This window comes from Saccostrea cucullata, unplaced genomic scaffold (genome assembly GCF_032062105.1).
Source record: "Saccostrea cucullata isolate Sc308-1 unplaced genomic scaffold, CSIRO_AGI_Scuc_v1 ctg164, whole genome shotgun sequence".
Taxonomy (NCBI): domain Eukaryota; kingdom Metazoa; phylum Mollusca; class Bivalvia; order Ostreida; family Ostreidae; genus Saccostrea; species Saccostrea cuccullata.
Genome location: NW_026937694.1, coordinates 1 through 55,808, shown reverse-complemented (window position 1 = coordinate 55,808; position 55,808 = coordinate 1). Strand labels below are relative to the sequence as shown.

At 33.3% G+C, this 55,808-nt stretch overlaps 2 protein-coding genes across 4 annotated transcripts; one reads left to right on the top strand and one right to left on the bottom strand.

Moving 5' to 3' along the window:
- Positions 1 to 26,048: 26,048 nt before the first annotated feature.
- On the bottom strand, positions 26,049 to 31,863 carry LOC134248700 (angiopoietin-1 receptor-like). The gene is made up of 4 exons (XM_062731104.1): positions 31,690 to 31,863; positions 29,878 to 29,927; positions 27,664 to 27,831; positions 26,049 to 26,140 (listed from the first exon to the last, which is right to left on the bottom strand). Exons 1-4 carry the CDS (start codon positions 31,776 to 31,778, stop codon positions 26,049 to 26,051), a joined length of 399 nt encoding a protein of 132 aa, XP_062587088.1. The 5' UTR covers positions 31,779 to 31,863.
- Positions 31,864 to 37,761: 5,898 nt separating this feature from the next.
- On the top strand, positions 37,762 to 55,799 carry LOC134248683 (uncharacterized). Of its 3 annotated transcripts, none has more exons than XM_062731082.1 (8): positions 37,762 to 37,805; positions 38,978 to 39,018; positions 40,955 to 41,183; positions 43,861 to 43,980; positions 44,566 to 44,680; positions 45,155 to 45,303; positions 45,610 to 45,658; positions 52,529 to 55,799. In XM_062731082.1, the coding sequence occupies exons 1-7, from the start codon at positions 37,787 to 37,789 to the stop codon at positions 45,648 to 45,650; spliced, it is 714 nt and encodes a 237-aa protein (XP_062587066.1). In that variant the 5' UTR covers positions 37,762 to 37,786; the 3' UTR covers positions 45,651 to 45,658; positions 52,529 to 55,799. The 3 variants fall into 3 exon arrangements, with proteins under 3 accessions (XP_062587066.1, XP_062587065.1, XP_062587067.1); XM_062731081.1 differs by lacking the exon at positions 37,762 to 37,805 and adding an exon at positions 38,212 to 38,340; XM_062731083.1 differs by lacking the exons at positions 37,762 to 37,805; positions 38,978 to 39,018 and adding an exon at positions 38,253 to 38,340.
- The last annotated feature ends 9 nt before the right edge of the window (positions 55,800 to 55,808 follow it).

Genomic DNA, 55,808 nt, shown 5'->3' with positions numbered 1-55,808 from the left:
TTAATACTGGTATATACCCAGAGAAATGGCTAGAAGGATATACAACACCAATATTTAAATCTGAAAATCCAAGAATCCCACAAAATTATAGAGGAATAACAATAACAAATAGCATTGGGAAACTTTTTAATACTATCTTAAATAATAGGCTTGATACTTTTCTGATTGAAAATAATATCATTCACGAAAGCCAAATCGGATTCTCAAAATCATCAAGAACATCAGATCATCTATTCGTTCTGAAGTGCCTCATAGACAAATACATTAACTCAAAGAACAGACAATTATATGTCTGTTTTGTGGACTTTCATAAAGCTTTCGATACAGTTATCCACGAAGGTATAAAACTAAAACTTCTTCAATTAAACATCAATGGTCTTTTTTATAATATATTATGTAACATGTATAGACACTGTAACATCCGAATTAAGATAGACAATAAACTTACAAGTCCTTACTCTCCAGAAATTGGCGTACGTCAAGGGGACGTGTTAAGTCCAAATATATTCAAAATATTCCTAAATGATCTTTCTACCCTACTTGAAGAAGATAACTCATGTACCAATAATGTTTCCTTATCAGGAAAGAAAATTTCAGCTCTTCTGTATGCAGATGACCTTGCTTTAATATCTGACAACCAAATTGATTTGCAGAACAAACTAAATACATTGAATAAATACTGTAATAAGTGGTGTCTAGAAGTAAATTGTAACAAAACAAAAATAATAATTTTTAACAAAAGTGGCCGTCTAATTCAGGAACCTTTTTTTCTTGGAAATAGAGAAATTGAATGTGTCAAAAGTTATAAATATCTGGGAATAGTACTATGTTCATCCGGCTCCTTTAAAGAAGCAAAAGAAACATTATTTAAAAAAGCTTTGAAAGCCTCCTTCAAAGTGCACAAAGATTTGAAATCATCAGAACCATCTATAAAAACTCAGCTACACCTCTTTGACCATCTAATCAAACCAATATCATTATACAGCTGTGAAGTTTGGGGCATGTTATCTAAATGTAACATTGAAAAAAACAAAGACATTTACACTATATACAAAGATTGGGATGCAGAGAAATTGAATATCAAATTTTGTAAATTTATTCTTGGTGTTGGTAAAAAGAGTACAAATATTGCTATTCTATCTGAACTTGGCAGATTACCCATGTTTTGTTCAATCATTATTAGTTTACTATCTTATTGGCATAGATTAGAAAATATGTCGGAATCATCTTTACTATATTGTGCATATAAAGAGTGCAAAAATCTTAGTCAGTCTGACATCAATAACTGGTATGACACTGTCAAATTTTTATGTAACAAACTAGACCTTAATTTACCCATTTGTAAACAGTTAAATATGACCACATTTAAAGGACTACTGAAAAAACTTATCAAAAAGCATTTTTACCAATATTGGCTTAAAATTCATGATGAGGGTCAAATACATGGCAAACTTGATAAATATTTTTTGTTGAAGAATACTTTTGCCATTGAGAAATATTTATTATCTTTAAAGTCTTTTGAACAGAGGAAAATACTGTGTAAATTCAGAATAAGTGCACATGAACTAAGAATTGAACGTGGTAGATATGAATATACAAAAGATATTAATGGGAAAAAGATCCCTCTAGAAAGAAGTCAACGGACATGTACTCTTTGTAATTCAAATTGTATTGAAGATGAAATCCATTTCCTTACAAATTGTTCTTTATATAATGAAGAAAGGAAAGTTTTATTTAACTTTTTAAGTGACAATTATAAAAATTTCAACACTCTGTCAAATAATCAAAAATTTTTATGGATTATGGCAAATGAAGATCACAGTATATTATATAAACTATGTGACTTTTTAACCAAATCTTTTATGAAGAGAAAAAATCTCATTAAAAAATGATAAAAGTAAAAATGTTAGGATATACATAATTATTCAATTCATGTGTACTTCAGTCTCTACTACTAATGTACTTTGCACTTTTTATTTTTTATTTTTTTTTTTTTTTATCTATCTGTCTTATAAACATCATAAACTCAAAAATGCATGTACATTAATTAATTGCCATTAGGCCTAAATACTAATGCCTCATACCACAATATGCTATATATGTATACATTGAAAAGTCATATGTCTATTTTATGTACATGTTTGTATAGGTTAATCATGTATGTCTAAATGTTTTGTTTTGTTTCCTTTTTTCTGTCAACTATATATTAGGCCTTTCTCTTGTAAGTTTGTACTCTTTATGCTCATTTGGGCACTGAATTAGTAATAAAACATATCTTATCTTATCTTATCTTATCTTATTGACCAATGGCAAGCTAGAAAACGGGTAAACAAATGCAATGAGTCATCATTTGAGGGGAATACCTTTGACTTCGAAGACAAGTTTCCATGTCAGGACCATCAGCGATCACGTAAACTCTGAGAAGAGGAAAATGAAAGATCCAAATTTAGTTATAGTCAAATGTAATGAAAGGTTTAGTGAACTATATTTCACAAGAGAGTTATTGACCCTTTTCATAATTGAATAAAAAAATGTTACGCATCCTACTTTCTTTTTTTAACTGTTTAACAATTTAGGGATTGGTAGGGGGTGTTGCTAAAACGCGTAACGGAAAACCGAACGGAACGGAAAACGGAAAAATAACATAGATTCGATATATAAATCAGATATAAAAGCAAAATTCTTGATGCAAAAGTCATACCTAATAAAATTTATTGTAAACTATTATATTTATTCGTGAATCATACACACCCTCCGCTCAGAACTGGTGTACAAGCGAAAGATCTATAAAATACATACTAACTAGACTCAAAGTCCTGAGTATTCATCTGAGCGTTTCAAACAAATTCTTTTTTAAAAGAAAGTGCATTTATAAAAGAGATATTCCTTGAAATAGGGAGAAGAAAAAAATACTAGTATGTACATGCATATATTTGTCATAGGCGTCGGAACCGGGAGAGGGCCCCCACCCACCCACTTTTTTTGCAAAGGTAGCAATGGTATAGGCAATGGATATTGGAACTTACATGTAGGCTTAGCCCCCCCAACCTCCCCCCCCCCCACCCCTTCTCCACTTTCAACAGGAACGTCGCAGATTAAGCTAAGGAAGGTTAAGTGGTAGTGTCTGGAAACAATTTGAAAGACGTTCGACACCCCCAACCCCCCAATCCAGTCATTCAGATTATGCAAGTTGTAGCAAATCCAGGAATCTTGAAAGGGACAGGGACAGTTTGGGTATGGGTAGGGGACCAGAGCCACATTAAAAAATCAATTTATTAAAACTTGTATATATTTGGACACAAAAAGGGGAGCGGACCTTTTGCAACTTCTCAGACCTTTCCTATTAGCGGGGGAAAAAATTGAAACTCACCCCATCCCCAACACACAAACATCGCATACAAACAAACTTTAACTTTATTGATTGTAAAGATGCTTCATTAAATCTACCACAGGAAAGTTTTCGAAATTTATGTACTAGTATCCAGAATTTAAATACTAGTTTATAGAAAGCGACTCTATTTATTAAATTTTAACAACCAGTGTTACATAAAAGGTGTTTATTCAAGCTTGCTGGAAAGGTTTGCCTTACACGTAATCTTCATAATTTTTTTTACACTATTTCTCTTTCCATGGTTCAACACCTAGATATCAAATACCCCCCCCCCCAACTTTTTCCAGTCATAACCTTTTTACTATAGAAATGTTTATTGACACCCTCGCGTTGTTAACGTTGTTTTGTTAATGTAATCAATATGATGTAGAAAGTTAGTGTAAAAATATAGTTCTGAAAGATGTTGGAATTGGGACTTTAACCCCCCCCCCCCTCTCCCGAAACAAACAATTGTCATCTTTTTTTTTTTTTTTTTGTCAAATGCTTTTAACGCAAGTTCCCCTCCCCCTCCCCCCCCCCCCCCCCCCATTTTCAAATTCGACTCTAGGTCACTGCAAGCTACATGTATATCAGCGATTTTCGTAAATAAGAGACTGATCATGAATAAATCAACTTATATTTAATATTGGGGACTTGAATATGTATCATATATATCGTTTATGATTAGATTTATGAATTTTTAGTGATTAAATCCAAAATAATACTTTCCGTTTTCCGTTCCATTCCGTTTTCCGTTCCGCGTTTTAGCAACACCCTTGGTAGGGTGTTAATTAGCAAATGTCCTTCCTTAATTCCTTTGTCATGCTGACATTAAAAAAACTGGTTTATTTTATTGCACATTGCCTGTTTTATTTAAAGAAGTTGACGTTTTCACATTTTTTCAAGTAAAAATAATAAAAATGTCATTATTTTAATTTCCACAAACCTTAAAACCATTTTTTAAGAAATATGAAAAACATTACGGAAAAAAATGACAGGTATATATAAAAGATTCCAAATTAATGTTTAATTTTCTAATGGTAAAAGAGTTTAATATGTATTTTTGTTATATGAAATTCAGTTTCAAGAAAAAAAAACATTTTAATTAATCATCATGTTGCATCATCAAACACAGATTTTTTAATAGTGGCCAACATTAAAATTTAATCAAGCATTGTATAATAATCAAAATTATTTCAATCAAAATTTATCATTGCAGTGTCATTTAAGGCCTTGATGATCAGTCTTTTGATACTGAAGGTATACGTACTTTATCATTATTAGTTTTCTTCTGAATCAGTTTTTCTCTGAAAGTCCAGACATTTTCTCTGAATGAAATATTTATTTATGCATGTACATGTACCTGCATTTCTTTTACAAATTGAATTAACACTGTTAAATTATATCTTGACATTCAATTAGACACTTAAATGTCTAAATTTGATAATTTATGATTTCATAAAAAAATTCTGGAACTGCAGAGTTTCCGTACATACATGTATAGATCTAAGCCCTACTTGTCAAATTGAAAATTTTAAGTATATTGCACTTTATACTTACACCTCCTCTTTGAATGGGGCTCTGAATTTGATATGCTATATCGGTTGACATTTAAAAATCACTTTAATACATTCAGTACTTGTGACAGTTGCATTCATTTCAGAAATAAAACCAGCTTTTGTATTTCTTTGATAAATGTTTATAAGTAAAGTATATGTACAGCACTTATTAAACATGTTAAATCTTTAAAGTCTTTGTGCATGGTGATTGACATTTGATATCTAGCCAACTCAATGAACTGATTAGAAAATAAAAAATATCTTGTCTCCTACTGGGATTATATTTAGTTTGTTTGTGCAGTAGTCATAATACATACTAGGTTTCATCTCTCTGTCTGAGTTAACCATAATATGATTAATTTTACATGTGTACTTTAAATTTTTCATATTTTTTTTCATTGAATAATAATAATAGACAATATAACATGTATATAAATATCAAAAACTGCAATATGATTTCATTAAATCCTTTTTGTCAAAATTGGGACAGAATGTTTATAACTGCATTAACGTTCAAGATCTTCTGAAGTTCATATGTTTTGCTTTCTATTGGCCTAAAGAGAAAATTTTGTAGAGAATTAGATGAGGTGTAATAGTACCCTAGATGTAAGCAATTAAAAAAATCATAGCAATGAATTTCTAAAAAACTTAAAAATGTAAAAGGAGTGCTTGCAATACAAATGTATATATAGATTAAGTGTGAATAAGGACTTGTTGTGAAGGCCAATGAAATCATTAAAGCATATCTTTTTTTCTTCTAAATTGAAACTTTTCCTAGTATGATTATTAAGTGGATTGCCCTAGCACAGATATAAAATGATAACATGCTGTATTAAGTTGGGGTTTAAATTACAACTCTATACCTATATATCTAGTACATTAATCGTCAACCCAACTTGAGAAGTGTATTGAAACATAAGAAACATTGAGAAATAAGGTTTTAGCTCACCTGAGCCACAGGGTCAAGTGAGCTTTTATGATCCCATTTTGTCTGTTGTCCATCTGTCTGTCTGTAAAATTTTCACATTTTCGACTTCTTCACAAGAACCACTGGACCAGAAAAGCTGAAGCCTATGTGGAGGCATACTTGGGTAGTGTATATTCTAAATTGTTCAAATTAATCATGATCTCCTGATCATGAACCCAAGTTTTACATTGAAATATATAGGAATATATATATTTTTTAAATCTTCTCATAAACATCTATACCAGAAAAGTTGAACGGTTATGTGATGGGGTAGCATGGTGGCTTAGCTAGATTTTCAATTGTCCAAATTATTACCTATGGGGTATATAGTGGGATCACAAGGAATTACAAGGTGGAGGGAGGGGGGGGGTCTGGTAAAGAGCAGCATGGTCAAAGCTATTCAGGTGAACAATGTGGCCCATGGGCCTCTTGTTTTAAATAGTTGGGGTATATTATTGAATACTGGTGTTGTTACTATACCTAGCTGTCATTCTGTTAAAATTGAAACTTATATTCATTAAAGATATACATGTACTACCTTTGTTAACTTCGATTTAACAGGAAAAGGTGTGAATTTCCTTGGTACGTCTTCTTCAGATTCATTTGAGAATATAGATCATGTAGATAAAAAATGATCTGGCCTCTTTAACAATGAAAGTATTTATAAATAAGAATCTTTAAAATGTATGTACATTTATACATACCCCCCCCCCCCACTCTTCTAACCGTTCTTTCCACACCCCATGCACCTTGAAGAATTCAATATATACATAATTATGTAAATACTGTGCACACTCAATATAATAATACAAACAAGTGTCATGGATGGACAAATCGAGTTGCTTTGCTAAAAGTATACAATTTGTAATATCTGAAAATTAAGTTTACAATTTACATGTATAATTATTTATATATACACATATATTTATAAATTCACAGTCCACAGTGAATAAAATCATTTCCCTCTTCGTGTTAATTCACTCATTAGTGTTTTCATTATATTAATACAATCAATTGATTTTAAATAAATAATTTTTTTTTATTTTTGATACAAAAAATACATTTTGCTGTATTCATTCAGTCTTTTTGTATTTGCTGTAATTAATTATAATATAGTGTATTTGAAGATTGACCTATGCCTGAAATTAAAATAAAGTAATGCTAGTAGCTTACTCATTTTAAGTTTGAATACTTAGAAAAAGCAATGGATACATTTTTTATTTAAGGAATTTGATTTTCTTTTATTACGGGTAGTTAAATGTAACAGTGATGCCTGTCCAGTATCAAGACAAACTATGGATATTGTTCCAAACTGTCCAACTAGTGATTCAGAATGGAAAAAAGCTTCTGAAAGAAAGAACTGTTCGGCATTTGCCAGCCAGTGTAGTGAACCTGACAAACTGGTATATCATTGTGTGATCAATCCATTTGTAAACTAGTGCTAATTGTAACGGGGACCGTTACAGATGTTCCCCAAACGCTCCCCAACTCCCTTTCGGTGCCATATTTCCTGTAAGCTTCATTAAATAACACAAACTCTATGGATTTGAGACTTTAACAACGTTTACCCAGAAATGTACCATGCTCATTCAAATTTTAGCATTGCATGTGTGCGCATGTGAATGCATGTACGTAATGACCATATCATCTTGTCTACACAATCTATATATTTTAATATACTAAATATTAAAATATTTAATCCAAGAGTATTAAGAAAATTCGCCCATTCAAGTGTATTTTTGATTTTACCCATTTCGCGTGCACGAACGTGCATACATGAGCATGGTGACCATACCTTCTTGTAGAAGTCCATTATATATATATCTATGTTCCAAATCCCATCTTGTTTGGTTGAAAACCAAGGGAGTTATAACTGTTTAAAGTTTCAGCCAATCAGACTGCAGCTCACGTACACGCACGTGTATGCATGTGCAGGGTGACCATACCTTCTTGTAGAAGTTAATTTTATATATCTATGTTCCAAATCCCATCCTGTTCGGTTGAAAACCAAGGGAGTTATAGCTATTTAAAGTTTCAGCCAATCAGATTGCAGCGCACGTGCATGCACGTGTTTTCATGATAATTTCTATATATCATGTTGTAGGACATCTTAATGCATGGCTATGTTCAAAATTTCAAAGGATTTCGTCAAAAAACAAGAAAGATATTGAGACTTTAGTTTTAGCCAATCAGAGCGAAGCGCACGTGCATGCGCGTGAGATCTTGCTTTTTTGATCATGTCATCTTGTCTACACTACTAATATATCCTTACATTATAAATTTCAAAAGATTTCATCAAAAAATAGAAAAGTTACGGCTATATCCATTATATTGGTCATTTCACGTGTTGCACGTGCTCGCTCTTGCAAGCACGTGCGCGCAAAATGGCATGTTGACAATGTCATCTCATCTACATTTATAATATGTCTATATATTCTAAATATCAAAGCATTACATCAAAAAATGTAAAAGTTACGGCAATTTCAAGTATATTGGTCATTTCACGTGTTGCACGTGCGCGCTCTTGCAAGCATGTGCGCGCAAAATGACCCTCGTTCCGCAAATCTACATAACATGCCTACTTATCCTAAAAAGGTTTCCCCTTAATCGGATGTGTACTTTACAAGATCATTCGCGGACAAAATTTTCCCAAGAAGAAAAATAATAATAACTAGAGCAAAGCTCGTTGCAAAGCAACGAGTAGGTCTTCCGTCCTCTTTGACCGGAAGTTTATGCTACTTCCCGTGTGACCGGAAGTGTTGACGACGGACATAAAATTAATTTTTATGCTCCCAGTGACAGATGTTACCCAAAAACTTTTCAAGAACGGTAAAAATACGCGTTTTTCGACTACTTCCGGTTTGGCCGGAAATGACGTCGACGGACGTATTTTGACGACTTCAACAGATTAAGCTTGACATTTTGAACAACTTTGCTTTTTAGACGTATAACAAATTCTCAATACTTTTTGAGATATAAATGAAAAACTTTCGGCCCCTCTAGGCCCTTTATTTTAGGGGCCATCCCTTTTTACGAGATATCATTTGAAAGATCATGTAATTCTACACTTCTTTTGTTCTATATATCTTAACAAAATATTTGTATGTGAAAAGATATCGAAGAAAAGGTGTTAGAAATTTTAAAATTCTCGACATGCCCATTTTTGGACCATAGCGGGCGTCGGCGTGCGCACTTCCGGTAAAAATGAAGTGCGTATGTCACATCTACAGACATTGCTCTATCATTGCTCAAAAAACTCAAGTTTTATCTTAAGCCGTTTTTTGAGAAAACTCGCGGACAAACTGACCCCCTGAAAATCACCAAATCGCAAAAATCTCAAAACCGGAAGTGACGTCATCAAAACAAAAAATTATATATCAGCTTTGTTTGATGCTTTATCAGTCCTGAAAGTTTCATGAAAATCGAGCGAGCCGTTTCTGAGAAATCGTGTACACAAAATCGGTAAGAAAAAAAAAAATAAAAATATTAAAAATAGTGGAAAAGAAACCTAAGAATAACAAGAAGGTCTTTCGCTGAAGACGGAAGACCTTAATAAGAAACAGAGTAAAAACAATATGTTCCCCAACTTCGTTTGGGGAACATAATCAGACTCTGGAAGTTTGTGCCTATAGAAAGTACATTGTTTTAGGTATGTGGAATATGTTTTTTTTTATTGCTTATCTTGCACTGAGTAGCATATGTATAATATTTGGCAAAATGAAATTGATTAACGCAAATCAAGAAACATGGACTTAATCAAGAGTAACTTAATAAGTCAAGTTAAGAGAATGTCACATTTATTTAACAATAGTTTATAGGTAGAAGTTATAGAATAATTTAGGCAGGTGCCGGATAGTGATCAGTCATTTCATCCATCCTTCTGTCCATTCATCTAGCTGTCCTTCTGTCTGTCTGAGATCTCTTGTTTGGAGCATATCTTGTCTCACTTTGTCCCAATCTTTTTCACTACTTTACAACAGAGTGTTTTTGGTTCAAGGGTGTGCAATGACCTTGAACTATGTTTCCAGGTTTAAGGTAAAGATCATAGCAGAATTATATGAAAACTCCTTGTCCAGAGCATATCTCTTCTCCCCCTTCAACGTGGATCTTACTCACAGAGTGTCGCTAAAATTTCAGTGGATGTGCAGTGACCTTGAACAAAGTTTCTAGGTCAAGAGTCATTTTAAGCCTCTCTGTTTAGAATCTTTATTACAGTGCATAATCTCTTTCCTGTAATTCCACTCAGCCTCAAACTTTACCAATTGACTTAGGGTATGAAACATTTGTGATTTTCTTTCCATTTTTGATAGGTAAAAATTATGCAACAATTGTCATTAAGGATATATAATACATGTATGCAACATTTGTGAATTTTGTGCCGTTTTTTGATAGAGGATATGGAGTATTCATGATTTTTGCACCATTTTTTGTATACACTTTTAATCACAAATATTTTTTATGCACCCGGATTGATAGATCCAAAGTGTTTCATGTTTTTGTCCTGTCTGTTTGTCTGTTAAGCTGTTTGTCTGTCTGTCTGTTGTCAACTTTAACCTTCACCATAACTTTTGAACACTGAGAGATAGAGACTTCATATTTAGTATGCATACTCCACTAGTGAAGCTTATTCAAATGGCATGCACCAAAGTCTATGACATTGTGACCTGGACTGTGAACTGAATGCCAAAATTAGCTTTTTTGAACTTTTCCCATTACTTTTGAACCATGAGAGATAGAGACTTCATATTTGGTTTGCATACTCCACTTGAAGCTCTTTCAAATAAAACTGAGGTCATGACCTTGACTATTACCTCTATGCTAAAAATAGCTTTTTAGACTTATCGCCATACATTTTGAACCATGAGAGATATAGAGACTTTATGTTTGGTTTGCACTCCACTTGTGAAGTTCTTTCAAATGACACCAAAGTTAATGACCTTGTGACCTTGACTGTAACGTATCTGCTAAAAATAGTTTTTTTGAACTTTGTTGCTGCCAGGCGCATGGTGTTTTACACACACATAATGTTGTTTTTTTTAGTTTATTTTTCCAGAGAGTAGTAACTTTTTCCCCAGTTTATACTCAAACAACAAATCCATAAATAGTACATAGATGTTCCTTAAAAAAAAAAAAAAAAAAAAAAAAAACAACTTTCCAGCTACCCTACAATTTCAGTGAAAGCAGGGCCCTATTTCTAAACACATACTTCTTTGGCATTTCTTTGGAGAGTTAAAAGAAAGTATATGTATTTTGAAGACACTTCTATGCACCTGAGAAGCAAAATTAGGGTAAACTTTTTAGGGAACTGGGCCATAAAATGATAGATAATGCAGACCGTAGTGCAGTGCTTAATTAATTCGTGCACATGCTAAGGTTGGGGTCTTTTAAAAATGGAAAAATAAACACTTTGAAAAGAAATTTATCAAGTGTATATTTACCAAGTAGATAACGGACTGACTGTCTTGAGTGCAATTTGTCTTGCTGAAATCAATCAAATGTGCATTTATATAGAAAATCAATTTTCAATTAATTTGCACCTAAGATTCCTTGATAGAATTGTGTTAGCTTTCAAACACCTGTTAGATTGTGTCTCAGATTAAAAAGGAAAATCTTATAAAAAATCCTGAAAATTATCAGTACTCGACCATACAGTAAGTGTACATGTGTGTGTGTGTGGGGGGGGGGGGGGGTTACATGTATATATAATAATAGTCAAGTACTTTTTCTTTACTTTTAAATGCCTCAAACCGTCTCCGCATTTGGGAAAAAATATTATTTTAATTTCTATTTAAAAGAAATCTGGAAGAATGATTATTTTAAAAATGGAAAAAAAATGGAAAATTCGACGCATCTCCTTCGATCGTATATGCACAGGCTGATCCAGGAATCATGAAATGAGGGCGACCAGTTTGGGGTCGGGGTAGGGGCCCACAGGCACACCATAAATATAATTCATTACATGTAAATCTTATGTATATTTTGGACAGAAAAGGGGGGGGGGCCCTGCTTCACTCGGAATCCACGTGTGACATGTATACACTCGACACACTTCGGCCGATCAGTATACCTCATATTCTTTGATGAATACGACGGAATCAACATTGTCGACTGGTCAGGCTACCAAAAACTGCGAGGTAGCCCGATGGCAAACATTGAAGAAATGATCAAAAGTAAATAGAGTGTAGCCTAAATCTTTAAGAAAATTAAGGATTCTTAATCTTATCAACAGTTAACACGTCATCACTAGTTGCAAGGCTACACGTTTTTACATTTTGTTGAATGTCTTATGTCTAACATCACCTAGGCTAAAGATTTTGATCTAGAGATAGGTCTACCTTCTTTTCCTTTTTTTTCAATTTTTGCTAGCCAATTTTTTCTTCAAATTTACCTTACCCAAAAGCCAACTTCTGATGGGGAACTAACATTATTCGTGGAAAAATTGAATTCCTTTGTATTTAGTCTTATATTTGGAAAAAATGCTCATTTTTTTTTAAAACTGGAAAAAAAAAATAGAAAAAAACCTATATATATCTTAGGATGTAAAGAATTATAAATTTTTGCAGTGTCATTGAAAGCATTGATGATCAACTTTCTACTGCTAAAGGTGTGTAGAAATAGATATGGTGTGTTTGGATTTTGTATGTATTTCATTGTGATGATGTGCCCGGCAGCGTGTCAGTATACAGAAACTAAAATGATTTGAATAAAGATATCTGTTTACAATTGGCAGACTGACAAGTAGCACTTTAATTTCAGAGTTATAAATTCTACTTATCAGAGATATATATCTTTTGTCATTTAAATTCACTTCAAGATTTCGTTGACACTGATCTGTATTTTGTCTGATAATTAAATGTCTTAAATTTCAAGCTTCTCAAAATGCATGTCACTTCAGATAGCACTTCTTAAATGCTCCTTATGATTGTTATTTGATATCTACATACATACACTTACAACCCTTTGACTAAAAATATAATTGTCACTTAAACTTAAAGAGGTAAAGTTTGCTGTGTAGTGTGTACAGTACTTAAACATATACCATGATATACAGTGTACCTGGAAATACTTTACTAATAAATTGATTTGTTTCATTTTCATTCTTATTCATTAACTGTCCTTATTTTTTAATCTTCTTCACAAATATGCACTAGCTAGTAAAGTCTTTTTTTTTTAATTACAGCCACCTTAGGTTTAATCATGATGGTATCTGAGCTAATATTTTAGAATGAGAAAAAAAAATCAAAAATTTTCTGGAATTATTTTTCAAATTTGTGCCCTAATCATGCTAATCTCCTTTATTTTCAGTGCCTATGATTCAGTGTGATTTTTGTTCTAAAAAAATGAATAATTAATTTACAGTCATAAGATTGCGGTATAACGTTACAGTGTGTACACATAGATGTATCAGCTTTAATTCTGAAGGTCAAAGCATTGACTATCTGGTAAAGTTTCAGAGAAATCTTTATATAGTATATGTATTAAGTGTTTTAAATTGAATTGGAATTTTCACATATGCACGTTTATGCATGATGCATGATAAATACTGCATATCAATTACAAGGGGTTGGATCAAATTACAATCAGCTCTTATCTACAATGTTAAAGATTTAATCATGTTAATTCAAGGAGTAGATAAAACATTTTAAGATTAAAAATTTTGCCACTTAGGTTTATACATGTATCTTAAGACAATGAAGTCATGTCCCTATCATCATTTTCTACCAGTCGATCATTGTGTTTAGAAATATGAATTCAAATTTTAAAAAAAATTGTAAGATTTTTAGCTCACCTGAGCTGAAAGCTCAGGTGAGCTTTTCTGATCACATTTTGTCTGTAGTCCGTCTGTCCGTCCGTCTAGCTGTCTGTCTGTCTGTAAACTTTTCACATTTTCGACTTCTTCTTAAGAACCCCTGGGCCAATTTTAACGAAACTTCCCACAAAGCATCCTTGGGTGAAGGGGATTCAAGTTTATTTAAATAAAGGGCCAATCCCTCTTCCAAGGGGGAGATAATTATGAATTAATGAAAAATTAATGGTATCTTTTAAAAATCTTCTTCTCCATAACCACTGGGCCAGGAAAAATGAAACTCACGTGGAAGCATCCTCAGGTAGTGTAGATGCAAGTTTGTTCAAATCATGACCCTAGGGGGACCAAAATGGCCGAGTAAAGTTAACAAAGAAATAGTTAGGAAAATTCTTTAAAAATCTTCTTCTCAAGAATGACAAAGCCATAATTGGACATATTTATATAAAAGCATCCTCAGGTAGTGTAGATTCAAATTTGTTCAAATCATGACCCCCGGGGGAAGGGCGGGGCCACAATGGCCCACTTAAGTTTAACACAGAGATATATAGGAAAATTCTTAAAAATCATCTTCTCAAGAATAGCAAAGCCATGATTGGTCATGGGACTACTTTTTGATTTAAACTTTTCAATAATAAATCATTTTCTTCTTTTCCTAGCCACAGTGTTCATGTGAGCGATGTGGCCCATGGGCCTCTTGTTCAATACATGTAGTCTGTATTCTATCTACAATGTGTTTTATTAAAATCAACAGAAAGAGGAAGTAAATGTCCATGGTATGTTATTTTCTCCTTTAAATTTGCCCCTGTTTTTCTGAATCTATCTTTATACTGGTACATGGATATACATGTATGTACAAATATCCCTTATTTCCAGTTCCAAGCACGCACCTAGAAGAATATAAAAGTGCATGCACACTTACATTAAATGTCTTGTGGCATCTTACATGAACATGTACAGTGATATATCAAAAGTATATTAAGCATGTGTTTATATGCAGACATCATGTGAAATTTTTTCTCGATATGTCTTGATTGTCTTCATAGGCATTAATCTAAGTAATCAATGTTTACACTTTCAAATGTATTATCATGATCAAGACATTTATGTATCCATTGTGTATCTACAAAATGTAACAGTTATTTTACATGATATACTACATTATTAAAAGTAATGCGTTATAGAAAAAAAAATGTAATTCATTGGTCAGAAGAAATAGTGATAGTTCCCTTATGTCTACAAAATCAGTAATTTTTTTTTAATAATAGGAGGTGAAATGTAACAGTGATTCCTGTCCAGTATCAAGACAAAATATAGATATTGTTCCAAACTGTCCAACCAGTGAAACAGAATGGAGAAAAGCTGCTCAAAGAAAGAACTGTTCAGTTTTTGTAAGCCAGTGTAGTGAACCTGACAAGCTTGTGTACCATTGTGTGATCAATCCTTTTGTGAATCAGACTCTGGAAGTTTGTGCCTATGGAAAGTACATTGTTTTAGGTATGTGGAATATTTTTTTTTAAAAAAGTATTCTACAACATAATACAGAGTCACCCTTAACATGATAAAAGGCATCTCATCATACATTTTACTATAAATTGTAATGACATAAGCTATAAATTCAGTACATATAGCTTCCTATCGAGAGTATGAAGAACATGAAAAAAGTACTTGTATATTCAAAAACACATTTTTAAGCAGTAAAAGCAAAATATGGTTAACATTTCATTAAATAAAATTCAGTGCACTAGGCCATTTAAGTCTTGGGAAAGGTAATGTAGACCACAGTGCAATACTTAATAAACTTGTGCACTTGTTAAAAAGAAGATCTTATGTATAAACAAGAGGTCCATGGGACACATCGTTCACCTGCGTGCTGTGGCTCGGAAAAGGCAAAAATCAATCCAGTTTTAAAAAGCTTAAATGTACTACTTTGTGGTCCCAACATACCCCTTAAAGGCAGAAAGGAGGATAATTTGAATGAGCTTGAATATTCAAAGGATGCTATAATGTTTCTTAGCTTACTGTGGCTTTTTTCCCTGCAAGTTTGAACTTTCATTTTTGCCCCAACCTATCCCTGAGGGGTCATGATTTGAACAAACTAGAATCTACATTACCTGAGAATGTTTCCTTATAAATATGAATAATCAGGGCTTTGATACACCATTGTGGCCCCACCCTATCCCAGGGGGTCATGAAGTAAACGAATTTTAATATACACTACCTGGGAATGTTTCCTTATAAATATGACTAATCATGGCTTTGATACCCCATTGTGGCCCCACCCTATCCCCGGGGGTCATGACGTAAACGAATTTTAATATACACTACCTGAGAATGCTTCCTTATAAATATGACCAATCATGTTTTTTGTTCCTGGTCCATTGTGGCCCCACCCTATCCCGGGGGGTCATGATTTGAACAAACTTGAATCTACACTTTACTTGAGGATGCTTGTATATAAATATGATCAATCATGTCCCTGTTGTTCTTGAGAAAAAGATTTTAAAAGATTTTCCTATGTAAAACTTGGATCGTCCATTGTGGCCCCACCGCAGCACTGTTAAGGCTTACTGGGAAAAACCAACGATAAATACAAGGTCAAAAACGGAATTTGTTTTTAAAACTGAATTTATTTTTCTGAAGCTGTTTCATTATCATAACACTAACTACTCTGTACTGTATGAAGTTTGGTCCCATCGATGGACAGTCACGTGATGAATGCATAGTACGTGTACTGAATGTAGGTCATTTACAAAAAATTGTTCCGTAATAACCGATATTTGCCCCCAAATTCAAACTATGACGGAGTAATATTTAATCATGTTCTTAAACACGGGTATACAAGCTGACTCCAAAGCACTGAATATTTTCAATCATAGCAATGACGTCATTTGTTTGAAATTTAAAATTTTCGTGATTTCTACAGAAAAATGTGAATATTGCGTCGATATCTTGAGGAAAAATCACCGAGCGCATGTTTGATCAGGCTCAATACTTCATTAAAATGTGTAGGATGATAATATCAATTAATCAACAGCTAAAATTGTTGGAATTTTGTCCATTTGTCTTTTTTCTGAAAATAATGCAAATTCCGACTAGTTTGTGACCCCATAAGAATTGTCATTAACCTACTTTGAAACTATGATATGTTTTGTTAATACATATTTTTCATACAATTTACACAATTCAACACATTTTAAGAATGTTTCAAAATTTGACTTTTGTAGAAGCAAAGATATTTTTGCAATATATGCCGAATATAGTTCTTTCAATATTGCAAGGGCATAACCTACTTGAAATTAAAATTATTAGCGAGGGCACCGAGATCGCTAAAATTGAATAACGCTAAAAATTCGTTGCATTTTATTTGTAATAGCTTCTTTAATGTGCATTTTAAAATCGATAAAATAACAACTTGCAAAAAAATAAATTACAAGTTTTTTAGGCCAAATTCGCTTAATTTGCGTCTCGCTAAAATTTCCACTTATACAGTAATTTTGGGGTTTCGTGACTGTGCTTTGATTTTTTAATACAATTATCGGCCATGGCATTAGAGTTAAGTTTCCTTATTTTATCAAATTTTATCTGCAGCATGTAGACAGAAAAGAATCTGCTACACAGAATGTCAAATAGTGTTAATGATGCATCACATGTTGTATTTAATTTTAAATATAGAAACTATATAAAATACTTATCAGGGTCGATTCAATTGAAGCTACATTACAAAACAGGACCATTTATTTTATAATACTGATTGTCTTCTTGATTTAGGTTGTCAGCAAAAAAATCGTCGATCGTCTTTACGTTCTCGTTTAGAAAGCTTTCAAACTCTCAACTTCATCGAAAAAGATTTAATGACCTCTTTATTAGCTCACCTGAGCCGAAGGCTTAAGTGAGCTTTTCTGATCACATTTTGTCCGGCGTCAGTGCGTCCGTCCGTCCGTCCGTCTGTCTGTCTGTCCGTAAACTTTTCACATTTTCGACTTCTTCTCAAGAACCGCTGGGCCAATTTCAACCAAACTCGCCACAAAGCATCCTTGGGTAAAGGAGATTCAAGTTTGTTCAAATGAAGGGCCACGCCCTTTTCCAAGGGGAGATAATTATGAATTAGAGAATAATTAATGGCATTTTAAAAAAAAACCTTCTCAAGAACCACTGGGCCAGGAAAGATGAAACTCATGTGGAATTATCCTCAGGTAGTGTAGATTCAAGTTTGTTCAAATCATGACCCCCGGGCTAGGGTGGGGCCAAAATGGCCGACCAAAGTTTTACATAGGGATTTATAGGGAAACCTTTTAAAATCATCTTTTCAAGTACTTCAAAGCTATGATTAGTGATATTAATATGGAATCATCTTCAGGTAGTGTAGATTCTAGTTTGTTCAAATCATGAACCCCTGGGGGGTTAAAAGTCAAGTCCCCCCCCATTAAACTTTCAGTTCTGATCTGATATGTGCTTTTTCCTAGCCAATGTGCTCAGGTGAGCGCTGTGGCCCCTGGGGCTCTTGTTCTTTATTTGATACTGTGATTGTCCTTTATCATCTAAGGTTTCGTTATTTCAGCACTAGCAAGCATGTTTCGTCTGTCGTTTGTTGTTTTCAAGTACGATACATCGGACGCAAGCTTTTATGGACGTCAAGTTTATTCCACGGGCACCTGAAGTATGGATAATACCCCCCCCCCCTGATTTTTAATGAAAAAAAATGTAAGAGTGTATTACCTCGAAAACATAAAATTTCCCCGTCAAACACATCTACATGTCGTTATATCCAAGCAGATTAAAGAATGAGCCTATTCGGTATAATAAAATACACAAGGTAAGAAACAAAAGTTGTTAACAAAAGGGGGTTCCCCGCTTCGAGACAGATTTCCAAGGAAATAACAGTGTTACCTACCATAATTTTGCTAACACTCTATCTGGGAGAAATTCCTTTTACTAGTCTCTTAAACCTAAACCCCGCTATTAGCGTTTGACATGCCCTAGACGGAAGACCCTAATAATGTTCCTTCGTCACACACACCGACTAATATTAATCTTTCACAAAATTGGCCATTTTGTTGATTAGTATGTTTAGAGAAGGTATTTTTTCACAAAATTGAGAATTGATGGCATGAATTCTATCAGATATATGGCATTAAGAGACTTTATCAGGAAAAAGTCTAAACAGCAAACGGATCTATATATATTTAGAAGGAGGGAGAGAGTGTACTCCCCCAAACACGAAACGATGTACTTACAACGATTTATTTACCATGGCGTCACTTTGCAGATCCTGGTTGCTATGAGCTAACAAAGAATACAACAGTGCACTTTCTAACTACTACACCATGTGGACAAACCTCTTAACATGTACCAACTCAGACTACATGTATATCCAAGGTGGAAAGGTGAGTTCACCAGTTTCACATTTTTTCACTTGATCTGTAAATAGCATCTTTGACAATTTTTTTTAGTTTCATATAACATTATATAACTTTATATTTATGTAGAAATATTTTTTTAAAATGAAGAATTTCTTTTATTTTATATATATATTTTGACAAAATTACCTAAGTATTCTTGAATTTAACACCCTGTTTTTGCAGATATTCTTTTTTCGCCAATCTTGAGCCTTTTTCAAGAAGTATATAAAATTGCATACCGTTTCCAGAATTATTCAGCAACTTATTCATCAGGATCAGATTCTTAATGAATTTTAACGTCGTATTACTTTTTGAAATTATGAAGATGGTGATAAAATATCATATCATAAGTACACATCGGAATCTTTGCGCAATTTACAATGTTATAGCGCTATAATTTTGAATTTTTTCTGTTTTGAAAATTCAATCAAGTGAAAAGTAGAAATGATCGATAACTAACATCACAGCATGTACTACATAAGTCTATCAGTATTAATGTATGAGGGATAAAAACAACATACATAAGTAATTAATATCAGTATATATATATATATATATATATATATATATATATATATATATATATATATATATATATATATATATATATATATATATATATATATATATATATATATATATATATATATATATATTGGAAAAGTAAGGATTGTTGACGATTTTAAAGAAAAAGTCATGACGTTCATCATAAAGCTTGGTTGTTAGATAAACGTTCATGTCTTTCTGTTGTAAAATATCCAAATATGAAACTGATGTGTGAGATTCCGAGGTACAATGTATTTAAAGGTCATTGGAATATTCTTTCCATGTGATCGAATGGAAATAACTAATGTTAATTAATAAGGCGTCGTCGATATATTATAGTATCTACATGTGGAGTTGAGGGCCAAAACATTCGTTTTTTTTTTTTCTTATCATATCTCACATTTTGATTCATTGATTGATTGTATGTTGTTTAACGTCCCTATTGAGAATTTTTTCACTCACATGGAGACGTCACCTTATGCCGGTGAAGAGCTTTAAATCTAGACCTATACTCGGCACTCTGGGCCATTGAGCAGTGAGGGTTCTTTATCGTGCCAGCGCCTACCGTGACACTGGACTTACGTTTTTAAAGTCATATCCGAAAGACCCGTGACTTTCACTTCTAGTGCCGAGCGCTTGGCAAAGGAACAGGTACTACCTTTGTTTACGTCTTATGTATGACGCGGCGCCGCGAACGAGAATCGAACCCGGTCCTCCCGATCACGAAGGGAATGCTCTTAGACTACCACTAGGCTACCGTGACCGGTTCCTCACATTTTGAATAAATTATGCTTTTATGGATACCAAAAAGGTCTGCTTATAAGTGCTTGTAACCCATGGGAAGTCCAATATATTGTTACAAAATCTGGTTTAATTTCAAAAACCATATAGATGTTTCCATCAGAAAATCATGCATATAATACATCATCTTCAGTGTTCCGAATAAAGGTTTGTCCAGTGATTGATATTCAATCGATGATTTCGACATCAAAATATAGATATCTTTTAATTCAGAACACATTTTCACATTATTCTCCCTTTAACTACCCTTCATTTGCTAATCAAATAGTTAATTAAAGCCCAGAGGATCGGGCTGCTCTTTACATGTAAGTTTAAGTGTTTGTGTATGGGAATTGAGCTGGGAGAACTTATTCAGAATTTAATGTTAATTACAATGTTCCTTCATTTTATAAATAACGAGATACATAATTTACTTCCATAAGGTGAATCTGTAGAAATGTATATGTTTTTCACATTTAATATGTAAAAATACACAAAGTTGCTTATCATTTACTATCGAAAAAACGACAGGTCCCTTTTTTCAGAACATCGAATTTTATATGTCGCATAAAAATGTTCTCTACACAGTTCGTGTTTTATATTCTCGAAGTGAAATGCATTTTTTAATATATAACTGATGCAGGTGTCTGGCTTCAATCATATTAATGCAGCCAACATTTACTTAAGGATTTGATAAAGTTGAAAAGAAGATCGTTTATGTTCGATTTTCATCCTACTATAAGTTTTCAAAATTTTCTCGAATATCGTCTGCATCATTTAGACGCATGTCTTTCACACATATCGACGCGGTTTGATGATCAAGAATCATTTCCATTGTTTCTTTTATTTATTTCTCGGGCGACAATTGATGATTACATCAATGTTTTCTTGTGATATAATATAAATGAGACAGTTGTGAAATCTATCCATTCAGTGACAGTTTTTCAAATCTGATTTTAAAGGGAAGATGTGCAACACATGCAGTTAAATAATTTTGATGGTGCATTTGTTATTGGAGTCATTATCCTTCTGGTTGTGTTGGTTTTGATCGCTGTGGTAATTGCAGTAAGTCGTCATCGATCTTCATCTTACAGACAAAGTAATGCTGAGGAAGGTATTTTTTAAATATATTTTTATTTTTCATTCTTTCCAACAAATTATAAACTACATACATGGTGATCCAATAAGATTAATTGCAGAAGAGCAGCTTCTGATCTCTGAAAAAAAAGAGACCGGTGCCATTTAATTCTTATGTAAAAAAAAATATAATAATCATATAGTTCTAACGGTAAACAACTTGGAATTAGACCTATCTAGAAAATTGAGATATAGTGCATGGACTTATACAAAGTCGTGTAAAAAGAATACAAGTATTTGTAAGATATATTAGGCAATCAATATAACACTCAAATCAAATACACTTTCATGTTTTCGCCGTCCCTTCATTTTACTAAAATACTGCGGATGATAGGATCTCTAATATCAGTACCCATTTAGGTATTTTTTAAAAAATTAATTCATTGATCTTTTCCCAAGCGACTTATTAGACAGGCAATGGAAGTTTTTTACGTCTTCCTGAATGCAATCTTTTTGTCACACACGTGTAGACCAGATCTGAAAAAGTATTCAAAAAGTGTTCAAAGTCTCAGAACGTCATGGAATAGAGAATTATCAAGTTTGATTAATTTCTTGTATGGATAAGTGACCAAGTTTAAGTTTTTAGGGAAGGTCCAATTAAAAGTAGCTACATAAAAACATCTACACCCTTTGAAAATGTTCATTTCATTTGGACTGAATTTTTGCTTTACATTTAAATAACATAATTTTAAGTGAGCACCGCTATCTTTGATTGTATTTTTTTTCGTTTCAGATACATCACTGACAAGAATATCTTCTTCCTGAAACAAAGAAGATGTTTAAAATAAATTCAAGTGACTTGTATTTTGGTCATTGATTTTCTAGAACATCATATTGCATCAAGCGTGAAGTTTAAAAGAAAAAAGGAAACAAAGCTGCATGAACATAATTTTTTATGTGTTTAAAATGGTCATTGAAATAATGATTTATTATTGATAAAACTGTAAATTGTGAATACATATTAATACATCGAAAGAATTTTACATATAAATTTGTTTACGTAGTGCATGTATGTTTTTCTTTTTTATCGGTAAAATTTGCTTTTATGAGAACGTGGCAACGACTCCGAGGTACAGTTTGTACTTTGTAGTTATCTTGCTTACAATAAAAGAGATAACTAGCGAACAAGGTATTGTTTAAAACAATTAAAGTTGTAAAACTCTGTGCTTTAAGCAATATATTTCAGTATTTTCTTTTTCTAAATACAGTCTTCTGTTTCAAATACTCTGCATACTCATCGAGGGGGAGCAGAGTTTTGCAGATCGATAAGGTACATATATTGCTTTAAAGCAAGACCCAAAAACCTGTGAATTTTAAACCCTCCCATAACACCCCCCCCCCAATCCCTGACAAAAAAACCAATTTATCAGAAAATGACTGACTTTAATGTTTATTGACTTAACATTTAAAAAAAACAAATCAAATGTCTTCTAATTCGGAATCCCTTTTTTTCCATAATTGTTTACAGCTTGTGTGATTAACAAATTAATGCCCTTGAATATTTTATATATTGAATCTAGACTTTTAAAGATTTTTTTTTAACAAAATGTATGTCATAGCAGGAAACATGTTAATGGTAGATTGACCCACAATTTATAAAACTCAAACTAGCTTCCTGAGATAGATTACAACACTGAAAAAAAAAACATCTGTCATGCATGGATATTTACTCAGTTGAGTGACAATAGTCACGTGTCTCTAAATTTAACTTTAAATAATAATACTTACTGTTCAAATATTGTGTCCTTCCTTGATTTCTAAAATCTGTTTTTTGATGCAGATATAGCTTCGAACTTGCTTATATAAAAACACAATGTAGTAAATGAGAAATATGGATTCTATTACTGATATTTTTTCTTCTCTTCAACTGTTCTTGATTGGTCTAAAATACTATTTCTATTTATCATGTCGACAATATTCTAATCAAATCATGACACCGTGGGTTGGGAAGGGTCACAATGGCTGATCAAATTTTTACATCAGAATATATAAGAATAACTTTAAAAAATCTTCTTTTCCAGAACCACTGGGTCAGGAAAGATGAAACTCATATAGAAGCATCATAAAATAGATTGGATGCCGGTTTGTAAAACTAATGACCCCCCGGGGTAGGGCGGGGCCACAACGGCTGATCAAAGTTTAACATAGGAAAATCTTTTTTTTCCAGAACCACTTGGCCAGGAAAGATGAAACTTTAGAAAATATACCAAGCCAGGTGAATTTTATGAGGAAAAACAAATTGACAAGAATTCAGCAACATCATATGGACTTAATTTTATCATTTTGTTTTCCTCAGAAAATTCACCTGGCTTGGTATACTTTTCTAAAGTTAATATTTCACCTTTAGCACAATTTAGCAAAAATTATCTGCTCATAAACAGCAAAGGCATTTATTGTTTGGAAGCATCACCAAGTACATGTATTTGGTTGTTTAAAATCCCCCAGCTAAACGTCTCAATAGTGAAGGGATTTCTGCTTTTATTCCTTAGCCAATGTGCTCAGGTGTGCAATGTGGCCCATGGGCCTTTTGTGAGCTAACCTGAGCTGAAAGCTCAAGGGAGCTTTTCCGATCAAATTTTTTCCAGCGTCCGTCCGTCTGTCTGTCTGTAAACTGTAAACATTTTTGATCTTCTCTAAAACCACGATGCCAATTTCAACCAAACTTAGCACAAAGTATCCTTGGGTGATGTGGATTCACATTTCTTCAATTGATGGGCCACTCCCTTAATCAATGGGCAAACATTTGGTGGTATGATTTAAGAATATCCTTCTCAAGAACTACTGTGCCAAGAAAGATGAAATTTAAAGGGAAGCATCCTACATTCAAGTTTTTTCAAATCATAAGCTCCGTAGGTAGGGCGGGGCAACAATCTCCGTTTTTAGTTTTACAGAGAAATATTTAGGAAAATTCTTTAAAAATTTTCTTCTCAAGAACCACTTTTCTTGAGAACCTACTTTGCAAGAAAAGATGGAATTCATAGGGAAGCTTCACCAGGGTGTGTAGATTTATGTTCAAATCATGACCACCAGGGGTAGAGAGGGGCCACGATAGCCGATCAAAGTTTTTAATAGAAATGTATACTAGGGATTTTTTTTAAAAATCTTCCTTTCAAGAATAACAAAGGCATGAATGATCATATGTATTGCATGTCCGGGTAGTGTGGATTCAAGTTTGTTCAAATCATGCTGGGCCAGGGCGGGGCTACAACAGGAAATCCAAAATTTGCATAGAAATATAAAGGGAAATTACAGCCACAGGTAGTCACAAAAATATGCAAGCATCCTTAGTTCATGTAGATTCAGGTTGTTCAAATCATACCCTCCTCCTTAAAGGATTGGTTGAGATCAATTTTGGGCTTAAAATTTTCAATAATTAACTAGTTTCAGGGTTTTTTTTTGTTTCGCCACATTGCTAAAGTAAGCAATATGACCGGGGGGGGGGGGTAATTCAGCGCTCATGTGTATTCATTTTCAAATCATTATGATTTATTTAGATACTAAGATATATCAATGCGTGTGTGTCGTATATAACGTCCGTCAAATTTGATCTCATTAATTATGATGAAGCGTACGCGGAACGAGGAAAAAAATAACATTAGCAAAAATGTACCAATTTGATGCATCTTAATTTGGACATTTATTGGCATTGATATTGTTCGCATTCTCTGGATGGAGAATAAGTCAATGTTTATCATGAACATATACGTCTTGTTCAGTACCGGTAAACTCGCTTTACTCTCTCCAACGGAAACTCCTAGATGTGAAAGGTAAGTTTATAATTTTTTTTTTTTTTGAAAATCAGTTATTTAAATCTGAAATCAAATCTTTTAAATGTAAAAATGTTTCTGAAGTAAACGCATAAGAGTTTCACTTAAAAGATATACATGTATGTATTTATAGAGGCTTCAAATACTGTTGTGCAGATTTCAAGTGGAATGCTGAAAATGAAAAATGCGAGCGTAAGCCTAAAAAAAAGCAGGAGAACTATACAAAATATATCATTTGTTTTTAAAATACATGTAGGATCATATCTCAATTTCCGCTTTACATATGCATGTTTCTTACAGTTAGTAAAATGTTTCAATCACATATTGTAATTGTCGAGTGAAGTATATTTCATATGTTACAAATGCACACATTGTTTGGGAGTTTGAATTTAAAAAAGATAATATCATGATCATACACACATTTTACAACATTGCACCAAATAAATAATATCTACATGCATTCCGTCAGAACATACGTCCATATATTAATCAAACCAAAACAAGTTTGATTTTTCAGCATGTTTATCTGGATACAGTGGAGAAAATTGCAGTAAGCCATGCCCTTATCCTTCATATGGAGTCGGATGTCAATCAGAATGCCCTATGATTTTATTTTACCTTTTTGCTTTTTTATATTGTACCCGTCCTTTGTTTCATATTGTAATTGTTTTCTACGTGTAAAGCGCTTTAGGGTAATTCCATAATTATATACGGTGCTATATAAAAGTAGAATAATAATAATAATAATAACACCGTAAATTTGAGAGAAATATGTGTGACGTTTCTAATGGTTGTGGAGTTTTCTCCACTGGTAATGCAATTTAAAGAATACATTCTTTTACTTTGTTTTGATCTATGTTCTTGTTTCTATATTCATAAATATTTACATAAAAGAATATTGACCAAATTGCTTCAGTTTAAATTTAAAATCGAAAAACCTTTCATGCACTATGGATAATACAGTATATATGTATATATCTTTATTGTACTCTAATATGGCAGGATACTTTCTCGAAAAAAGACCTATTAATACAAGTGGCACTGTAGAGCTAAATATACGATTCGTAATAGGAAGAGTTATCTTTGTCCGGCATATCAATCTTTTACATTAAAAGAAACAAGAAACATCGGACGGAAATTCAAAAAATATTAATTTGGATCTACTATAATGTTTTAGCGTGCGTTTAAATAAAAATAATAATTAACAAATGTGTAAACAAAAGTATGTCTTTTTTTTTTTTAAATAGATGATGTCACTAACTTTGTAGCTTACACTCATAAATGGAGGAAATGAACTTGTTTGTCGGGAATTGGATCCAGCTGTTCACTATCATACTAGTGAAGTCGTTTAGTTTGTTTATACAATTCAGCATAATCAACTTCAGATATTTTGGGTAAAATTTAATTGCACTGTCCTGGTTAACAGGAAATGTTGTTGATTGTTACTTATCAGATATTATACGTACAAAAATGGATGGATACAATACAGAAAATAAGCAATCTAGAATGACTGATATAAGCAGGATTTTAGCAGAATATTTGAAAACTAATTAATATAGGGGAAAAGCAAATCAAACACATACACCTTTTTCAAATGATATCATCAGAAGGAAAATCATTTACAAATCTCAGCCGTGACTGACCTATGTCGTTAAAAATGGAGTGTAGCAATAGTTACATTTGTCATTAGCCTGGTTTGTCATTTGTCAATAACACCATAAAAACCGAGTCCCGGGTAACAGCAGGCGTTTGCACAATAAAGATACCTCAATGCTCAATGATACTGAGTGCCTAGTAAAGTTCTAAACTTTGAACCCCTTCACTTCACCAGTATATGATGAAATCTCTATATGACTGAAAATTCTCGAATGGGACTTATGACAGAATACAATCAATCAATCAATCAAAATCATTTTTAAAAATTGTGAATAACAGTCTACGTGTATTTTGGATAATAATTGAATTTCTTATTGACTTGGACATTTTTATCCCAAAAAAGATGATTATTATTTGATTATTAATGTACAAACATGGAGTCTACACGTATATAAACAATAGAATTGAATGCATTTATGTTGATATTGTAACAGCACAACATTAATATCCTTTGAATCAATGATGTTTATTTAATTGTTCATTCGAAAATGACCCTTATACTTACATCATGATCATAAACCAATAAATTTAATTTGAATTTTGAACTGAACTGCAAATGAGAAGACAAATATATTTGCCATACATTTAAATAATTTTATCGTTTACTGACGGGAATATTTATCATATAATTTTGAAAACAATGATGTGATATATTTTCTCAAAACTCCCTATTACCTTTTGCAATACTTGAACAATTCAAAATATTTGTGCAATTCCATGGACATCCCCTTGTTACATTACAGAATTCTTTTGTACAGTTGCAATCTAAATTGCATTTAAATCCATATCCAGGATAAGGACAGGGTGACGCACACATCGCACCAACAAAGCCGTCTGGACATCCTTTGAAAAAGAAGTTGAAGGTTTTGAACCAAGTAACTCAAAAAGAGGTTATTTCAATAATTTCGTACTGAAATTCTATTTCTGTGTAAAAGTTAAATAATGTCCTATATCAATACAGGAAAGTGAAGAAAAGGACAAACAAGGGGTTTGTGGGCCACAAAGATCACCGGAATAACTTAAATAGCGTTTCGGATCTTCACCAGATTTTCATCCTAGTAATACTTACTGTGGTGTGGCCTCATCATTCACCTTTAAACACTTAGATTCTACACTTCATTAAGAAGCTTCCACATAAGTTTAAACTTTTCTGGCACAGTTGTTCTTCAGAGGAAGATTTTTAAAGACCATTCCTGTATATTTCAATGTAAATCTCTGATCCCTTACATGTATTTCTACGTTTAGTTTCGCGTTTTTAATATATATGTACAGGTACGAAACATTACCCGGTCCTTCAGATGAAGCATATAGGTGGTAGCAAGAAAAAAATCCCTCACTGCTCAATAGCACTGAGTGCCGAGCATAGGTCAAATTTGCAGCTCTCCACCCGCAAGTAGTAGAGTCCACATATGAGTGAAAAATTCTCTAGATGAAAAACAATTTTAGAACATATACAGTCCAGTCCAATACGAATATTCGTAATATTATAAGTTTTTCGTAATATAAAACTTATATTACGATTTTTCGTAATGTAGTTAAATTACGAATACGCGTAATATAGTAGACTGTAAAAAACTATATTACGAGTTTTCGTAATCCAAGACAAATTCAAGCATTGCAAGAAATTGAGTGGTGGGTAGCAAAGTATGACGTCAGTAATATATCAGATTCCACGGCTAATGATATCATGCGGTCAGATTGGTCAGTTACACCTATCAGAAAGCATGGAAATTCAAGAAGAAAGTATCGCCAGCAATGGGTGAGTGGACAATTTCTTTTATTATTCTTTTACAGAAATTTTCCCACGGATAAGACCAATTTTCCAGTAAATTTCAATATTCGCTCAAGCAATTAGCATTGGTCTATATCACCCAAACTCCCTACTTTTCTTCCGAAGTCTACCCTAAAAATCACACCCTCGTTTCATAATTCAACTGTTCGTGCAATTCTTATTAAAACACACAGAATTTCAAATCTCAGTAAGCGTCATACAAGTTATCACCCGTGATATCTCGTATTAAACACCATACTTTGCTACCCGCCACTCAATTTTTTGCAATGCTTGAATTTGTATTGGATTACGAAAACTCGTAATATAGTCTCTTACATCTGCTATATTACGCATATTCGTAATTTAACTATATTACGAAAAATCGTAATATAAGTTTTATATTACGATAACTTGTAATATTACGCTTTCTCGTAATCTTACGTTTTTTCGTAAAATTACGAATTTTCGTATTGGACTGGACTGATATATGTAACATGAAACAAATTACCTGTACAAAATACTAAAGTCAACATTTACTGAAAGTATTTTATGAGAACCTGTTTCCTATTTGAGATACATTAAAGGTTCCACTCTCTTCAAGGAATGTCATTTCCAAGAAGATATTGTCGATTAAAACATGGTATTATTCCAACGGCAATATTTATGATTGGTATTGGAAGCTAGTGAATGTACATGTAACTGTTATGTTTTGTCTATTTTCTCATAAAACTTTTTTTTGGAATGATTCTATCACTTGACCATATTATTCGAGTATTATCTGGCTTGATTTAATTAAGTTTTATATTCCACAGAGCAGTTCATAAAACGGCGTTCCCTTACCAAACCAGGTTATATAGAAATAGTTCGTGATCCTTCTGGGATATAACCATTCAGAGGTCAAGCTGATATTGGACTTGTTGACACCTTCTATTGTATACTTTAGTTAATACAAATTAAAATAAAAAATGAACTGAAGTACAATAGTTTCATGATAAGGAAATTTACACATCTAAAAGGCTCGAGAATAGATATGAATTATCTCAGTTTTAATTGAATATATTTTAAAGTGTGGTATGAGTTAAAGAAATGTAAAACAAAATTCAAATACATTGACTTACTTGTACACTTCTGGAGATCTTTATCAAATTGATATCCATCACAACAACCCCTGCAAATATAAAGCACACATTATTTTGTTTGTTTTTTTTTCTTTGATTTCTTTTCTTTGTGGAAAAAAGTTCAGGAGGTCACCAAAAGAACACTTATTTACAATGTATTGCAATACATGTATATAAATTATGCGAGTGTAACACAGGAAAGACTGATAAAATGATGTAAAAGGGATTGTAAAATGTTAAATTATACTTCTTTGACCATGTAAGGTAGTTTTTCAATTTGTAATCATTTTCTCTACTGAATAATTTTGAAATGCCTGATCACGATTATTGTTTTGTACTAGAAAAGGTAGTACATTTTTTTATTTTGAATTAAGAAGTATATTTATAATTGTGTCCAACAATGTTGGGAACTTTGTGAACTTTATAATGGTGTACAACGCTTTTGGAGAACTAGTGGTTGATATTCACTGCTGGAACTGAGAGAAGATAGAGGATTTCAAAAACATGATTTGTTTTTTTTTAAGTGAAGAACAAATTGAATTTAAATTTTTAATCAACCTTAAAATTCAATAATTTCTTCTATTCCGCCTAGATCACAACCATTCCGCCTTTAGTAACATCCTTCAAAGCAATTACATCTATTTCCTTGGAAAATGTTCGTGCTGCTAAACTTTCATACAAAATCCATTTGATATACTCTATTTAAGAAATAAAGTCCGCGTTCTTGTGAATGTTGCAGAATAACCTCCGAGGTCGAGAAATGTTGTTTGAAAGATAAAAGCCGAGGCTTTTATATTTGAAACAACATTTCGAGACCGAGGAGGTTATTCTGCATCATTCACGACAACAAGGACTTTATTTCTATTCTACCAAGGGCGATAAATACACTGTACGGCCGATTGTTTCCTCTATAGAGAAACGAATTAGGTCACAATGTCTCGATTACGCTGTTCTATTTAACACCAGAGAAAAATTTTGTTGACTTACCTATATATGGAATGCAGACGATTTGAGCTTTCGTTGCATCAAAAAAAGGCTTTTTAAATAACAAATTTGTTCGTTATATGTATTGATCAGTTAAAATGAATATACAATAACAAAATCATGTTCTTGCTTTACTGCTAAAATTGCGTTGTTTAATGAGTAGGGAGGTCCACGGAATAGCCCTGCTAAGCTATAAAACCGACATTCATCAGCAACTTGATGCAATTTACAGTGTTTACACTGCAAAAGACGACACATCGATGCGGTCTAAACAAGTAATTTCAATCTACAGCCAAACTTGCATTTGATTTGTTCAGATTTGATACGCGTTTCTGATCTTATAATTTTTTGATGACGTTCGTGATTTATTGGAGAATAATGTCCCCCGGCTTCCTTTGAAGTTTTCAATAACCGTGGTAGAATATGATATATATTGTTCAAGTTCTCACTGACCATTAAAACCTATCAATGAAGTTTCAGAACCAGGTATGTGACCCTTTCTAAATAATGTAGATTTCTACTTCGAACACCTTATATTGTAGGCTTTTTAACGCCTAACTTCGACAGTTTTCAAAATTATTACACAAGATTGCCATTTTTCCTATGTATCAAGAATAAAATTAAAATTTATGAAAGTGAAAGGATGTGTCACTCAAACCCGTCTAAAAATTTGAGGTTTTAACAACTTTTAGATAAAATAATATTTTCAACATATTTCTGTGTGAAATGCTACTAAAATACAAAAATCGTGATAATTACAGAAAATATTAACTTCAACATGTTCAAAGCTTTGTCATTGCACCTTTAAACATTTTGTAACGTACTTACCTGCGGCCCAAACATTCTCGTTTAGATTGAACAGATTGATACACATCTATAACAATAAAGATTAAAACATATTTTATGGTGAGAACCATAGCAAAAGTATAACTTGACCGATGCCTTTAAAATGTACGTGCAAATTACAAATATTTCAGAGAATATAATCAATTTTAAGTGCTTTTAGAGGAAGTGGTACAATGAGTTAACAAAAACAAATATGTTTTGCAAATATTTCCTGTAATGTATTCTTGTCCAGTCTGTGAAACTGAGTGAAAAAACCCTTTCGAATTTCTGGTATGAGTTGCATCTGTATCAACTAGATTATCTGATCATAATTCTAATTTGACTTTGTCAATATCTCTACATGTAGCCTAGTACCTGAGCTGAGGGCTAAAGTGGGCTTTTCAGATCTAAATTTGTCCGTCAACTGTCTTTGTCGTAATCTTTTCAACGTTGTATAAACTTTTCACATTTTCTTTTAATGTAATCTTATTTATAGGGAAAGGAAATTAAAATTTCTTCAAATTATTTGTCACACCTTCTTTCATGGGATGGCAGAGACAGTTTTGTGAAAAATTAATGGCATCATTTTTATGTCTTTTTCTCAAGATGCTCAAGAACCACTGTGCTACATGTAGCAAAAATTAAACGTATTAATTTGAAAGAAGTGAAATGTATTGATATATAGACCCGACGGCCGCCAGAAAGTTAAACGATGGCCCCAAAATATATTTCTGGCGGCCGAAAAGAATTTTTTGGCTGCCGAAGGAAAGTTTGTGGCAACCGCCACATATTAGTTGGCGGTCGTTCGATAAAATATTTCTCTGACTGGCACCAACCAGCTAACATGTACGTAGGAGACAATGACCTTGTGAGGCAAAACAATTTATCATTAAGTCAAATTCTGACTCACAAATTGTGCAGCCATTATTTACACGCTAAATTTTCGAGAGATTCCCCGTTATTCACTGATCATGACAAGGAGCTCACAGCTTGTGTGACCAGTCCACAGCGGATGCCCACTCCTCTATGGCTCCTGATCCCACATCTTATGTTTTTGAGATCCTTGTTTGTTCTGCTCCTATTTTGTATTTTTTAGTGGACTTCTGACCAAGAGGTTGAATACTGTTCCTTAGCTCCATATTTGATATTTATCCTCTGATTTCTAGCATAAATGACTGAAAAGATATCTCTTTGGAGCCATCAAAACTTTCTTTTTCTAGATAAAGTCATATTTTTTCTGGCTATTGTTTATATGTCCCGCAAGATGTATTTGGACAAAAAAAACCCTCATGGAATATGGTATTGACTAACAAGCAACTAAAATGTGTAAGCTTCAAATAGTTTATATCGGTCGCTTTGCCTCCCTTTAACACAACGTTTAACATTGCACAGGCTGTTCTACCATAATTTGAAAACACTGATACTTAAGATAAAATAAAGATAATGAGTCTTAGGATTTGACCATAAAAAGGTCAATGCAAATCATATTTTCCTCCTCCGAGGCTTCTGGGTGTTTGAATGGCACCAATTATTAGAAAAAATCAGCCTGCAAACGAAAATTATGTTTGTGCGTTTTTGTCTTGGTGGGAGTTGGGGGAGGGTACATATAGAGCATCAATATACTTTTACTTAGGTATTTGCATTAGATTTTTGTCAGATTAATCCTGAAAATTGTAACATTGGTAACTGGGTCTTAACTTGTTCTTGAGCTGTTTGGCCGTTTATGCTATATAGTAGGAAGGGGGCTGAAGCAATTTTGTGTGCGCAATCAATATACAGTTTTTTCAATGGGTGGCAATGTAGCTCTCCGGTCTATCAATATATTTTTTCGGAGAGCTACAGTTCTGCAGCTAATTTTCTACAGCCATGACAAGTATTCAAAATACTCCAAAATGACATGATGTTGGGACACTTCTTCATTTCATTTTGCCAGTGTACTTTTTTTTTATATTACTATATTATGTTCGTATTATACAACTGTGCCGTGTCAGAATTTTTTACGCTTTCATGCATTGCAAATTCTAAGTGCAGTATGTTAAGATAAAATAAATTTAACTTACAAAAATACTTCCGAAAATGATAACCAGAAACTATAATTACCTGTACATGTATTCTGTAACATGATTTTTGGCTTTTATAGATAGGACAATATCGAAAGATTCAGATTCCGTAGTCGGTCTAAATCTTTGTTGATTGCAAGCTCTGTGATTATTGACCGAAGTTTAAAAGTGGGTATTTTACCAATGGGACTGTGATCTCCATTTTTGTTCACCCACAGTGGTGATAGTACACAACTATACAGCTAGTCCGCGAACTTGACATATTTGGATATCAAACCGGGGATAGGGCTTTCAATACTGTTGCTATTGAGTATTTCATATCTTTTCACTTTTTTGATATTTTATCAGGCAATATCTAACAAAAAAAAAGTTGAGTTTACGTATAATATACACTGGCGACCCGTGTGGTAGGATATAATGAAGGCTAAAGTTTCTCCATTACAAGTCAATTTCCAAATCCAGCGGTCATAAATGCTTTTACCCAAAAAAGGTCTTTTTCGAGAAATAACTTTCTTGCTACATGTACATGTATATGAACGAAAAAAAAAATTCTTGAATGGGACGTTAAACAATAAACAATCAATCAATAGATATGAAACATGAAAGCCATAGCTCCATTTAATCAAAATTTCTTCACAGCCGATTTAATTTTTTTGCCAACAGACAGACAGATAGATTGACAGGGCAAAAGTAAAAAAGCTTTTTGTCCTCAAGATTTCGATTTCGGAGGCATAAAATTTAGTCAGTCAATATAAACACATTATTCGGTAAAAAGGTCACAATTAAATCTTAAATTTAAAAAAAATATAAAATTTTCACTGAAGGCGTCGTGTTGGAAGATATATCCTTGAAAGTATAAAATGGTGAAGTGTTTTTTTTTCATGAGCTCATTATGTACCTGTAACAGATAGACAAATTTAACAAAAGGAAAATTAATCATAATGGGTAGAAATTTTGCAGCAGTGACAGTAAAACAAATACACGCTACAAATTGATCGCATAATGATCTTATGAACTAATGTACTTGAATTTCAGGACAACCAGGGTCGATGGAAAATCTCAAATTTTAAAGTTAATATATAAAAATACATTCAATTTGCCCTCTTTTTGTATATGTTATGACAGACTACATAGTACATGCATCGCGAACATTATAAAGGGACCATCTATAAGTACATTATGATCCAAGATATGTATGTACGAACATGTCTTTATTTGTCATTTTGTTGAAAGTAAAGCGTGCAATGACTTTAATGGGATTTTATATCCATGTGTAGACGTTGAATGATTTAAAACACAAAATGCAACATGACAGATTTAAATGTATGATGTATGTATTTAAATCCAGACATGGAAATATTAACGTTTCTTATAAAATGATTTAAAATTTAAATGGAATCGGATAATTCAAACATCTGTCAGTAGAAAAAAGATAATATCTATCTGATTATCATTATATAAGGTCGCTGTGATAGGTCGATTTAATCCTTACCACTTCAAGTGTTGTAGGCCAAGGTAGAGGGTGAACCAGGTAGAGTAATCGTTTGTTTTACATTCCCAAGCGGGGACGTTTTAAAAAATTCGTTATAATTTTTTCGAAAATATTTTTTTTTCTTAAAAAAAAAAGAGGAACAAATAAAAAATTCACAGAAAAAGAGAATGACATAAAAAATCATTCAAATGTGTTCCACGGGTATCTTGTTCATATTATATTACGTGAAATTTGGACCATTCATTTTCTCCACATACAAATGAAATGTGTATGGAACAATGGGGTAATGGAGAATTATAAAATATGCATTCCATTACTTGTCAAGAAAGATTGAAAAGAAAATGAAAAGTTTTCAATCTTTATCGTAATAAATTCCTTTTTGTTTGAGTATAATGATTCGTAAACAGAGAACAAACAAGAGATGCTTGGAAAACATTTAATATGCCCCCTCTCCCAAATAATTGGAATGTTTTTCAAATCCAAGGGGAATGACTCTGTCTAAAATTGCCGAAAGTACCCAAAAGAGAACTTGACCTAGGTTTTCATATGAAAAATCTGTATATCAAATTTCATAATCAATATGTGCAACCTTTGCAAAGAAAATCTGCAAATAGGTCTATTGGAATGCTTTTAAGTCCAAGGGGCATAACTCTGTCCAAATTACATGTAGCTCGATCTTATCCAAAAGAGATAAACTTGATATCCCTATGATAAATCCGTAAACTAAATTTCTTGTCAGTATGTGCAACGATTGTGAAGAAAATGAACGGAAACTTGGTAGATAGACAGCTGCAGACAGACTGACCGACAGCAGCAAAGCAATATTCCCTCCCTTTGTGGCGTAAATTTTCATAAATATAACGGGTAATTCTTCAAAGTTTATGATATATACATGTACGCAGTTTCTTTCAGCTCAATAACAGGTCATTTTCATTTCATGTATTAATGTACATGATCATGTACACTACTGTAAGAATTAAAAAAAAAAACTCTCTACTGATCTAGGTAGGGTAGAGGTGGGGTTAGTCTAGTCTGTACAGATGGACTTCTATGGGAATTTCATAAGCTATTCATCATTATGTTCATTAAAGAAATTTTCGGCGTTTTACACATATTACACATATATCACATTTTTTTCTTATATGAAACATACTTTTTATAACCACCTTCCCCACCTTTGAAAAGCAAACAATAAGGGTACATATGAAAAATAATCCAATCTGAATGAGTCTTATATCCACGGGATAATATTTTACATGGGATAAACTAAAATTATAGTGATCGGGATGCCCGTCCGTCTAGCTTAACGTGCATCCATATGTCTGTGCGTTCGTCCATCTGTTACGCTTTGGAGTACTCATGCATCCCTCATCTGCAACTCCTCCTATACCACTGAATAAAAATTCTCAGATTCTTAATTATATACATCGTCTCAAGCCACGGTTCGGGGTTTGCATCCCCCACCCCCCCACCCCTCTCTCTCTCTCTCTCTCTCTCGTTTCGACCTTGGTTTGCGCAATGTAAAACCTAATGCCATATTATAATTGTACACCTTCTCTTTTACTATCTGATCAGATACTTTGTGTTCAGAGTACCTATAGTTTTTAAAATGATTAATGGTGACTTAGGTTGTAGCTGGGCTGAAGGGAAATCCCGATGCACCTCACCCCTATCCAACCCCACACTTGCCATATATAATTGCAATAAAAGAACAAAATGTATAGAAGAGCCTGTCCATCTCTTTCAAAATTAAATTCTCGTAAATTCTCAAGGAAAACCATTGTCGGTAACCCACGGGTGATTCACGTCTATTCTCTCTTGCGGACTCAATATTTACCCATGGTTTGCGACGATGAAAAAAAACATACCAAACGAGAGCTACGCATTTCTTTCCTGTTTGGATGGAAGGGGGTTTAGCGGGAGCAAGCCTTAGGTACATGTAAATACTTCCCCCCTTACAACAGGAATTTCAATTTTGAATGTTTACATGGATTACGTACTACGTACGTATGTAACCGCCCCCCCCCCCCCCCCTTCCAAGACACGCGCATGCATGCAAATGCAGCATGGTGGGTATTCTCTTTAGAGAAGTGGACAGGCTTCCATGATCAAGTGGGAATATAGGCGGGAATCAAGTCAGTGGAGGATCCATGCACAAATCTTAAAAGTTGTAAGCTTGAGGGCGGAGTGGGGAGGGTGAGGGGGGGGATGTCTGGTTAGAGGCCTACGTACAGCACACCCCCCCCACCCCAAAAATTTCAAAGGTGGTGCTTACATGTACGTGTACCTCTAAAATCCGCCATGCAGTAAATCAGCTAGTCAGAAGGCCTTCGGGGTCTGCTCTTGAATTTTCTTTGAAGCATTTCTCCATGCATACTGCATTTAAATCAGAAGGAAAATCTTTTTTTTTTGTGAAGCAATCTTAATCTTTAATTATCAATCTGATTTTGAAAAAATCCCATAATATAATGTATCTGTGGTTAATTTTAGAAATTTAACTCTTTTTGAGTTTTCTATTTTTAGCATACACTCAAGGATATGTTGGCCAATGGCAGACCAGGAAACAGGTAAACAATGAGTCATAATTTGAGGGAATACCTTTTAGGTAGCACAACAGTATTAATTTCTGCTATATATATTCTTACCAAAAATGCGCAAGTTTCAGTAGAAGTAATTAATTCAAAACAAATTTCTGAGAAGTTTCCTTTTGAGATCTTGTAAAACCATTCTTTACAAAGATTTTAGTACCAAAAAATATATAGCCATCCAGCAAGGCACGCAAGTTTGTTTCGGTCGAAGTCGAGCAGGTGCTTGAAAATCTAGTCTAGGGCCTAATCACTCACTACTTTTCACAGTATATAAAAAATCAGCACGCCCTAAATTTTAATAAATCTGGTCAATACAGGAAGGTTACATGTTGTTTTTCACCTCATAAAAAAATTCAGCTCCAGTCTCGTATCAAAATGCCCGAATATTTTGCGTCAGCCATGATACTGTTATGGCACCTGCAGTTCGATGATAAGTTCCATGTCAGATCCATCAGCGATCACGAAAACTCTGAAAAGAGGAAAATGAAAGGGCCTAATTTAGTTAAAGTCAAATGTAATGACAGTTTTTAATTTGGCAGTTTAGATAAACTATAATTCAGAAGAGAGTTGGTGACGCTTTTCTTGATTAAATAAGAAATAGTTACGCATTCTACTTTCTTTTTTAAACAAAAAATTAGGGGTTGGTGGGGTGTTAGTAAGTAAACGCTCTTCCTTCATTTGTACTGGTCATCTTAAATACAAAGTGGTTTATTTACATGTATTCGAAATATGTATTCTTTGTTGTTTTGTATTTCCTGTTAAAAGAAAATTCACTAGCCCTACTTTATTCCTCTTGTATATTGAATAGCTGAGAAGTTTTCACACTTTATCAAATATAAAAACTTTAATGACGCACAAACCTTAATAATTTTTTTTAAAGATAGTTTAATTTGAGAAATATGAGAGGTAAAAGACTTGAATAAAAAAGATTCTTATTTGATTTTTTTTTTTTTTTAATTTATGGGTTTGTGCATTTTTGTTATTTAAAAAAAAAATAAAAAAAAAAATAATGAAAAAGAAGACCCATTGCAAACTTAATTGAAATTTGTGCACCATCAAACACAGATATTTTTAATGGTGGCCTAAATTAAAATTTAACCAAGTATTGTATAATTATCAAAATAATTCAATCAGAAATTTTATCATTGCAGTGTCATTAAAAGCCTTGATCATCAATCTTCTAATACTGAAGGTATATTTTATCATTTTAATTTTTTCTTCATTTTTCTCAGAAAGTCCAGACATTTTCTCTGTATGGTATATATATTCATGCACCAGCATTTCTTTTTTAAAATTTAAATGTACACTGTTACATAATATCTTGTTCAATTTGACCCTTATATGTGTAAATTACATAATTTAAATCTTAATAAAAAATTCTGGAACTGCAGAGTTTCCGTACATATACTTGTTTAAGTTGACAATCTTGAGTATGTTGCACTCTATATATACTGATATACTTACACCTCCTCTTTGAATAGGGCTCGGAATTTGATATGCTGTATAGGTTGACATTTAAAATTCACTTTAATACATTGTACTTGTGACAGTTGCATTCATTTCAGAAATAAAACCAGCTTTTGTATTTCTTTGATATATGTTGATAAGTAAAGTATATGTATAGCTCTTAAACATGTTAAATCCTTTATGTCTTTGTTCATGATGGTTGACATTTGATATCTAGCCAAGAAAATTAAAAAAAAAATTCTTGTCTCCTAGTAGCATTATGTTTGTGTATCTATCATTATACTACAGTGTAAGTGTCACCTGTCTGTCTGAGTCAATGAGCTGATTTAAATCTTGAATCATTTCTTTTTCTTCAGTTATAGACATTTTATATCAAAAATTACAATTTTGATTTATTAAATCATTTTTTGGTAAAATTGGGACAGAATGCATGCATATTATCGTTTGCAGCTAACTGTAAAGTTTCATGTTACGTCACGATCTAGTTGAAAGCTGCACTCAAGGTAAATTGTACACGCCTCCTAACCGCAAGCTTTACGACTGGAACTTTCTTCTTATCCCTGATTTGTTGCTCATGCAACAGACTATTTCTTTGTCAATGTTGATAATTTAAGTTGACCAATCACGTGAATTGTTTATGCTGGAGGTATCTGATGAAAAAGACAGTGACGTAACGTGAAATTTTACAGTCAGATGCAAACGATAATAACTGCATGAGTGCAACTGTTTTCTATTTTGATAGCCTAAGATAAAATTTAGATCTTAGATGTGGCTATATATATAAAAACAAATCTTCATTTTGAATTTCTTCAACACTTAAAGAGGCCCCTGCTTGCAGTAAAAATTAAATGTATATATAGATTAAAATAAGGACATGTTAAGGTCATTGAAATCATTAAAGCATATCAACATTTTTTAAAAAAAATTTGAAACATTTCCAAGTGTGATTATGAAGTGGATGGCCCTAATACAGATATATAAAATGATAACATGCAGTATCAAGTTTGGGGTTTAAATTGCGATCAACACTATATGCATATCTACATTATTGTTAATCATGTTAATTCAACTTGAGAAGTGTACTGAAACATAATTTTTTTTTTTTAATTACTGGGGTATATGTTATAAAACAGTGGTGTTGTAACTTATTTAGCTGTCATTCTGTTCATTTTTTTTAAATTTGAAACTTATGTTCATTCTTGCTATACATGCTTTGTTAACTTAGATTTCTATATGTATATTATTATATTTCTTTTCTATCAAAATTAGCAGGAAAAAGTATGAATGTCCTTGGTATGTTTTCTTCAAATTCATTTGAGAGTATAAATTATTAAAACAAAATTCTGTATATATGGCATCTAGAAAGATGAAAGTAAAATAAGTATCTTCAGAATGTACATGATTGTACAAACCTTCCATACCCCCAACCCCAGTCTCTTACCCTCTTACCCCAATTTCCACACCTCTCACCACCTTGAAGAATTTAATATAAACACTGCACATTTACACTTGCTGTAATTAATTATAGTGTATATGAAGATTTAACCTATGCCTTAAAAGAAAAAAAAACTAATAGATTATTCATTTTAAGGTTTAATATTTTAAATGAAATCCCTTTTTATCTAATGAATTTAATGTATTCTTTTTTTCCTCTTTCACAGGTAGTGAAATGTAACAGTGATTCCTGTCCAGTGTCAAGACAAACTATGGAAATTGTTCCAAACTGTCCGACCAGTGAATCAAAATGGAATGAAGCTTCTCAAAGAAAGAACTGTTCAGCTTTTGCCAGCCAGTGTAGCTATCCTGACAGACTTGTGTACCATTGTGTGATCAATCCATTTGTAAATCAGACATTGGAAGTTTGTGCCTATGGAAAGTACATTGTTTTAGGTATATGGATTGTAGATTATGTTTTTCTTTAAATTACTTATTTAGCATATACATGTGGCAAAATGGAGCATATCTTGTCTCACCTTGGCCCAAACTTTTTCACTACTTTATTACAAAGTGTTTTTGGTTAAAACATGTGCAATGACCTTGAAGTATGTTTCTAGAGTTAAGGTAAAGGTCATAGCAGAATTATATGAAAACTCCATATCTTCTCTCCCCTTCAACGTGGATCATACTTCACTGACAGAGTGCCACTTGTCAATGGATGTGCAGTGACCTTGAACAAAGTTTCTAGGTCAAGAGTCATAATAGCCTCTCTGATTAGAATCTTTATTACAGTGCATAATCTCTTTTCCGTAAGTCCACTCAGCCTCAAACTTTACCAGCTGACTTAGGGTTCCTTCCATTTTTGATAGGTACAATTTGTGCAACAATTGTCATAAAGGATAAAAAAAAACAGCACAAAATTCACAAATGTTGCATATTATATATATATAATTTGCAACATTTGTGAATTTTGTGCTGTTTTTTGATAGAGGATATATGGAGTATTCATGATTTTTGCACCATTTTTTTTGTATACCCTTTCATCACACAAATACTTCTTATGAACCCGGATTGATAGATCCCAGGCATATATTGTTTTTGTCCTGTCTGTTTGTCTGTTTATCTGTCTGTCTGTTTGTTGTCAACTTTAACCTTCACCATAATTTTTGAACATTGAGAAATAGAGACTTCATATTTAGTATGCATACTCCACCAGTGATGCTTTTTCAAATGGCATGCACCAAAGTCTATGACCTTGTGACCTTGACTGTGACCTGAATGCTAAAAATAGCTTTTTTGAACTTTCGCCATTACTTTTGAACCATGAGAGATAGAGACTTCATATTCGGTTTGTGTACTCCACTAATGAAACTAAGGTCATTACCTTGTGACCTTGACTGTGACCTATATGCTAAAAATAGCTTTTTTAAAGACTTTTCTCCAGAACTTTTGAACCATGAGAGATAGAGACTTTATCTTTGGTTTGCACTCCACTAATGAAGTTCTTCAAATGACACCAAGGTTAATGACCTTGTGACCTTGACTGTAACTTATCTGCTAATAATAGGTTTTTTGAACTTTGTTGCTGCCAGGCGCATAGTGATTCACAAACACATAATGTTGTTTTTTTTATTTTAAAATTTTTTCAGAGAGTATAGTTACTTTTTCCCCCTTTTATACTCAAACAACACATCCCTTAATAGTACATAGATGTTCCTCTTCAAAATATAAATCCTTTTCAGCTACGTACCTTACAATTTCATTGCTGAAAGGCAGTGAAAGCATGGCCCTATTTCTAAATACATCCTTCTCTGGTATTTGTTTAAGGAGAGTTAAATGAAAGTATATGTATATTTAAGACACTCATAAGCACCAGAAGCAAAATTCGGGTAAACTTTTTATTGAATACATCTAGGGCACTTGGCCATTTAATGATAGGTAATGTAGACCATAGTGCAATGCTTAATAAACTCATGCATATGTTGAAGTGGGGGTCTTTAAAAAATTGAAAAAATAAACACTTTGAAAAGATATTTATCAAGTGTATATTTACCAAGTAGATAATGGACCGACTGTCTTGAGTGCAATTTGTCTTGCAGATATCAATCAAATGTGCATTTATATAGAAAATCAATTTTCAGTTAACTTGCACCTAGGATTCCTTGACAGAAGTGCATAAGCTATCAAGCACCTGTTAGATTGTGTATAAGATTAAAAAGGTTGGGAATGTATGGGCTATAAGGGGGTTAGGAGGGTCTGACAATGGCTACACTTAGATACTAGTATATTTTGCTCTTACTCTGAATATTCATAAGATTTTGCTTCTAATATTTTTCAAACATGGTCAAAAAAGGCATATCATGACATTTCATGAGGGAGGGGTGGGGGGGGGGTAAAGGGAGACAATTGAAGCTGTGTAAATCAATTGAGCATGTTTTTTCTTATTTTTTTTATACCTTCAGTAGGAAAGGCCCGAGTTAAACAGTTTTACCTCTCTGTTTGTCAGTCTCTCAGTAATATGTCACAGTTAGTAATTTTTTCCCAGATGTTAAATGAAATTTTAGCACTTAATTAATTCGGTTTTTGTTTGTTCATGTCATATGTTGAGATTAATTACTGTACAAATCAGATGTTTACCTCCTAACTGTTTATCCATGTGTCTGTCTGTACCAAATCTCAGTCACAGTTTACTTAGCATTTTTACATATTACAGATGCTTGAAGTATATATAAATATACTGTTTGTTTTTCATAATTATCTAATATAATGGATTTCATTTTTTTAACCAATACGTTGTCAATGTTTTGTTCATCCCTGCATCTGGCCAAACCAAAATATTTACAAAACTGAAGAGGACATATGGTTTTTACATCAGAGTGGGGTCATTGCTTAAATTTAAACTTTGGCTCACAGACTTCTTGTGTTTTTTAATTTATGAAACTAATGGGGTTTTAATTTTTTCCTTAAATAAGCTTGGAAATGATGATGAAAAAAATTATTCTGTACCCTATACATTGTATCTGAAAGTTTCATAAAGGAACATATATTGATCTGATATTGAGACACAATATTGTACATGTATATCATTAGCTATATGCACAGGCTTCTAATTTTGACAATATATTTACAGGTTATTGTACGGAGTACAGCTTGAGTGGCAACATAATCCAGCAGAATTATGATACAGTCTGTTCTAAATTTACCCAGAGTCCATGTCCCAGTGGCTACCACTCCACAGAAGCATACAAATGTAAGTGCTCAATAAAATACACAATTTTACTGGGTATACTTTATTCTGTAACTGAAATTAGTTTTACTGAATTACAAAAAAAAAATAAATAAATAAATAAATAAATAAATAAAATAAAAATGAAAGGGGAGGGGAAGGGTGTCTTTGTCACAGTTTAAGCATGGGTGTAATATTTGCATTGGCACTTCAACTGTACCCAAATTGGTCATAAGCATGTTTAAATTTAAATACTTGCATGCACTTAACCTACATTGTATCTACTTGTACATGCATATAATGAAGTCATATCATAAACACTTGAAAAAAACTGAAAAAAATCCTTAAATGGGAAACTGCAATATAAAGTTACATATAGCTTTTACCCTTTAATATATTGATCACCACAATCGGTATATGTAAGGGCACCTTGCCAATGATTAATTCAATTTTTTTATCAGTCAAATTTGATAAATTAGACATTCTGAAGTATATATACATAGTGCATATTATAACTGTATAGATAGTACATGTAAATTGATATTTAACATAGATTATAATTATCTGAGTGATAAAAACAAAAATTATTGTCATGATTTTGTTTTTCAGACCCCGGTTGCTATGAGCTAACAAAGAAATCCACAGTTCAGAATCCAACTACAGTTGCCTCTGTCCCTACATCTGACACAAAAGTTACAACTCAAAATATGTCCATGACTGAAGAGTGAGTTAACAAGTGTCACTTTTATACTTGTTCCGAGTCCTTTTGTTTATTTTTCTCAATGACACTCCCTGTACACTACCTCTTGTATGCAAAGAGAGATAACTCTTTCAGACACAGTGTTCCATTTTAGAAGTTTTATCGTTCAAAGAGTTATCCTTCCTTTGGTATCTAAACCTGTTCTTTAAAATAATCATCATCAATCCTAGAAAATTTATCTTGATTCAATTATTTCATTATTATAATATAATATAGTGTATAAAAATTCTGTTAATGATATTTATGACTTTATTCATATATCTTGTAAAAAAAGACATATTTGTGTTCAATAATTCAATTATTTGATAAAATATAAATTGATAATCAAGAACATTAATTAGTGTCAATTAATAGTTATGATTAAAGTGATGAGGAATGCAATGTCTATATGTTCTCTATGATTTAATATGTTTTCTCTTTTGTTCCCTTCATTTATAGGTCAGATATGGAAAATGTTAAAGATATAAACTTGGGACTTTATATTGGACTCACTTTCGGAGTTCTTCTTGTAGCTGGAATCGCTGTTGTAATTTTTTTACTGAAAAGACGTCAAGCTAACTCTAAAGAGCAAAACCTTACCGAAAAAGGTAAAAATCATGACATGCATTTATATTAATTTGTTTATTTATTTTACACAGATACTCATACCCCCCCCCCCCCCATCATAAGTTTTTTTCACTTAATATCCAGTAGGCATCAGTTTAATTCCCATCCCGTTCATCTAATTTGCACTTTAATGCATTTAATTATATTTCATATTGGTTGCTAGTTAGCATGCATTTTATAATAAACTTCCTTCAATTTTTTAAGAATTAATGATTAACTCATGAAATTTCGAACTTAATGCTAGATTTTCTTACACATTCCGATTCCTAATTTATAAAATATTTTAGAAACAGTAGAAGAGAATGGTCTACTCATGAAGAAAAAATAAAAAAACAGGTAAATATTGTGATGCTTGATTGGAGGATAGGTTCATTCGATCTTCCCTGATCGAAATTTTTATGCTGTCTGTTGTTAGCAATGTGTCATTGTTGTGAACTTCTCAGAATTTCAACTTCTTCTACTTAATAGAACAACTGGACCAATTTTTACCAAACTTGGCACAGAGAATCCTTGTGTAATTAGGGTATTAAAAATTGAAATTCTTTTCAAATGAATGGCAAACTTATATCAAGGAGCAATACTTAAGAAATAATGCAGATTAGATAAGGTCTTGAAAAAAATCTTCACTTAAGGTACATTGATACTCTGATAAGAGAGATAACTCTTAATGACACAAATGTCTATAATTCCTTTATAATTTTGTCATATTTAAGCGCCTTTTTCATCAAAATTTGCCCTGCAAGTGATGCTATATTTATTTTTTGTATTTTATTAAGCATATACATTTCCTTTGGAAAATCATAAAAGTTGTGTGTTTATATTTGAACATTTTCAGCTTCTACTCTGAAACCACAGAACCAATTTAAACCAAATTTGTTATACAGCATCTATGGGTGAAGGAGAACAAACATTTTTTGTTGTTTGATTTTTTGGGGGGGAGGGAGGGGCGCTGGGGGATCTTGCATGGGGATGTACATGTACTCCCTCCATAAATACAGATTTTCCCCTTAATTTTAGTCCTTTCTTGCTGAAAATTTTACACTTAAACTGATAAAGGAAGCATACAAGTTTGTAAATGAAAACGGAATAAAATCCCTTTGATGAAAAAATTTTCTTTTGTATTTTCTGAAAGATTAGCATGATTAGTGCCATATCGAATTGATTAACTCTCTCTCTCTCTCTATCTCTCTCTCTCTCTCTCTCTCTGAGTCTCTCTCGGTAGTTTTAAAAGTACAGTAAATACTTAATGTACATTAGTACATATAATGATGTACAGAATTTTTGTTGTTGTTGTGATGCTGCCTGTGGTGATATTTTAATACTAAAACAATTTAATTAATTGTATGTGTCATTGTTTGTTTGTTTGTTTTTTTTTTGGTTTAGTTTTTTTTTTTTTTTTGCTTTTTTTTATTGTTGGGAGAGGGGGGGGGGGGTATGTGTCCCAGAAAGCATTCCAGTGTTAAACCATCTATGTTCTTCTATACCCTGTGTGCATATAATATATTTTTACAGTAAAAACACTTTGAGGAATGATGGTATTGCAACAATTGGGACTAAATCACTTTGAAATTCTTTGAACCTTCAAACATGCCCCCTAAATCCAAGGACTACAATAACTGAAATATCATAACATTTTTTCAATTTTATATTCCATTACTCTATAAAAAATAATAAGCCGTTAAAAAGAATTCGATGTTGATTAATTGAAAATGTACATGTAACGGTATAAATTGGTCCCTTTTCGATAATTTATCAATCGGAGCTACTGCCACGTGGTTCATTGATTTTTTTGTATTCACAAAGTTACCTGCGCCTACAAATCACGATATATTGGAATACTAAACAGGTCATAATGAGGTCAATGACATGTAAATACCCGTAAATAGCAAAGAAAACAGTCGGCGTTTTGTACCTTTTTTCAAAAAGTTTACCCCGAGCACAGGCTTGCCCAAAATTTTCCTTTAAATATGTTGTATTTCCAACATTTCTACACCTTATGTCCTTTTGAGAAATTTGGGCAAGAATGCGCTCACCATGTATTCCAGGTTTAAAGATCGGAATAACTTTGAATAACAATGGAAATTTATGAATTGCTTTGACCCCTCTTACAAAACACAGTCTCGTTCTTTATTTTTACTTTCTTTTAATTCCTGTAATTTTGCAAAGTTGCGATTAAGACCTAGAAGAATTGCATTATCAATCTCATTAGGCTACTTTCTATACTTTATTTTTGCGCAATTTACCGGGGGCCACTTTTTGTACACTAAGTGCAATCATTCTTTAGTGGGTTTCGCCCCACCCCTCAGGTCCCAGTAGAGGCAACTCCAATATAAGGATAAAGTAGTACTTTGACTGAAACAATACTAACAATATTCATACATCACTGCATATTTAAGTAATGTTATGGAGTGTATTATTTCTACATTCCACACATGAATTTACTGTCGACCAGAAATAGGTTGACGGTTGACAGTTGACAATTCCCTTGTGATCTAGTGTCAACCGGGGACAAGTTGATGGTTGACAGTTGACACTTCCCTTGTGTTCTAGTGTCGACCGGGGACAAGTTGACAGTTGACACTTCGAATGTGTTCTTGTGTCGACCAGGGACAGGTTGACGGTTGACAGTTAAAACTTCACATATGTTGTAGTGTCGACCAGGGACAGGTTGACAGTTGACACTTCCCTTGTGTTCTAGTGTCGACCAGGGACAGGTCGACAGTTGACAGTTGACACTTTCCATATGATCTACTGTCAACTGAGGACAGGTTGACAGTTGACACTTCTCTTGTGTTCTAGTGTCGACGGGGGATAGGTTGACGGTTGACAGTTGACACTTCCCTTGTGTTCTAGTGTCGACCGGAGACAGGTCGACGGTTGACAGTTGACACTTTCCATATGATCTACTGTCGACTGGGGACAGGTTTACGATTGACAGTTGACACTTCTCTTGTGTTCTAGTGTCGACCGGGGATAGGTCGACGGTTGACAGTTGACACTTCCCTTGCGTTCTAGTGTCAACCGAAGACAGGTCGACGGTTGACAGTCGACACTTTCCATATAATCAACTGTCGACTGGGGACACTAACCCCAATCACAGCTTATAAATGTGAAACTAACCCTAATCACAGCTATAAATGCGAAACTAACCCTAATCACAGCTATAAATGCAAAACTGACACTAACCGTAGTTATTTATACGAGACTAACCCTAATCAGAGCTTTTAATACGAGACTTACCCTATTTACAGCTATAAATGCGAGACTAACCTTAATCACAGCTATTAATGCGAGACTAAACTTAATCACAGCTTTTAATACTAGACTAGCCCTAATCACACTTATGAATGCGAGACTAACCCTAATCACAGTTATAAATGAGGGACTATCCCTTATCACACTTATGTATGCGAGACTAATCCTAATCACACATATCTAAGACAGTAGAAATGGCTAAATGTCAACTGTCAACTGTCCCCGGTCGACAGTAGAAATGGTTAAATGTCAACTGTCAACTGTCCCCGGTCGACAGTAGAACCGAATTACTACTTTTGTAAATAAAGCTTCCGCATAGGGACTACATACCCTTATATTGGAGTTGACGTAAAGTTTGAGAATTAAGTTCTTTGTGTTTACTTTTCTGTATATTTTGTAGCCGTTATAACTGGCTGTTCATACATGTTTTCAATCGATCGATAAAATGCCCATCGTCTCAAGCCACGGTCCGGAGTCCGCAAATATCTATCTCCTACCCGTGGCTGCTTGATCACAAAAAGTGTCGTAATCGTGAATATTTACGCCTCTCTATTGTGACGTCATTTTCAGTCAGCGGCAAGTTTTGTTTCCATCGCAATTGAAATCAACAACTGACGTCAACAGTATACAAGAAATATTCCCTTTACTGCGATTGGATATTGAAAGGTCGCGATAATGTTCATCTTCCGACTATGCTTTACTCGCATTGGTCAATTTTTTAATGACCTACGAAGAATTCTCTCCTCGTTCAACCACAGCCAGAATGGGAGAGGATCGTATATTTTGGCCGTGGTTTGCGACAGTGTAAAATGCCCCGCCTGCTCCGAATATTAATGTAACACAATTAAAACCCAACTCGGACAAGCGCAACATTCCGGAATTAACTTCCACTAGAGGGCTTTTTTAATTACCTTAAATAAAACTAAGGCGTGGTTTTCAATGAAAATTTTTGCAAGTCATGTACCACACTGATAACAAAATATCGGTTAGGTTTAAAATCTTTAAGATTTGAGTTAATTAGATAAAGTTATAGGGGTCAAAAAAAGGGGCCACGGCACTATGCTTAAGTCGAAACATTCTTTAATGAAATCTTTTAAAATCTTCATCTTTACTTCTGAACATCAGGCAGTCAAACTCTTGGCATGAATATAATGAGCCTTGAGTCCTCTACCAAAATTATGAAATTCTTGGCCCTAGGGTCAGGGTTTCTAGTGCTAGGTCAGGGCTATATAGATTACAGTGTATATAGTGAAAAATGCATTTTTTCTTCGGAAATTTTCTTATCTGCTCCTAGGTACTTGTTTTAGATAAACCATGAAATAAGTTCATAGTCATGATTAGCAGGACTGCATCTACATGTACCAAAGTTGTGAATTATATGGCCTCAGGCTCAGGGGTTCTGGTATTAGGGCGGGGCTCCATGGATTATATAGTGAAAATACATTAATTCTTTGAAATTGTTTTTCTCTGCTCCTAGGTATTAGATAAACTAACTAAGGACATACATGTAGTTATGATAAGCAAGATTGCCTCTACCAAAATTGTGAATCTCATTGCCACAGGATCAGGGGTTCCGGTGTTAGGGTGGGGCTCTATTGATTATAGTGAAAATGCATTAATTCTTTGAAAGTTTTCTTCTCTGCTCCTAGATATTAAATAAACTAAGTTCATACTTAGTTATGATGAGCTAGACTGTCTCTACCAAAATTGTGAATTTTATGGCCCCAGGATCAGAGGTTCTGGTGTTATGGGTTGGGGGCTGTATTGTTTAATTATATAGTGAAAATTCACTAAATTGTTTGAAGTCTGATCCTTGGTATTAATAAAACATTTGATAAGCAAAAGTGCCTTTTAAAAAATTGTGCAATGTGTGGACTTACGGTCGCGGGTTCATGCGGTAGGGGCACTACTGATTATTGCTGCAGTATATTACTGATTAGTTGAAATGCATTTATTTTTATCTCTACCCTGCCTAAGTGTCCTTCATGTGTTTGTCCATATAAGTTTAGCTGTCTGTACACCTGGCTGTAAACAATTTTTCAATATGTTAGTCCTCTAGCTGCAGAAATCTTGTCTTATCGTATTTTGTATTAGTCTTTGACCATAACGCTGCAGATCCTGTTATGCAAAAAATGTGCAATTCTCCATCAGCATACGTCAGTATCGAGATCATGTGAGATTGCAAAGCAACTCCCAGAATTCAATGCTAAGTTTGACCCAGATTCGATCAGTCGTGGAATTTTATGCTCTATATTTTCTCTTCCTAATTCGAGACACATTCTTAAACCTGTCTGTATTTTTTATCCACGTCCCAACCCTTCATAGCCATCTATACATGCAATAAACTCGTTTGAAATGAATTGTCTGTTGGATTACTGAACATTCAAAACAGCGAGTTTATCACATGGATTGATTGATTGATTGTATACTGTTTAACGTCCCTCTCCAGAATATTTCACTGATATGGAGACGTCACCATTGCCGGTGAAGGGCTGCAAATTTAGGCCTATGCTCGGCACTCAGGGCCATTGAGCAGGGAGGGATCTTTATCGTGCCACACCTGCTGTGACACGGGGCCTCGGTTTATACGGTCTCATCCGAAGGACCTCCCCATTTAGTCGCCTTTTACGACAAGCAAGGGGGTTCTGCGGACCTATTCTAACCCGGATCCCCACGGGGTTTATCACATGGAGAGAACCAGAGAACCACTATAAAGAGTTTTGAGGTTCATAATAAATATAGATTGGTTAAGGACTGTGTCTCAAATTAGGGATCTAAAATTGCACAAAAAATCTTGCACCATAAATTGCACATTTATTGCCTTTGTGAATTTCATGGCCCCCAGGTCAGGTTTTCTGATGTTAGGACGAGTTGATTAAACAGTTAAATACATCATTTGTTTGAAAATCTTCTCTGCTCCTGGGTATCAAACAAACTAACTAGGTACATATTTATGATGAGCAAAATTAATTGATTGTATATTGTTTAACGTTCCTCTTGAGAATTATTCACTCATATGGAGACGTCACCGTATGTCGGTGAAGGGCTTCAAATTTAGACCTATACTTGGCACTTAGGACCATTGAGCAGTGAGGGTTCTCTATCGTGCAAGCGCCTACCGTGACACAGGACCTACGCTTGAAAACCTGTGACTTTTACTTCTGATGCCGAGGGCTTGGCAAAGGAACAGTTACTGCCTATTTTTACGTCTTAGGTTTGACGCGGCACCACGATCGAGAATCGAACCCGGGCCTCCCAATCGTGAAGCGAACGCTCCATCACTAATGTCTCTTCCAAAATTATTAATTTCAAGGGCAATGGGTCCATGGTTCTGGGCTTAGGGTGGGGCTCCTTTGATTACTAGAATAAAATGAAAAACACTTACTCTTAAACATGTTAAAAAAAAATATCAAGCATATATACATAGTTATGTTGAATAAGGCTGCCTCATCAAAAATTGTGAATTTCTGGACCTGTAGGTCAGAGGTTCTGGTATAAGGGCAAGGCTTTATTGATAATAAAGATTAAGATTGTATGTTGTTGAACGTCCCTCTCGAGAATTTTTCACTCGTATGAAGATGCCACCACTTGCCGATGGAGGGCTACAAATTTTTGTCCTATGCTCGGCACTCAGGGCCTTTGCTCAGGACCTTGAAGCTACAAAAGTGATCTGATTTTATGTAACTTTGTACGAATTTGCTAATAACATGTATAGCATGTTCAAGTACAGACTACGAAAAGACATAAAAATTAGGATGGACTTAATTGGTATCTCATTGCACACTTGATAATTAATCTGTACAAGGTTGCAATTGATCATAATTAAATCTGTACTTAACTGCAGGAAACAATTAATTAAAATAATTTTGGAGAGTGAGTTTGTACAAAATTATATTTGTAGAAACAACATGATGAATGTCAGATCTAGATGATTTGTTTTTACTTTTGTAGAAGAAAGACTGGTGCAGATTGAGCCTTAACTATTGCATAATAAAAATTAACGTATATCAATCAACAAAAATCAATATTGAAGAGGAGGAACAAGAACTGGATATAACAACTAGTCAAATTTAGGAAGTTCGCCAAACTTCTCCAATGACTCGAGTGCTTTGATCAGGAAATATATATATGAAATATCTATAAGATACTCTATAAGACAAGAAAGCTCTTTAGTCTTCAGAATAAGCATTACTGGAAGGTCATATAACTTCAGGACCAACCATTCTGACTAATATTTAATCATTGAATTTATGATGATTACACAGTTATGTCTGACATGGTTACATTAACTTCTAGAGACATAATGCAAAAGTAAAATTTTGTTGTTCTGAAGTTAATGTCATTATGTGTGGTCTGTATGTATGTGTTTACATTATACATGTATAAATATTACATGTAGTTGACAATTTTCACCCCCAAAAACATTTTAAACCAAGTTAGGTGCAGTAGAGGTCGAAGAAGGTTTCAGAGGGACGGAAATTTTCAATGTTACACTCAGCTACATGCAATGTTTATTAAGTGACACTGAATGTTTTAAATGCAGCGATCCTTGTGTGCATAAATTCTGAACAGTCAACATCACATGTAAAGCAATGTTGACTGTTGCTAAGATGGAGGTCGTGGCTTCATTTTTCAGCGTGTATTACTGATTTTTTTTAAATAAATGTTTCGCAATGTATCAAATTCAACAAATTTACATGAAAGTATAATGCATGGAAATTTTTCCCCTGCATAACATAGTTTAATTAATTATGCATATTTCAGCCTTTGTATTAACAACTCATAGTGAGATCAATGTCAAAAGAAGGCAACGTATTCAACACATTGAATTTATACTGTTGATGTTTAAACAAGTATTTAAAAAAACACCGGGCTATTTCAATTTAAAACGTAATCCATACCTGCTAGGACTTGACATCTGTTCTGGATTTATGCGGAAGAAAACTATCATTGGAAAATAGATCTGATGGTACACATGTAGCACTTTTTATTTGAATTGCTGAATTTCAAATTATTTTGCAAGCCTTGATACATATAACTAATGCCGGTGAAGACTTGTTTTATCTCTTTTGAAAGGTTAATCTAGTCGTTGATTGAAATTTTAAATTCAAGTTGATAATCTATATACTGCAAGTTCTTTTCACATTTTAAAATGCTTGTGCCATAGAATCAATGTTTAATTTGTATGTGAAAGTGTATATATATGAGAGAAATTCGGATCCGCCAAAATGAATCTATATAAAAATATGATATGCAGATTTAAAAACGAGATTTGCCAATGCATGACATGTTCCTTTTGGAATAGGACGAATTATTTATGGGCAAGTTTTAGGGGCGAACTCTCTAGCATTCTCCTGCATGCCTGACATTTGCCCATGGCAGCCGGTTTTACCTTGCTTTTATATATATTTACTGTGTGGACCTCAAAATCTGCGCAAAAAGTAAATCAACATATTTTTTGTCATAAATCAGACGCATATGTTAATAGAGGGAATTAGATTTTATCAAAATGTAAATAAACATAACGTTTTTGTCATATGATCAAATCGACTATAAAAGTTTTAAAATGATACCCTATTTCTTATATATGTACTTGTAACATGACGATTTTTTATAGGGAAACTTTATTGTAAAATTTTGATAAGTTTCCTTTTGATCTCTCTAATTAATCTTTTAAAGTTTAGGTGAGTAGATTTCTTGATAATTCTACCGGAATCTTAACTTTCGCACAGCAAATGACCAGGAGCAAAGCTAAGCCGAATATGCATGTATATATCGTATGGCTGTCTTTGTGTCTGACGTCAGTGGCCGGGTCTATTGAAGTGGACATGGGAGGCCTCTTATAATTTTCATCTATTAGACAACATTTAAAATCTAAATTTACAATACAATTTTCATTCACAATGAAACAAAAACTGCAGGAAACATATATAATAGGAAAAATATAATTATAAGTCACCACTGTCTAGAAAGTAGGCTATGCTTCGCCCTACCCTGACATACCCAACATTCTAGAAAATGATTGAAACTTTTCGTCCTTCAATGCACTCCTATAATCTTAGAAATAATGATGAAACTACATCATATATGGAAAGTTTCTTTGCAATAAATGGTAAACTGTGGAATATGTTAAACTTGCTTGATTATATCAGGAATGCTCCTTGAATACCTTCATTCAAAGGTCTCTTAAATTTTTATTTTTGTAAAAAAAAAAGGTAAAGAAATTTATCATTTTTGAATAAGAAAATGCAATAAAATACAATGTCAGTGGCAAAATAATGCAAGTAATTTAAAGGCAGACTAATATAACCAATGTTTATCAGAAACACCAATGTGTAAATAATGACTCTGTTGAAGAAGCTCATCGCTATATCTCACCAAGAAATGTACTTTTCCAAACAATCCAAAATATTATTTATGAAATTGATTTATTTTTGCATGGTAGTCCCAATCATGGAATAGGTATTAATATTCAAATATTGGAAGCAGTACATTATTTCATTGCAGCAACCTAACGTTTTATTTGACACTGTTGAAGATGCTCATCACTATTTCTTTGATTGTCCAAGAAATGTACTTTTCCAAACACTCCAAAAATATTATTCATGAACTTGAAGTAGTACATGCTTTCATTGCAGCAACCTAACTTTTTATTTGACACTGTCATGTATGTTACTTATGCCAACACTTACTACCCCGTAATACATTGTAATTTTTTTTTTGTCTTTTTTTTTTCTTTGTTACATTGTGACTTTTTTCTCTACTCTTTTTTCTTATTTCTTTGTTACTATGTTTGTCTATTTATTTTCATACCTATATACAATGTATTGTGTGTTGATCTTGACCTTGTAGGGAGAGGGCTAAAATAGGCTTTGCCTGCTGCCCAATCCCATTCACTGTATGTGAATAAAATTTGTATGAATAAAAAAAATACTAGACAATGATATCGTAAACATAGGTTTGTGCATATCGTTGTACATTTTTTTTATGGCAAAATACTTTTCTGAAATATGATATATCGTAGACTTTAGCAATGGTTTTGTGAATCTTTTTAGGCATATCATGCATCTTAAAAGGTTGTGATGTTTAAGGTTAGATTTATCAATGGTTGTGTACATTTTTCCTATAGGGAATAATACATTTTTTTAAAATGTTGATGTTGAAAAGCTGTCCTAACATGCCTTTAAATTCACCTGTTTGTCTAACGATTTTTTTTGTGAAAAAATGTGTT

Excerpts from the sequence above, each read along its gene's own strand:
- LOC134248700 (XM_062731104.1), bottom strand. The coding sequence starts at position 31,778 with ATGGTTCTCACCATAAAATATGTTTTAATCTTTATTGTTATAGATGTG. Across the intron at positions 29,928-31,689 it reads CGAGAATGTTTGGGCCGCAG|GGGTTGTTGTGATGGATATC; the intron begins GTAAGTACGTTA and ends TTATATTTGCAG. Across the intron at positions 27,832-29,877 it reads AGATCTCCAGAAGTGTACAA|GATGTCCAGACGGCTTTGTT; the intron begins GTAAGTCAATGT and ends TCTTTTTCAAAG.
- LOC134248683 (XM_062731081.1), top strand. The coding sequence starts at position 38,226 with ATGATACTGTTATGGCACCTGCAGTTCGATGATAAGTTCCATGTCAGA. Across the intron at positions 39,019-40,954 it reads TCAATCTTCTAATACTGAAG|GTAGTGAAATGTAACAGTGA; the intron begins GTATATTTTATC and ends CCTCTTTCACAG. Across the intron at positions 45,304-45,609 it reads GCAAAACCTTACCGAAAAAG|AAACAGTAGAAGAGAATGGT; the intron begins GTAAAAATCATG and ends AAAATATTTTAG.